This window comes from Nelusetta ayraudi, unplaced genomic scaffold (genome assembly GCF_046127955.1).
Source record: "Nelusetta ayraudi isolate G7.1 ecotype Tasmania unplaced genomic scaffold, CSIRO-AGI_Nayr_v1 ptg000033l, whole genome shotgun sequence".
Taxonomy (NCBI): Eukaryota; Metazoa; Chordata; class Actinopteri; order Tetraodontiformes; family Monacanthidae; genus Nelusetta; species Nelusetta ayraudi.
This window is the reverse complement of record NW_027466083.1, coordinates 2,942,493-3,014,581: the sequence shown is the minus strand read 5'-3', so window position 1 is coordinate 3,014,581 and position 72,089 is coordinate 2,942,493. Positions and strand designations below refer to the sequence as shown.

Sequence of the window (72,089 nt, the reverse complement as noted above, 5' to 3'; positions counted from 1 at the left end):
TGTTTAAATCACAGTTGAGGGCTTGCTTCCCTCCACTTTTCTCATGTTCCTTATAAAAAAAAAATAAATAACATCCAGTTGTGTGATTCCACATTGAGAACGATGACAGAAGAATAATCCTCATGGCCTCTATCATGATAACATAATCCCGTCATGGCCGCAGAGCCAGTCGCCATGGTGACTCAGCAGCAGTCTCTTTCTTGACGGACACACACTCTGACACACACACAGTGCGTCTCTGGTGAGCAGCAGTTTAGATTACTGCTGACAACACACTGCATTAACCTCTTCCCCCAAACACATAGCATCGGAGTGTGACAGAGAGGTGCAGACAGTCATCTTATTTGGCTGGTGCAACGACAGCACGTATGTCACAATATGTGGCACAGCGCTGGGTGTCTTGCTTCAAAGTGAGACATGATGAAGAAAATTACGACTGGAAAAGCTGTACAAAATCTCAGGGTCCAGTGAAATACAGCAAACAACTGCCACCTTGAAGGAGATCATTGAGGATAAAGCTACTTTTTCATTTCTCGGCTATGCACCAAAGCAAAGGTTCGGCAGTCAAATTGTACAAGAGTGGTAGACTAAATGTCAGAGGGGGTAGCCAAAATAAATTTGTGACACATGTCCTGTTGCACACAGTTTTCCATTTCAAAGCAGCATTATTTGAAATAATTTTACCATCTGACAATGGCAATTCAGACAAGCCAAATGTTAGCCATTGTTTGAGACCAAAAGATAATGAAGCCTCTTAAAGCCATTTCTGTAAAAGATTAAGGAATGTAACAAATACACAATAATAAGTCAAGTACACTTTAAAATGAACAAATATGTGACAATGTGAGTATGTCAAAGTACATCCCCACCCAGCAGCTGTATTTGTCCATTTATGCTCCAAGACAACCAGAGACCAACAAAAGAAAACAAGTAAACCATTTTTATTTTTATACAGAAATGAAAGGAAATCATGCAAATCATGCAATGGCTTTTAGGAGATGCCACGAACGGACCATCACAACTATTAATGCCATAAGCATCCTTTATTTGTGTAATGGTCTCAATTAGTAAAACAAAATTCTAGAAATCCAATTATTTTAAGCTGCCCAATGTAAGAGCAGATATGGTCCAAACCTATTTGAAATTCATTGTATCCGGTTTGCATGTCCACAACTGCCGACTTAATGCTGATCAGGTGGAAGGGCCTTGAGTGGGATGGCCTGAAAGGCTGCTTTGAGATCTCTCCCCAAATGTTTGAGCTCTATTTCACAAGTGGACCCAGGGGGGCCGAACAACTCAGATCATAGCAGGGTGGGGGAGCGGCCCACCAGTGGATTTCGCTCCATCAACATCACAAAACACCTTTTTGCAAACAGGACAGGACAACCATCAGGAGCACCTCCAGATGGTTCTACAGCATTGGCTAAATTTTACATTCTCAAAACCAATTTCAGGACTGAAGAAGCCTTTTAGATGAGAGGTGAAACAAACAAGAACCATGTCTAGTTGTCTACAACTTAACTCACTTAGCTCTCCCCCTTTCCCACTTCTAAGCTTCTAAGGGCAGTGGGTAAGGGAAACCCACACAGGTCAGATGACACAGCAATCGACACAGACTTCAATCAGCTTGGCTTTGTTCAGCTTGAAGTGGGGAAGCTAGAATGACCTGGACCGCTGAAAAGAGACAAAAATAGTACTGAATACTTTGCAGTCAACAATGGCACAGCCACCATGGCTTCTTGATATAGAAACCACTTATTTGCATGGCAAGAACGCAGTGTCTCCTCTATGTGACTAGGATTAAAACAAACAGATTTCGCAGAAGACGACGCACTTGGCAGGTTTTGGGAAGCCTTGAAAGTGCTGCAGGTACACTTTGATAAACTGAATTAATTTACTGCAAGGTGTAAATTGTAACTGAAAAGTGTGATCCATGAGTTAGAAGGCATCTTTGTCATTGGACTCACTGACCATTGCTGTTCTTTTTGAAAGTGTCCATTTTCTATTCTTCCTGCTTTTCCTTTCTCTTCCCTCGCCTGTTGCTCGATATTCAGGCTGATGGAGATGCTATAAAACTAGGCCTCTGATCTTTTTGTACATTTAGGGAATCTCTGTAAACAGGCATATATGATTTTCAGCTGTACTACTACAATGGGTTGAACTGTTGGAGCATTTGCTGGAATTCATGCCTTCTAGACAGGAACTTGATCGTATGAGATCATAAACTGACTAATTCAGTTTCCATGCCTCGTTTTGATTTGATTTTATTTTTTCATATTTTTCGTGCTTGTGAGTCACTGAAATACAAAGGAATCTTTTGTGCGTATTTATGCTTATTGTCCACTGCATCTGTTTTGATGCTATAATAATAATAATAATAATAATAATAATAATAATAATAATAATAATAATAATAATAGTAATAATAACAATAATAATAATAATCGATTCAGTTATTATGTAAACCAGTGACAGAAAGAGTACATTTTGTTGTCAAGACACAGATTGTATGGCAATGAAGGCCACCACGTGGTAGCTTAGAACGTTGTATTAACAAACGGCTAGCTGTTGTAAGGAGCATTTCATGGGCCATATTAATAACCAGAGTGTACTTAATATTAGCTAGTTGGGCATAACATTGGCTGGTTTCGCAAATGATGCCAGCTACATCAATCAAAATAGTAAGATATAGGGCCTGTTACAGGATAAGGATTAGAAGTTTATCAGTTTGTATGATATTTTGAATTAAAATCGCCTCAATCGCCTTTAATTCTGTGAAAAAAGTTGGGTTGTATGTCCAAGTTAGTCATGTGACAGCAACTCATAAATTCCAAAAATAAAATATATAGCTCTAATACATCATTGCAATGATATAAAAGTGAACCGATTTAAATGTCACTTCCTGCATTGACCTAATAAGTGTGCATTACATAATTACTCACCAAGTCATTGTCTTACGATGTAGACAAGATGAAAAAGCTGATTACAGTGTTGACACTGGTTATTGTTTGGTTTACAGCAAACAGATTTTTATTTTTGCTTAGCTCTGCTCCTTAAGCTGTATTGAGGCTGCTGCCAGGTTCTGAGACAGAGGGCAACTGCAGGCTCTTTAAAATGGATGCATTTCTTTCCACTTCATTCTTTTTCTAAAAATACATTCTGAAGCTAAACTTTGATCAAAATAAAAATCACATTCATAGTGAAGAGCAGTGCCTGTTACAGTGGTGGAATAAAATATTTATATGCCATTAAAGTACCGCACTATACCAAACATACACACGCTCTGCACGCATACACACACAGACACACAAAATTATGTTTTGTTTTTTGTTTTGTTTTTTTTACCAAATATTGTAATACAACAATATATCTGCGGTCAAGAAATTATGGACATTGCAAATTTGACTTCAGAAATTATAATACAGACATTGCATTTTATTGAATTTACTGTTGTTTCATTCACTTAAGTTCAGTGTCATGAGGGGACAGCACTGGCGAGGGGTTTTGCAAGTACTGTAGATTGCTTATAAAGTATAGATATATATAATCACTAATGCGATAAAACTTGTCAAATCTCAAATTTTATAGCCAAGAAATTTCTGAACAACTTCCGTGCATTAGATGATCTGCTGTTTTGCAAATTTACAACATGAATTGAAACACAATAGTATGTTAAATACAGTATATCATAAAACTGACAAGTGAATTCTTATTCTTTTTTTTCAGGAGGGCCATTACTTTGGAGAAAACATTCCTGAGGGGGTCCCCTGTTACAACAAACCCTCCCGCGCTCATCCTGAATAGTGCGAGCGTGCTGAAGTGACCGCATGCGAAGACGGAGAAGTCTTTTTATTGCATCTCTTGGCCAATGCTAACACAATTGACCACAGTCTGTCCAGTAGGCTGTGGACTTTTATGCATCAAGAGAGGAAATGCTTACATTCCTTCAGTGCGACCCACATATATTGTGGCATTATCTATGATTGACAATTTAATGAATGATGCGGAAAAAGTTCCACATGAAACGTCAGTTCAGAAAAGTGAGTCTCTGAACCTTGAGTTTGGAAAAATGAAATGACTGAGCACACGGACCGTCTTTTGAAGCCTGAGAGGCCACCAGTGGACAGAGGCATTTTGTGCATTTTGTATTTCACGCTGCTGGCACTGTGTGATGCCTGGTCTGATGTGAATGTCAGCCCCTGTGATCAGCAGGACAGAGAAGACCTTTGCTTGTTTGGAATCACAAATGCATAGTGATAGAAGCGGTTGATGGATATAGGAAAACTCCACGTCCGTGCGATCGTGCCTGGCTGTATGGCGCCGTGTGATGTCGGGTCTCATCTGGATCTCAAACTCTTCTCTCAGCAGGGGACGGCGGCCTTTGTTGTGTCCTGTGAACTCTTTTTGATCTGCTCCCTGTATCTTGAGCATCCACTCCAGTCACCTTTTAAGTTACAGTCCGCCGGTATGTTACTGGACAAACACTTGATGAGCCTTGATCACAAAAGGCAAGCTATTTTATTACTTGGTATTTCATCTTACAATCTTTAAGATTCAGTTTTAGAAGCCAAACTGAAACCAACTGGTTGTTTCATATGTAATACGCTGTGTATTATATACGTAAAAATCAGCCCTTTGCTAACTTTGTAGGTTGCATTACAATCTCATGTGTACTCCGTCAATAGCAAGCCAGTGAAATCTGCGAACTATCTATTCTTTTAAAAGTAAGCGCACGGCTCTATCCTTCAGGATTTACAAGATAGTACAACGTGGAGTCGAAACAACATTAAATGAGTTAGCTGAAGACAACGGTCATAACAGAAATGCTGACACAGCCTAAATACGTCATGGAATCATATTGTTGATTCAGCGCAGTAGGAGAAACCTGTGAACGCCAGACTGTGTCTTCCATTGTTATATAAATTTGAAGTTTGAGCTTAATGCAGCCATTTCATTGTTACACAGCCAGATGATAAGACTACCATGTTTCACCGAGAGAAACAGATTCAAGATCCAGCTGAATATGTGACCTTTTGCGACCACTTGAATGTGTGGATCAGAATTAAGGTAACATTACCAAGCCGGTTACGATACTGAAGCGTCCTCCATGCTACTGTTTCTAACGAATGTCTATGGGCATGGCACACAAATGTCAATTTAAAGGTTAAATACCTACAAGTAAAGATCAGATTGACCAAAAATATATCATCTTCTGGAAAGGACACAACAGACCTCCAAGTACCAACGCTGTATGTCTGTAAACTGTGGCACTTTGATTGCATAGATGTGCTGACAAAGTATTGTTTTCTTTTCTTTCTTTTTACTTTCAGTGGCAATTCATTCTATCAGTTATGTGAATGTGGGCAAGGAATTGATGCAATAGTATGCAGACAGCTCACAGCTTACGTTATTGCCTTGTGAAGAAAAACTCCCATAAATACAATTCTCACCAAGCATTTCATGCTGCTGCCAGACTAAAGGGAAGAGAAAATGTTTAGTGCATAAAGTTCTTTCCTAGTGGTAATAGAGAGGATCATCTGTTAAGCTGCCTTGTACACATTACTAAATATACGGTTTGTTGCTGGTGCCAAAGATGCACAAGCTTCACTATATTGTTTAATATATGTTGTGTCATGAAAAAGTCTTTCCCGCCAACATTGGAGGGTTTAATGCACCCGCACTGTGACAAAAAGGGAACGCTATGCAAAAGAACACCGTGACTGAAGTGAAGATTAAGCCCTGCTGGATATCTGAATTGCAGGATGAATTGCAATGTTGCGCAAATATCTGTATTCAAAACCTGAGTGCAGGTTGGTCACTGCTTGAAAACTGATTGCAAACGTAGATTTCACCTGGTGGGATGACCGCTTGCTGCCTGGTTTTTTGTTTGCTTGGCTGTTAATCTGGAAGGGATTGCAAGTAATCCCACCAATCCCTAAAGCAAAAATGAAAAAAAAAAAAAAAAAAACAGGGCATCGACGTCATCATTATTACAGCAGCCATGCATTAGAACATCTCTAATAATCCAACTGGCTTCCTGCCTGAAGCGTCCTGCAGGGGCCGAGCTGGGGCAGGGGAGTGGAGGCATCTACTTGTACTATGTTCCTCCTCATTGTTGTGCCCCAAACCCAAATTTCATTGTGCACACACAAACTGCTAACCCAATAATAAAAATGTTTTATATTTTTGCACTGTCTCCAAATCAAATCATACAACATAATACTGAGTTAACTAGGTATTGTTTGAGCACACTTAGAAAAGTGAAAGAGCAAATGTCGCTCAATAAGACTGCAATATAGAAATGTTGCTGAAAATATATACAAGGTAAAAAAAAAAAAAAACAGAGACAGAAATATTTCCTGTTAAGCGTGGTTACGATGTTACGATGCACGACTAGCCACAGGGTCATTTCGAGTAATTTTTTTTATTCTGTCATTTGGCAATTCAATAGATTTTCAAATTAATAATTTGAAGGGGTGTTTAGTAGGAAGAATGAAAATGGGATGTTCTTAGTTTTCTTATAGATAATATTTTAAATGGCATAGGCATAGTATTGTCCATTGATCTTGCCCAAAGTATGGGTCTTACGTCATGAAAAACAACCATAAAATAAAAATTAATGAATTCATTTTCTATGAGAATTGCAGAAATTGTATCCCATATCGGAAGTCCATTAGGATGGATCACAATTTTTGTTGTCCTCTTATTGTTAAGACAATCTTCTAGGCTGCTTTAGCTAACACAGAAAATACCCAGGAGAAACTGGGTGGCATTGTTTATCATTTAACAGAGCCAATTTGTATTTAGTTGCCATTAAAACATTACACTTGCTTTGCATCATGCAGCACCCTCATAACCACTTCTCACTGAATTCAAGTCAAGATTGGGTTTTACATCAATCAGTCCTAAATATCTGCATCTTAACATCTTCATATAACTTGAAAGATATTTTTCCAAAAGGTTACCTGACTGACTGGCTGCTGCTCAGTGTGAATCTTGTATTCATCATTTTCAATCGTTTTCCTCAAGTAAATTTAGCTATTCTTAAACAAATACGGATATAACTGCATACGTGTCAGTACTGAAATAACGTTAAATGTCTTCACAGAGGATTGGCTTCTCTTGAGTCCAGTCTCTTGCAGTGCACTTGAACACTGAATTAGGATTAGAACCTAATAGCATTTACCAGCTCCTACCTGTTATCACTATCCCAAAATTCAAAACAAATAGTTAATTGAGTGAATTTTAATGTAAGAGAAAGTGCAACAAGAGATGCACATTTATCTATCCAGCCATCCATCAAGAGATTAACTTTCTCCAAATTATATCATTGAGAAGCAGAAAAAATGCTAATGTTTTGATATAGCAACTTGAAACCAATCAACTTCTTTACCAAGGTTATTTGCTGAAGCATTATTTTAGCTAAAAAATAAGCCATGTGTTATGTGAAGTGTATGAACCAATTATTCATTTATGAATGATTGCAAGTAAAGGTTATATTGAGTGGCAACGAGACAAGGTGAAAATATGAACTCAACAGTGCAGGTGCACAGACAGGTCAGCCAAAACCAGACGTCCTCCACTGAGACATGCAGTGGCACTTTTTGTGTTTCCACAAACTCTGAAACCATTCCCAAGACACCTCGTGCCTGAATGACTGAATTATAATACACAACAAAACATTTCATGGTGCTAATTGATCGTCTTGAAATTGCAATCTCATTTGTAAATGATGCTGATTCTGCTGCCTTGTCATTCTGGATAGCAGCTGCCTGAAAACAAGCACTGCCGCTTTCTCCCTTAACAAATGGCAACACAACCACAATGCGCTGCACAACAGCGAAAGCCGGCAGGTGGGAAAAACCGTGACAGCACCAGAGCGAACCCCAACCCGTCCCCTAACCTTTAAAAAAAATGAAAATAAAGATCAGCGAGGTGGTCAAGTGGGTACACAGAAAAAACCACCTCAAACATCATCACAACGTGCAATATGATGATTGCTGTTGTGGTCTAGTCACGGTTAAATTTCATATCGTCATTAATATAGATTCAGTTTTAAGAAGCACACCTCCCTCTCTTATCACCTTACACATAAAATACCTGTTCAAAGTTTGCATAGATAAGAGAAGACGAGAGTGAAGATTATTATTTTCATGTTTAGTGTCAGGTGTTGCAGTTAGAATAAAAACAAGAGTGTTCCCTTTGTTATCCAAAGTTGATGTGCCAGTCTTGTACTAAGCACTGTTCATTTTTGTTACATTTCTTTTTTGTAATAAATAAGTGCAATAATTCAAATCGCATCAACTCAACCGTTGAATTGCCATGGTCACAAGATAACAGCGACCTTTCATTCAGAGAATTCACACACAAAATGCAGAAAGAACCATCAAGCCAGCGTGAGTGAGGAAGGTATTGCTCAGTAAAGACAAGCTTGGTCCCGACAGACTGAGACCGACTCTTCTCAAACCTAGGATGGGAGACAGGCCTTTATGTAAGCAGGCCTCGACCGATCTAAGATTCACCTGCCTGCCTGCCTCGGGGATGAAAAACCTTTAGTCAGTTTCACAGCCAACAGCAGGAGCACTAGAAATAAGCACGACTGCAAGTGCCACAGCAGAAATAGAGGTTAAAAGGCTCAATGACAGGCAAACTGTCCACATTGTGGCCTTACACTGACACTTCTGGGAAGAAGCTAAAAGACAACGGGGATATTTTCAGAGTGTGTGTGTGTGTGTGTGTGTGTGTGTGTGTGTGTGTGTGTGTGTGTGTGTGTGCGCGCTTGTGCGCGTGTGTCTTCCCGACTGCGGCACCACCACAACAAAGAAGAAGACGCGAATCCACGGCCCCCAATGTCGGCTACTTGAGAGACGTACAATCCCCCCACACGCCCACTCTCACTCTATCTCTCTCTATCTCTCTCTCCTGTTTCTCAGGCTGAGAAACGACGACCACAACAATGGCCTGTCCGCCATATATAGGCAATACATATATCAAGAGCCCACACATACATACATCCACAACACCGTGCGAGACCTAAATAACGCCATGAATATGGGCATAGATGTCAGCGCTCGCGATGCTGTGGCGCGAGACAACGTCGCAGCGCGAGCGCACAGTACACAACGCCAGACACGCCATGACACTCTGTAGCTCCAATGCAATTGGTGATAAAAAACAAAAAAAAACAAAAAACAAAACAAAAATAGAATAAAATAGATAGTATAGTGCCTACTACTCACCGTTTAGACGCGTCCCGTTTCTTTCGCCGAGAGTATGTGCGTGCGTGCGTGCGTGCGAGCGCGTGTGACAGTCGGGTTGAATGATGCTGAGAATCCCTCCGCCTCTCAGTGCGAGCAGCGCAGCAGACTGGTGCCAGGAGTCAGTAGCAAACCGCGCCCCCTTCTCCACCGAGGCAGCCAACCAGTGCCCGGAAACAAAAAAAATGAGCTTTTATCCCTGAATCTGCAGGCAGGCGGCACATCGGGCTGCTGCTGCTGCTGGTGGTGCTGGTGGTGCTGCCGCTAATGACGCCTTCATGGGCCAGAGTAAATAAAAAGGCTGTCACCGGGACGGCTCCTTGATTTGTTTTGCCGATCGTAAGAGAGCACCGTGTCATAAAGTAGTACCAAGAGTAAGACGGTGAAGAGACCACGATCTTTCTGGAAATTCAAGCGTCCGCCCGTCCATGTTGCATTTATTACCACCAAACCATCAGACGCTGCGTATGTCTGATTAAAGAAAAAAAAAAAAAAAAAATCTATACTGATGCCTGCGAACGTTTGATAAAAGGGCCTCGGACAACACTTTTGCCCCTCTTTAATCTGATTTGTCTAGTTGGGCAAGAATAATTTTCTTGCTTTATGTATCTTTGGTATTTTGTGGAAACTTTTTTGAAACTCCTCCTCAATTTTATGTTTTTTTCCTTTATGGGACTAAATAATAACAGTCTGAACATCATAACATGTGTGGTTGTTTGCTGCAGGCTGCTGAAGCTATAGCTAGCCAGATGACAGAGTGGCAGATGAGACCACTGTTTCTATAGGATTACCATGGATTATAGCCTCCATTTGATTCTGTGGGTTTTGTTCGAAATCTCCCAAATATCACAAACACAAGAACAGCAACAGTGTACACACACAGAGAACACATCACGTTAAATTTTCCTCATTTCATCATTGAAATCAGCTAGTAATAGAATAACTTTAGTCATGAAAACTGAAAGCTTTATCATTGGCAGATGATGACAAAAACACCAATTTATGCGTAGGGCCTTGGAAATCATAGCCAGACTCTTCACCGTTAGTCTTCAACTGCTGTTGGAAATCTCACAATTCAGAGAGGACTGGTGGGTTGGTAGGCAGGTTGAAAACAGATTTATGGCGTGCATAGGGTGGGCTGGCAGTGCAACAGGGAATGAAAAGGGGTTCAGTTGTGAAGGGCAGTGGATTGGTAAAGCAATGCAAGGGATTACTGTGTTACGAGACTATTCAGATTTTGGCATTAATTATCACACACACCTTTTTTGGGCCAGTGGGAGCCATTAGTCTGAGGGTTTGCCAGTTTGTGCAATTTGGGGCAGGTAGAAGGCAGAGTTGCCATGTATAAATATTAAAAGTGATTTATTGCCCCCTTTAGATCACCTCACCATCTTTCCATTTCCAAAGAGATATGCCACCATTAACCATCATGCGATTAAGAGCCCTGCATTATGTTGAATTCTGTTTATTGGTATAGGAGAGATAAATGTGATTTAAAAACAAACAAACAAAAAAAAAACAAGTTGGGATAATTTCTTTGTCTATTAGCCACTTTTCTGTAAAACTTTATGTACCAGTCCAAAGGATTGTAAAGTTCTTACTGCGCATTGCAGCCAGCAATGATTTTATCTGCCATGTAATGTATCCATAGAAAACTGTTGTGTTTTAATCCAAGTCTATAGTCAGCTTTAAAATGTTCCAACTCATTTGTAGGCACATTGTTATAGTCATTTGGGTTTCAAGGTTGTATATATCATCTGTAATACAAATGTAACCTGTCTATACTTCTCACATTACAGAATCATGCAGGCCTACGCCAATTACATTATTTTGATAATAAATATGAAGGTTGTGAGTCATGGCTCTTATTTATAATATAGAAAAACATCATTAAGCCTTCAGCTCATAACTCAGGTGAAATATAGTTTGTGTGGACTGATCAAATGAAAGAGCTTGTTAACTGATATGTTCCTGCAGCTCCTCCTGATGACTCATAGCAGAGGGCGTTGCTGCTCATTCATCCTCTTCATCAGGTTATAGCAAGGGAGGAGTCAGGGGGCGTTTTCTCTCCTCTCTCCTCCATTGCTCCTCTCTTCTCTCTGTCCATCCCTTACTCTTGTCCTTATGTAATATTCTGGCTGCCAATATAATCTCTCCCACTGTCTGCTTTTCTCCACTATCTTTGATATTGTCTTGGCTCAAGTCAGCCTGTTACATCACCCATCGGCTTTCCTCTTTCTTACTCCGGTTTGCTGTGGAATGCCTCCATCTAACTTTTTATCCTTTGCTTTGTTTATGGTAATATTCTTCAGCATGCATGATATATCATGTCTCAATGACGTCACTAAAAAGGGCACTTTTTAGAAAATAATACACCAGGTTAAGCAAATAAATCTGTAGGAATGTGTGTGCAAATAAATAAATAAATAAACACAATGAAAATATAATAAAGATATGCTATTCAGTCTTCGAAGCAATTTGAAAAAATGTGATGGAGCTATAAAAGAAAATGGAATTCATGTTACAGGGGAAAACAACCAAGAGAGTTGTGTGGCCCTTGAGCGGTCTATAGAACCAATATGTGATTCTCCATAATAGTTGTGCCTGTTCAACGGTGTGTATTTATTTATTTGTTTATTTACTGTAGTCTCCTGCTCTTATTGTGAGATTTAAACAGAATGTAGGCCATGGAGACCCATTGTTTAAAGGACGGGAGAAATCAATGCAGAGAAGTTTAACTCTTTGACCATCTGATGACCTAAATATGGAGGGGAAACCCCTGCAGAGCTGAGGATTAGTTGAGAGTCGCTGACACACTGATACATGGCGTTTTGTCACTGGAACTATGTACTTTTACACAGTAGGTGCAGGAGTACAAGTGCACTGCCATTTATCAGTGGCAGTGACTAACCACTTCACACATCATCCATGCAGTTTATGTCGAAGCAGGGATTTACTGATTTAGCACAGCGAGTAAAATGCAGTTGTTTTTGGAATGGGGGAAGATTTGGAGGAGAGATTTTTGAGGTTGTGGGGGGATTTAGAGAGAGACTGCATGGGGGGTGTCTGGGTTAAGAGGGGGTGAGGGAAAAGAGGGCAGCGTGGATGAATAAAGGATGAAACAGACATACTGACATACTCGACCCTCCACCCAAATCATCCATGCACTTAGACATCTCATGTTGTGGATAAAGCATTGAAAGAGTGCGTGGGGATGAAGATTAGAAAGAAAGAGACTGAATAAAACTGTCCTTGAGGTGTAGCAACCACAATTTGACAGCTAGCCAAACTCACAAAGACATGAGGGTCAGGTTAGAGCATTGAAGCTCCTTTAATGCAGGCTCTAGTTGCATGAGGATGTGAGCATGGAGTGAAACTGCAATGACAAAATGCAGTACAATCAGGACAATAAACCATATAAAGGGTAAGCACGGTAAGCATTCCAGTGCACAAACATTGTTAGTTATACATTTAACACACAGATTCTCATAATCAGAAAAATGATTAAACCATCAAATGCCAAGAAACAACACAACAAATCATTCCCCCTCTAAACGCATCTTAACAGTTCCAAAACACAGCATGAACACTAAATGCTAAACATCAAAGGAGTCAGCACGACCGAGCTCAACACTTGCTTCAAACAATAAATCTCAAAGTTACAATGTTGCCCAACATTTGCTTAATCTGGATAATTGAGTCCATCATGAACAGATGCAAACTTACAGGCAATGCTTTCCAAATCACAAACAGCAGAACTGTACCAGACAACTCTTCTGCAACCATGTGTGGCTGTAACAAACTGAGGCCTACAGGTGCTCTATACCCTCCTTCTCCCCCAACTTCCTGCTTCAGAAGGATGTGCAATACCCCCCAAAATACCAAGAGGGCGCCAGTCAGAAATCAAATGCCAGGAGAGCAGAACACTGAAAGTAAAATCATGTCAGTCAGCATATATTTGCAAAACATTAAATCACAACCAAAGGCGTCTGTCTCATAGTGCTTTTGGTTTATGGATGCTTGAAATCCTACATATTTTAATGTTTATGGCAAACTCTGTTTTATTGTATGACATTTTGGGATGTTTTTGTTACTTATCCCTTGATATATATACATATATACATTTTTAAATTTGACTACATTTAGTATTTCATCTAGGTGTCCACATTTCTGCTCTTGTAAAACTAAAGTCGTGTACAGAGGGCAGCAATTTCACATGAGCAAACATCTCCACCCAGTGGTCGTTTTTATCTCAGCATTTAAAAAGGTTGTGACCGGTAGACATTTTTTTTTTTGGGGGGGGGGGGGGGGGGGGGAATTGCATTTACTTTATTTTTATTTGAAGCTATAAATTTAGAAGAAACAAGAACGAACTATATTAAAATAGTAATAAATACAAGTAGAGTCAGAATGGACATTACATTTCACTGTTAATACAATTTAAAATCTTAGATTATCAATAAAATATTTGCTCAATAAAATAATATGAGCTCTGACGGAGCAAAGGTCTTCTAGTCAAATTTAAAATCAACCATATTAGGGACAATGGTATCCTTTTAAAGGATGGGAGGAACCATTTATCTTCCACTCTGGAACCAATGCAGAGAAATTTAACCACCAACCACTGTTTAACTCTTTCACCATCTGATGACCTAAATACAGATGAAACCCCTGCAGAGCTGAGGATTAGCTGAATGACTGACACACTGATACACAGTGATTTATTACAGACAGTTTGCACTTGATCACAGTAGGTGCAGGAGAGCTAAGCAGCAACAAAAACAAATGCGCACTCCCCCTTATCCATCGTGACCAACCGCGCAACACATCATTGATGAAGTTTCTGTTCAAATAGTGATTAAATAAATAAAATGTATTTATTTATTCTAAGTAATATGGATTAGTGTTGAAATGGGGAATAGAGGCATAGGGGGAAAAAAGGAGAGAGATTTAGAGGAGAGAGTTTTTGCGTTGTGGGGGATTTAGAGAGGCTGCATGGGGGGTGTCTGGGTTAAGAGGGGGGGGGGGAAGAGGGCAGTGTGGCATGGATGAATAAAGGATGAAACTGGCAGGAGGAAGGAAACTATAGCCAGGGATAGCGACATACTTAACCCTCCACGCACAACAATAAATGGCATGCCATATCATATTGCACACACCATCACTTTGTTTTACCAAGTAGTATAAAGATAATGCACGAGTCAAAGAGTATTGTATAATGTTTGAAAGCACAGTAACTCCCAACTTCTATTAAAATTAACCATTAACTTACAAAAGAATTGTTAGATTTAATATTAGAGGTGTCACAAGCTCCCAAGACACATCAGCATGCGTCTGTGCAAACCAAAACTGTTGTGTAGAACAGTATATCTGAACAGTTAACTGATGCTTGTTGCCCATTGCTTCGGTTTTGTAACACCTCCACCAGATGGCAGTCTCCCACTCCTCAAACACCCTGATCCCCGAAATACAGCTCTCAGTTTAGGGATATGAATGTCGCTTTTTTGATTAACTTTCACTTTTTTAAAAAAAAAAATAACGTTTCAGCCACTTGAGTCAGAAGTACTCAATAACATATTTTAAATGTAATATTTGTGGGGAAAACTATCCCTAACCCTTATTTGTTAATGATTGGAATGAACATTGGTTAACATACTAATATTTAACTTTTGTATGAAAATCCTTGTCTATTGACCGATCAGCGGTGGACCAGAGGCATATTTCACAAGCCAGCAAAATCAATCACAATTTGTTACATTTGTGTGCCTACAACTATTTCGCAGTTTTTTTTAAAGATGCTTTTCAGATGAACAGTTTAGTTTAAGTATCAAAATACATTTTTAAAAATCTCTTGAGGTCAGAACTACAGGAGGAATATATTTCCAAAAGAAATAAACAAAGCTTTGCAGTGCAGCCATTAACTTTAATTCCCAGCATGTCAAAAAATGTGATGTGAAAAGTCATCTACATCTAAAGGCCAGTTCAGACACAGCTTCGTCATCTAGCATTCACAATCTACAGAAATATTAACAAACTTTATATTTATAGGTTGAGGTTTGTAGACTGTTTCTCTTGAAAGGAAGCAGAGTGAGTGAGATGTATATACATGTTTCCTTAATAAAATAAATAACAATAGAACCTACGTGATCTCCACTTTTTTTTTTTTAAATCTTTATAAACAATGAGCTTTCACTTATAAATGCTAAGCTGTTGTTTCTATAACTGAAAAACAAATCTTAACTAAATTTTACATCTTTTGCAACAAAGTGCTTTGTCATATTTTCTTTAAATAAATTAAATACAAGAAAACTCATTCCACACATTAAGTTGACGTAGGTCTCACAAATATTTTACTCGACATGCTCACCCGTAAATCTGTGTGTGACTGAATTAAATAAATTCCTTAGCTTGACTGGACAGTGATCAGATGCGGCCATTTCAACAACTGCTATACCAATTACTTAAAGTTACTGTTTTTAAATCAAGACGTAGTGATTTGCTTTTTCTAGCCGCAGCAGCAAACTGTCTTCAGTTTATGAAGGTGGATTTAACTCAGGCATGGCTCATGGGCAGCTGTGTCAAAGGACAGGAAACAAGTGGCTGCAGCAGAAGAGGACTTGGATTCTGGACAGCTGAAATGAAATAAAATAAAAATAAAAAAAATATATATATATACACATATATTAAGACAATAAATACGAACAAAGTCACTTACAGGCATGTACATAAATGGATAAATCGACTCAAAAAAATAAGACTATACAGGCTAAGATGGACAAACTAAATATTGACGGAGTAACTACGAAATATAATTTTCACTGAAAGATACAAAAATTGGCTGTCATTTGGAAAAAGAGGTTCACTGCATTTTTGCATCGGGTGTGAAAAACATTGATGTGTTTTCACGTCTTTACCATCCATATAAGTAAATGTTGTGAGGAGCGGTGCATCGGGTGAAATATAGGTTGTGTATTGCAGATCATCCATCATGGGTGGCGTCAGTTGACCAGAAGGAAGTGAGGTCATCACAGTTGCAGCGGCAGGACTGGGGCTAATGTATTTCTTATGACGAGCTCGACAGTTCTGAAACCAGACCTGCAAAGAGGAAAGATGGTAATTGTTCACTTCGAGCCCCTGGATGTACAACACTTTCTTTTGAGAGGAATAACGGGTAACCGATGCGGAACCAGAGAATGTTTACATTTTCACTCACAGGTTGCTGAAACTGTACATCAAACTCATTTAGGTTTTCAATTGGTTTACCTGAATAACCCTGCGGCTGAGGCCAGTCCTCTCTGCCAGATCTTGAAGAGTCTGTGCATCTGGGTTGTTATCTTTAGCAAACTGAGTTTGCATCACCTTCACACGTTGGAATGACAGAGGAGACATATCTGTGTCGTTAATCAAATGGCTTCATATCTATTTTAAGATGTAGCAAAAGGAATAAAGGAAGTGTTAAGTTTGTATTCCATTGTGTTTAATACCTGCACCCAGTTACTTATATCGAGCAGTACCCTCCTAAGACATACATGCACACGCAGTTTGCAGTACCTGTAGCTGGTCTACAGTGAAGCTGGTCCTGGCCCTCTTGGCTGGTCTGGGTACAGAGCTGGAGTCGTCTTTGTCAGCCACTGCTTCTGCATCTTTTATTTCTTCTTTTTGGAGAGACAGCCATAGAACAAGGGTCATTTGGCATTTCTGACCCAATGACCTGACTTCAGTCAACACTTTCACTTTAACAATACAAAGTTGCAATGGACAAAACCTGATGTCACAGTTCTGCACCGTTGAACCAGCTTTGATTCAAAGCAAAAACATTTATTTTGTCTTTGCTCCTCATCAGTCTCAACTAACCACTGACAGACAAAAGATGAGATCGTCTTCTGTAGTCCAGACGTCTAATGTATTTATATACATCAAACTGATATTTCTTATACAAAGCAGAGACTAGAAGATGTTTTGTTACAATTTCATTTTCTGATCAAATCAGTGATTCCAATTATCCATTTTTCATTTCAAATCACAATGAATAACTTACCACTTTCCTTCGCACGTTTGAGGTTTTCCATCATCATGTCATAGTGAGGTCTGCAGAAGACCCTGTTCTCGAGCAGCCCGCATTCCTCTCCCGTCGACAGCTGACGTTTGCATGAAGAGCAGGCGAAACAAGCGAGATGAAAGGTGCCACCTTTGGCCCGACGTACCCAGTCACTAGATTGGATGTTGCGACCGCAGCGAGCACATCGAGTCCCGTATTGCCTGCAAAAATAAAAGGAGCAAAAGTTGACAATACTGACAAGTGATTACTCCCTTAAAGTTGATGGAATAAGCCAAATGAAGTGGATAACAATGACAAATTCATGGATTAAGTCCAAATGAGGAGCTGTCGTGGTCACTGTATGATCTTTTTTGCCCTCTTAAATGCGACTTCCAGCTAAATTGAAGCTGTCAAGCGGTCTTAAAGCTCACTACTGAGTAGGTCATAGTTGAGCAGGTAAGTAGTGAATTCAGGGCTCTCTGTTGAGGGGCAGCAGCCCTGACAGGGGAACTGCTGGTGGTATCTGGGGACGTGACAGCAGGAATCCGCCCTGGATGACTCAGTTCTCCCTTTGCCTGTAATTGACTGGAGAGGGGGGAGTTGCCAGAAATTGGCCCTTAAGTAGTGGTGTCTGCAGTCTGGGACCTGGAAACCCCTGGAGCTGCCGTATTGATGCCACTTGGTGGGACTGTGTTGACAGACGAGTGGACGCTGTGAGACACACAAGCAGTGCCAGGGTTGCGTCAGTTGAGTTCAATCGAACAGACGACAGTGAGAGTGGACTGGAGCGGGCACTTGTCATCCATCAGCTAGCTCACACCGTTTATGATTATTGCAGGAATATATGGTTTGTTTTCTTTTGCACTTCATTTCCACTCTCTACCCATGACTCTGAAATACTTCTGACTTCTCCATAGCTTCCCTGGGGTCTCCGGTCTCTGTCGCAGTAAGACACCTGGCTGAAGGTAATCAGCTAAACCAGAAACTTTGCAATGCCATCAACTGTCACAGAGTTACTGTGACGACTGACAGCCAACTCTAAAAACCTGTACGTTACGTAAATGGGCAAAATCTTACCTTTACTTGAATTTCATTCAATAAAACGTGCACCGTAATATGCACCGTGAATCGATTTTACAACTTAAAATAGTATTATATGGAGTAGGCATACTCTAAGATCTTTTTTGTATCCTTAATCAGTCATTGCAACCCTGCTAGCCCATCAATGAACCAGTTATGATTTACCTGAAATAGTCAAGTTTGCAGTACACTTGCTTATCTTTGATGTAGCAGCTCACATGTCGCCCCAATGACGTCTTACAAATACTACAAAAGAGACAGCGCACATGCCAACACAAGTTGTTGACCTGGAAGACAGAAAGTTTGAACAAGTCGGTTACGTTTCTTCTATCGGGGAAAGTGATGGAATTTAAAACGACAAAGTAACACCGCGCAGTGCTGGTTATTCATCGCGGTTCTAACCTTGAGCAAGTATCGGTCCACGATGTCCAGGCCGCAGAAGGTGCACACACACTTGCCCGCCGGCAGCGCGGCCACGGCGGCAGCCGAGGACAAGGACGAGGAGGGCGACGACGGAGAGTAGCAGTCCTCTTCGAAGATGTCGTCAGAGCCGGAGGAGCCCTGTCACAAACACCAAACTGACGAAGCATTTCACAAAGCAATACAACTTGACCAGTTTTTGGGCAACCAGCGAACACGAATTGTCGGGATTTTTAAACAAAAAAAAAAAAATAAAAATAAAATTGTGTTATTGGGTATTAATTAATAGAATTTTAAAAATACTTTCAACAATAAAAAAAAAAAAAAAAAAAAAAAACAACCCAAAAAACATTTTTGTCACGTGAGCGGACAGGACCGCCAAGCTGTGGTACGTCCTAACGTATGGACTCCTGCCTATAGGCAATTCACCCACCTACCGCCGTTGGTTATGTTGAAAAGGCTGATAATTTGAAATTGATAACACCTACTGAGTCGACAAAGTCACTTCCTTGTTGCAGCTGAGTGAAAACAGCCTCAGTCGGCTGCTTCCCTGCTTCCGACATGGTGTCAGCGGCGGGTCCAGGGTGATGGACGAGACACAGTGACTGCCCCCCACCCCACCTCCTCGTATGACAGCTCCAGTTATTGCGCCCCCCTCACAAGCAAAACTTTATAAACGGTGGCTACAAAGTCGTAGTTTGCCGCCACCTCCATTCTTTGTAAATAGGAGTACGCGCAAAATATATATATGTTGCTCTAAACTGTCATTTCCTGACGTAAGCTAATGTGTTTGGTTTGTTTTTGTTTTGTTTTTTAAGTATTTTTTATTTTTTAATTTATATCATAAATAATGCTTCCAAATTGTACAATAACCAAACAGCTTCGCTCGAGCGCCAGCGTCTCACGCAGGTGATATTGGTAATGGGTAATTTTCTCAGCACGTGGGTGACCCGAGCAATCACCACGCGCAGCACCGCGTGTTGCTCACAGGCCTGTTTTGATCAACATTGGCCGACGAGCGGCCACAGCCAGAACACCCTTCAATAGATCAACACTTCTTTGTAAAAAAGCAAAGTAAACACCACAAACGAAACTTTATTCAGGTTAAAAAATTGTTATCATTAGCAACTGTACTTACATTTTATTTCTGAGTTGTTGTTGTTATTTTTTGTACTTTTCTCAACCTGCTGAATTACACTAAACCTATAACTGAAACCACTTCACTTGAAAAAAATGCACTCCACTTCAAAAAAAAAATATATATATACTAGTTTTATGGTTTACATGGAATGGATAAAATATATAAAGCCTACAGGTAGACAAAAGTTTTTAAATACCACAAATTATATTAACTTGCAATGTTATGAGCCTTGCACTCATCTGCACAAAAATAGAGGCATTTCAGGCATCATTGAATGCTAAATAGAATGTAAACATAAATATTGTATCTACAACACCCTTTATCTCCGTTTTAAATATATACCTTACTCTACTCACCGTGCTATTGGAGGCAGAGTTAAACATTTTCAGTGGAACATCTGTTGCCGCGTCACGTTCATCCCGTTAAGACAGATGTTTGTCGTTGATACTCCACAGCAGTAGCACACAGGGAGCCTATGGTTGAGCAGCCAGCAGAAACCCAACCGTCTCCCCTCCTAATCCAGTCGACTCTCGTCGCTCCCCCAAACTACTCCAGTGTTTGACAATGAGTATTTCTGTCAATTTATGGGGTTCCCTGACCGGACCGTTGGGACCGCCCCCAACGCCACTGACCACTTTCTTTCTTGTTTTCCTACAACTCTCATGGTCAGTCAAATGGGTTTTGAATGATAGAGCATCTAATATTGCAATGTGTTTGGTAGGCTATATAGTCACCATACTAATGTAATGCACACTTGTTTATAGCAAGTAAATATATCTACATTTATTTTTTCTAATTCTTCACTGCCTTACAAGGGTAGTGTGAATATGCTGCAGTACTGCAAATACAACAATTACAAAGACAGTCATATAAAATTGCATGAATGTACAAGTTGAAATTTGGTTTATCAGTTTGACAAATCCTTTGTAGTAAGTCATCAGGGAAAAATATTATGAAATGCAAACTCTTTCTACCCAAAATGACCATGATAGAAAAAGTTTCTGTGCATTTTTCACAATTTTCTCACTGCTTTTTTTTTTTTAAGTTTGTGATTCACAACAGCAAGTACATAAATACATTAAAAAAAAGAAGTCGTGCCCTTCTTGATTTTGAATACAGCAACTTTTCGAAGCAGAAAACATGCTTGCCATTGTTCTACAGACATCAAAAGTGAAGGCAAAGAAGAAGAAACATTTTTTAGACAATCAAAAAAAAGGTGAGTGGTAAGTTTTCTGATCATAATGATGCATGATGAGGTCTTGACCAACAGCTTTCCACATGAGGATAACAACCCACTAAATGTGATCATAAGATCAGTCAGATCATTTATTAGATGCTTAAAGCTAAACAGTCAGCCACTGCAACAATAGTCCACCAAAGCAATCTCAAATGTAGCATTCACTTATTCACAATAGTAATAGTAGAAATGGTCAGGATAAATTATGGGACTCAAAATGAGCAGCCATTTGATTTTACTTCCAATCTGCATTTCAGCGGCACTGGATGTAAATAGTTTGAATAGGATGAGATCAATAACCAAGAAAGACATCGTTACGATGGCAGATTTCGCTAACATCTTTCTTCTTCTTGTGCACATAAGATGCAGTAAGCATAACATACAGCAGAAATGGGCCTTAGAGCTGTCAATGTAGCTCATATGCCAACCGTATTTTTCACTCACTAGTTTCTTGCACATCTTGGAACAGATATACATGAAACATGCAATTTTAGAGTGGGCATGAGAAGCTCCCTTTCCAATCACACTATTGTCAGGTTATTTGTCCTGTCTCTCTCTTTCCAATGTTCATTTGTGTTGAGCTTGGCTTTTTATCGACAGCATTCCTGATTCTCCAGAGTCTACGAGAGAAGCCAACAGGAGACATGTTCCTTCCTGTTCAGCCTCTTGTTCTCTCATTCTGTCATCATTCCATTCATTTTGGTTTCCTCTTTCTGCACCATGTTTGGCCGATTGAATGTCCTGTGATGCCTGCATCATTGTTAAATACGTTGTTGGCCTCTGCTTTTCAGCACCTTTCCACCACTTATGTGGCTTTATCCAAGCAGAAAGCCAAACGGTTGGACAAGTGCACATACACACACACATAGATGACAAATGTAAAATTTCCTCCTGAATAGGTAGAGGATGTATGTGTGTGGCGTTCATTGTCTGAGCAACAATAACAGTGAAGTGAAAGACAGAGCCCATTAACACAAGGCCCAAAGTATCAAAAGCTGAAAGACACACACACACACACACACACACCAGAATAAAGGGAAGTAGTGTTATTTCATCATTATACTAGTGTATCAAACAGAACCTTCTGTTACACATTATATTAGGTGTGTGTGTGTGGTGGCTCTGTGGTGAACTGGCGACTCGTCCGTGTTGTACCCTACCTTCACCCTATTGTAGGTGATATAGCTCCAACAAACATTAAAGATGCATTAATGATGTAGTCAACCTTAACTGAGACCAAGACACTACCAAGACCAGTGGAATTAAGACAAATACAAGACCAAGACAGATCAAGTTAAGACTGAGACCAAGCCAAGACCAAGGCTGATGTGACACTAACAAGTGTTAGAAAAGATACGTCACAAACAAATGTTATAAAACGATGATACCAATGGGGAATGTTCCGACTGTTTTAATCTTATTTGTTGCATTTGTAGAAGCCTTCATGACAATATGATGCTTGCACCAGCACCAGCTTACCTGGTTTCTGAACGAGGCGAGACCAGACATCATATAAAATGTGGTAATACTTGGTCCCGAGAAGTTTAAGCTATATTCACCCTTATATTATGTGCAAGACTATGACCATGTAAGGACAAATCTTAGTAATATGGTATCTAGACTCAGTAACCCATTGCGCTATGAATGGTAAAGTGATATTTGTCTTGTTGTGTTGTCATGAATTACTCTAGAGATCATTTTAAGATACATGCATCGCAGAAACCACTGGAATGAAGAGTTGTCACCAGATGATGGGCCTAACTCGACTCAGTTTTGCCACTCTTCTCTTTCTCAGCCAACTTTGCCACTCCTTCATCAGCTCCGTCAAATGCTGGGTGCTTCTACTGAACATTTGGTAATTCTGTTACTTCCCTAGAGGTAAACAGTGTAGAGAGTAAGACAAGACCACCAGGATGGGTCCACACACACACACACACACACACACACACACACACACACACACACACACACACACACAAAAGCTCTTTCATCATAAACCACATATAGTCCAGCTCACATAAGGCTACTTACATAATTAAATAAAGATGAAGCGCGTGCACACACACACACACACACACACACACACACACACACACACACACACACACACGCACACTCACTTAAATGTAACGCTGTTGACATGTGATCTTTGCTTAGTGTGCTCATGTGTAAAACCCACAGGATCGCCACAGGAATTTTTCAGACTATTTCCGGTCTCAGTGCATGACTGTGTTGCAGTGGGAATGGTTTAACAATGAAGATTAAAAGAACACACCAAGGATTTGGAGATTTTCCTGCTGGTCAGTTTTGCAATGCGCAGACACATGTTAACTTCCTCTGTTCCTCTGTCAGCAGAGGATGATGGATGATTTTAATACAGTGCAAGCTAGAGCTTCAGTTCCAGCTCTAACTGCAGAGGAATTTAGTATATAACTGTTAAAAAATATAGATACATGTGACATGTTCAATTTAATTAATAGAAAATGTATAATTGAGTCACTAAAATATATAATCATTGTTTTTTCAAATTTAAGAATTGGAATTTATTAACATTAATTTTAGATTTTTCAATTTTAATAATTTCAATTTAATCATATTCTGAAGATAACAAAATGTATTTGTATCTTTGTATCTTCTTTGTTAAAAGTAACAAAAACAAATAACCATTACTTTGTCAGATTCAGTCCACTTGCCGTATTTACAGGACTGCATTTCTACAGTTGGCCTCGAACCTGAAGCTTTTATTATTTTTTTCTTTCCAAACATCGCCTGAGGCGCAAAGTGTGACAAAGTGGAGCATCGGAAAACAGGTAATAGCATTAACATTATGTGCAATGTGCTCTCATACAACGAGATACTACAAAATGTTGAAGCAAATGCAGAAGTGAGTTTGTTAGTTTATTGCTACATGAGTAATTATCTATCTCCTAAACTCAAAATCACCAACCATACAAAGCCAATGGCAATATAGCAAAATAAGGTCAAGATTATGACGACGACAGCGGCATGATGCTGCGTGGCTTCATCCCACAGTCTGAAGACATGCACGACGTGCCGCGAATTGGGTTGGAAACTCTAAATTGGCTGTTGGTGTGCTTGCGAGTGCAAATGGTTGTTTGTGCTTCTATGTAGCCCTGTAATGGCTGAAGACAATTGGTAGAGAAAATAGATCAAATAAAATAGATGTTAACACCTTTGCCAACAAAATGTCACAGCACAGACTGCAGCAAATTAATCTTACAAAGGGTTTTGACCCTTGGCTTGATCTTTCAGCACACAGGCCCTCGTATTCTCCACCTCTCTCTCTCTTTCTCTCTCTCTCTTGCATGCGCATGCACATGCACACAAACACAAAGCAAGACTACATGGCTCTGTAATGATTTCATCATGTAACAGGATATCCTAGCACCACAGTATAAACATTCAAAGAGGGTCCAGCGGTCTCTTTACTTCCTCCCCTATGTGTTCCTTTCTCCTCCACTTAATATCACCTTTTCTCTTTTATCCCCTGAAATCAGGAAGTACTTGATCTCTAAAAACATGACAACAGTTATAGTCACAATCACGGTAAACACACTTACATTTCATGTGGTATCAGTCGTCCAGGTCATGGTAGTCTTGGGGGTTAAATTGCGGCAATTGGACTGGTTTTTGGACTCTCGAAGACTTTTCTCCTCTCATCTGAAAAGATCTGAAGAACTGAATCAGAATCAAACTGATCAGAACTGAAGGAGCTTTACGGCTGAGAGCCAAAACATCTTTCAAGATTCCAAAAACCAGTGGAGCTGACTCAACTCTTAAATTTTCATATAGTGATTGTTTGATTCTAGAAAGGGGCTTGGTTATTTCATTTGGTGAGTATTTTTCAGCACTGGACTGACCCCGCCACCTTTTTGAGTGAACCACAGTCAGCATGTAAAGTGCACTGAAGTAACTCTGATGACAGGTGAGCTGGGAGGGATGCTCCCACTAGAACCCACTGGAACAGAGGTAGGCTGTTCAGGAGACCTTCAGGAGGACAGGAACTAGGACAGGGCTGCCAGCTTCTCCGTCCTCCCAATCTCCTCAAGGGATCCGGGTTTCCCTAACTTTTCCAGGTTATGACCCCCAAACAGAGCTTCTGGACAGGGACCTCCTTCACAATGTGTCTTTAAAGCTGGGCTGGTTGTCTGTCCCTTTGGTCTCTTTCTAACAAACCTGTCCATTTTGCACTAGTTAGATCTGCTTGAGGAGCAAATCACCTTCATAAATTGTGCAAACTGGCACGTCACACACACAAACACCATGAGCCAAGTGTTTGACTGGCAGGGACGATCCACCAAAACCATCATTAAGGTGACAAATGCAAATTATTGGAAAAGGGTACATGAACCTGGTGATGAATGAAATGTTTGTGAACACACTTAATTGTAATCTTAAGGTGGTTATCTGAAGCCAGCAGCAGTGATGTTGTGTTTCTGACCGTGGAGACAAAACCCACCGGCCTTTTGTTTGTGTGCAACTCAGCCATCCACCGGACATTTATCTCCATTACCTCGCTGTGTTTACCTCCACAGTTTGCCCAGAATAACCTGTCACTCAGCAACCACTGTTCACTCATTTCCTCCAATAGCGTGACCCCGCTGCACGGGTGGGGGCGGGAGCTGCATTAAACAGGATAGAATGTGGAAAACAAGATGTGACAGACAGAAGGGATTTTCAAAGGACAGGAAACGGAGAGACATGTTAGAAGGGGAAGATGGAGGGAGAGCTAAGAGTAGAGAGTGGCTGATAGAATGATGTGAATGAAACAGACAGGGAAGTAAAGGAAGGAATGATGAAAAGACGGAACAGAGGAAGAAAGCACACGTCACGTCACGTCACTCCCATAGTCCGTAGACCGTTGGGGGCACTTTGATGATTCAACTGCTATTCGTCATGTCTTTCACAACAACGTAAAAAAAAAACAGTAATGGAAAGAATACAGTAACGGAAAAAATAAAGATAAAAATACTTTTAGTTTGGCTTTGAAGGCTACTTTTGGATACAGGATGGGCTGCTGGGATTAGAATATGATTTGATAAACAGTGGTGACGTGCCCAGAACAATCTGATGAATGAAGTGATGAAAGTTTTCTTGCAACAGAAGTGAGTCAAAGCAACAGGCTTTTAGCGATGTGACTCAGCTGAGTGAAAGCTCGAGCTTTGATCCCCAACTTTCAAAGAGACTAGAAAAATATTTCAGAATTTATTATTATTATTATTATTATTATTATTATTATTATTATTATTATTATTATTATTATTATATTCACATTTAGAGGTTCTTGTAGCTTTACATCTATTATTGACATGTGCAACTCCAGTTGTTCTCATGGAGCATTGTGTTGGAAATTTGGAAAATTCATAAAAAAAAAATTGTAGGAGAAACTATCCTAATCACCCTGTGTGGCTATATGAACACTTCTTCTTCTTCTTCTTCTTCTTCTTCTTCTTCTTCTTCTTCTACCGCTTATCCGGGGTCGGGTCGCGGGGGCAGCAGCCTCAGCAGAGATGCCCAGACCTCCCTGGCCCCAGTCACCTCCTCCAGCTCATCCGGCGGGACCCCAAGGCGTTCCCAAGCCAGCCGGGAGACATGGTCCCTCCAGCGTGTCCTGGGTCTTCCCCAAGGCCTCCTTACGGTGGGACATGCCCGGAACACCTGCCCAGGGAGGCGTCCAGGAAGCATCAGAAACAGATGCCCGAGCCACCTCAGCTGGCCCCTCTCGATGCGGAGGAGCAGTGGCTCTACTCCGAGCTCCTCCCGGGTGGCCGAGCTTTATGAAGACAAAAAAAACAAACATTTTTTCCACATATTTTCCTTAATATAGGGAAACAAATATAAATGTTAAAGTTTCAGAGGAACCTAAATTGAGCAGTTGAAAGTGACAAATGTTTAAAGCCATTTTGTCATGAAGTCAACAGGTTGTACTCACATTAAGGTGGTGCTCGGACACAAAGAGAGAGCCTTAAATGACTTAAAGATCACATGCTGCAAGCTAACCTTGGTAGAAATGTTTGCTGGATGTAAAACAAACAAGTAAATGCATGGAAAAAATTAGAAATACTTTGGAACTAACTGACTGTGAACCCAGGTCATTGTGTAATTAACAAATTTAAACCTTGGATAATCTGTGCTGATGACACATGGTGACATATGTCAAAGATCAGCTGCTTGGCAGGTCATTCAAGACAATCTGGAGAAAGCTAATGGCTAGTAACACACACACACACACACACACACACACACACACACACACACACACACACACACACAGCACAAAAGCTCTTTAACCTCAGTGAACCTTTCATAGGCTGCTCTCTGTCAAATCAGGCACAAAAGTTTCAGATGCACTTACGCACAGACAAAGTACACAAAGCTTCACGCGGAGTCGACACACCCTGGCGTGACACATCCAAGCCAGTGAGATAAGCACGTTGTTAAATGACCAACCCAAATACAGCCCTAAAACAAAAACAACTGTATGTTTTTGGGATGCAGGGATGTTTTTGGCCAAAGAGGGAAACCAAGCCCCCTGAAAAACACTTGCACCACTCACGAACACTCACGTCATAATAATGAACTAACTGATATGAAGTTCAGGAGGTGGAAAAGGGCACTGGCCTTTTCTCACTATGATCATTTCTGTTTCCATTTATGTAAAAAGATACAAATAAATATCTTGCAATATGAAAGTATACTACTATCCTCTTTACATTTAACAGTAGATTTAATGTTTGTATTCAAAGCATTTTCACATGAACTCACCTGGCATGAAGATGTTTTTTTTGTTATTTTATTTTGTTTTTGTGTTTATTCTATTTTTGCCAAAAACTGACACAAAATTGTGAGTAAGATTGCCAAATATTCAAGATCCATAGATTAGATTAAAACATTAGATTAAAAAACTTGCTTCTCTTCCGTGTTTCCTAATGTTTCACTACATTCATATATGTACACACATATATGAATGTAGTGAAACATATGTATATATATATATGTATATATATATATATATATATATATATATATATATATATATATATATGAATGTAGTGAAACATTAGGAAACACGGAAGAGAAGCAAGTTTTTAATCTAATCTATGGATCTTGAAGTTTAAACTCAATTCTGTGTATATATATATATATATATATATATATATATATATATATATATATATATATATATATATATATATATATATATGTATAATATCAATTTTAAACACGCGCTGTCAAGTTGAGAGTCTCAGTTTCCATTATAATATGAAGTACAATAAACTGTTCTACCCATGGGCCATTTACAAATGCTCTTCAGCCCAAGTCACAGAAATAAATTGTGGTTTTAATTTCTAATTTAGCATAAATATGACATTTTGGGGTGTTGAGGTTAAACTAAGTCTGCCCCACACATCTATACTTTTAAATTATATTCTAAAAGCCCTGTTTTTTTCAGGCCTGCTTCATTATGTTGCATATATACAGAGGTATTGTTGCTTTGTCCCTGGTGAATATTTTCATTCTTGCCTTATTGACCTCAATCTCTTGTTGGCTGTCAGCTTCATTTACTAACTAACCTTCACACATTTTCACCATAAAAAGTTTATTATGAAAAGGTTATTGTGAAAAAGGGGAACCATGTAGAATTTTTCACCAGCTGCCTGACTCTCTCTGCCTGATACTGATAAATCTCCCTAAGGCACAGAAAGTTCTAAAAGAATACAGCTTAAGTTTCAGAGTGTTGCAACTGCTGTTCAGATACTCAAGCAGATGTTATGGCTGCATGAATATGTTAGTCCCTCCTTGCGAGCTGGATTTGGATTGTCCCCAGTGGAAATAAAGGAAAAGAAGGGGGATATTGATAGTGTCAGACTGAGTGAAAACAACTTCAGTGTCTCTCAGGGGAAAAACCTTGAAAAAAAATATTATACATATATAGATATGAAGAAAAACTAGAGGCAGAAAAACTACAAGAAAAACTACGGAACAACAAAAAAACACATTTTGTCACTTTTTGTGCAAAGTATAAAAACAACATTCCACACCAAAGACAAGTCATTTAAGGTAGTCTGCAATACAAAGTCTAATCAGTCCTGTTAACCTGAACTATGACTCACATAATCAGTCAGCTGTTGATTAGTCTTCACTCAGCTGCACATCTGTCCATTCATTAGAATGATCTTCAATGTACTTATGCGGTGGTAGACTCCCACCTGGTGGAGATTAGTAATATTAACAAGTACCTCAGCATAGGGACACTATTTTACCTAACTACAGTGGCAGTGCTTGGAGAAACGTAAAGGCACTCTGTGCTCTGTGCAGCAACGAGAGACTTAGGCAGATGGACGAGTGGTGGGACTCTCTGTATATCCGTGTTTTGCAATGAAATATAAAACCAGTGCTCTCTCTTGCTTTCTCTGAGAGATTGCAAACATCTAAATTGGAAAAGCACAAACAGCAAGAAACAACTGTTTCTTCTCCTGCTTCTGTTTTCTATCTCTTCCGGACTCAGCAGCATTAGCACCTCCACCAACACGCAGAAAGCAGAAAATAATCAACATTGATCACTGATTCTGCTGAATAGAAATCTCTGTGCTTAATTTAACAATAGTTGGAGTTGAAATGAGCAAATGATGCCATATTTTGCACTTTTTATTAAACTTAATTTGTGAATAATTTACATATTATGTGAAATTACAACAAAAGCAACACATGAAAAACATGTGTTGCTAGAAAAAGGGTACACGAAGTTTTTCAAAGCGTAATGTAATGACGTAATCTCTTTTATACTGAAACGTCCCTATCCGGAAGTTGCGTGTCGTAGCTGGCATGCGCATAATACGCAGGAAGGGAAGAAACTGTGTCTCAACGAGTTAAAATTTGTAAACATTAGCAAGCCGTGCGCGACTCGTTCGTGCCACTGGGATGGAAATATAAGGTAATATCCGACTTAAACTTGTAACGGCGCAGGAACTAAGCGGCCATCGTCACCAACAATGCCTTTGCATGTCGTTTCAGAGGCGTTCGAGGGTTCCCCAAACTGACCTTAACTTATTAATAATCTGCTTACCAATGCGACTACAGATCTTATAATGCACTTAACTAACAACTCGCCATTCATTTGGTTTTCTCTTCAGCCTATGTTACTCAAATGCTCGATATTTGCTTTCTGCTGGGATCGCCTGTGGATTGTTTCCCTACAGTTTCCCCGAGAGCCCCGAGCAGTCCTCGGGAAATCCAGTTGCTAGTCTGTTAGTTAGCTTCTGTGGTTTATTAGCGCAGTATAAATACTCGCAAAGGTACACGTCCACTCGATGTAGGTGATTTATCTCTCCCAAAACCCTTGACAAACATTTTCCTCTCCCTAGCTGTTTTCATTCTCGAAGAAATTGCGACTAGGACCTGACTTCGCATCCGGGTCGGTCTATCTGCTGAAAACTGCTAACAGCACGATGACCAAAAGTCGAGTGAGAAAAGCCTCGCCATAAGCTAAGCAATATTATACGAAATAAAGGGAATTTCTAAAGGGTCATTCTACGCAGGCACCTCATTCTTTGTGTCCGTATTTCTTCACGAGCTGTATTTTAAATATCTGTTCTCTACACACATTGCAGCAACTCTACAGGCGTTTTCTTAATAAGCTCTCATGCTGCAGGTTGATGTGTTTCTTCCCCCTGTTCGTTGCATTGGTTTAGTCAACAGAGTCGAATTTGGCACCAGTTGTGCGAGTCATAGCAGTCACAGAGCAAAATCAGTCGAGGAAGTACCTCATCTGCAGTCAAGTCCTAGTTAACCATACGGAAACAGTCACACTGATGGGATCTTGTCGGGAGAACAGGAAGTGTTTTGGAACTCTGATAATCTGAAGCTTCTGCTATCGTGTTGGATGACACTCGGTGGCTTCAGAGCCATATTTGTCAAAACCTCCCCTTTTCATTGTTTGGGCAGTGCCACGTGATAATGGTGCCCACGTGACCATTGGTTTAATCAGTTGCCTGGTGTGAGACTAAACCTGTTCAGTTACAATAAGAAGATTCCAACAAAACTATAAACTGCAGACAGAGGGAGTGTCGGCAATGCAACAGGTGCATGGACTGGAATGCCTCCCAACCAAATGTGAAATATGGCTTTGACAGGTGTGAAGCAACATTGGTAACTGAAGAGCAGTTGGTGTGCTGTGATCTCTGCTTTGCAACAGAAGCACTGATTTCAAAAGTAAATATGAAACTTGTGTAGATGAACTGTGTGCTATCAGAATACCAGGAATCAACTTCATCTCTAGCTGCATTCCAATGCTGTTCATTAATGGCAGTGTTGTGACACACTGAGTCCTCCATGTGAACGTGTTCTCTTGTATTTGCAGTTTAACCTGACGTTGTGGGTCCCAACATTGCTCTTCAGTGCATGGACGCAAGGCCAGTGCGCAGGTGGGTGTGAGACAATGAGACTGTGGTTCCCCTGCCAAAAAATGTTTACATGTTTATTTGCTAGACCGTTTGTTGGAATTGTAAATGATCTGTCATTTGAGAGATTTAAAAATGTATGTACATATATATACACATGTCAATTATGGTAAAGTTTTATAATGAGTAGAACCCAGTCACAGTTTGCTCTTGCAGGGCTTGCAAAATGTTAAAAATACCCGATGACCCTTCGGCTGCCACTTTGCCCATTTTGGTAGCCATAGAATCGTAAAAAGTAGACCTGCTTATCCAATATATTGACAGAGCTGAAAATGTGATAGAAAGACTGAGATAATACTTTTTTACATCTATTTCTTGGTTTATATTGACAACAACATGGCCATGCTAAAAGAGAGATGAATCTATCATTACCCATTTGGTTGGTCTCTAGGGCCACCAGCGCACGTCAAGACACCACAGGAATGGACATCACCAGCCGCTGCACACTGGGGGACCCCAACAAGCTCCCTGAAGGGGTCCCCCAGCCGGCACGCATGCCGTACGTCTCGGACAAACATCCGCGGCAAACACTGGAGGTGATCAACCTGCTGAGGAAACACCGTGAACTCTGTGATGTGGTGCTGGTGGTCGGTGCCAAGAAGATTTACGCCCATCGAGTCATTCTGTCTGCCTGCAGCCCCTATTTCAGGTACCAACACACAAATTGTTGATTAAAATTATGCTGAATATTCCCTTAAATACACAGAGGCCTTTTACCAGAACACTGTTATAACTCTGATAAAATATTAATGTTAATGTTCAAGCATGATGTACTCGTATCATCATTCAATATTGCCCTCGCTCGCTCACTGGGTGTTTGCTGCTATGCACCAAGGGGCGCAGTGATGGAGACGAGAGGAGTGTCAATGCGAAGCCTCTTTTTTTTTTTTTTTTTTTCGTTTACATGCTGTGCCCGCCTGAGCTCCTGAAAAATCACTTATTGGCCTTTTGACGTCTTGGGATATATATATATATATTTTTTTTTAAAATTAAAAGCATACATCTGTACTGTTCCAGGAATTCCTCTTGACTTCCATGTTTTCTGCAGGGCAATGTTTACTGGAGAGCTGGCAGAGAGCAGACAGACTGAAGTGGTCATCCGTGACATCGACGAGAGAGCCATGGAGCTGCTCATTGACTTTGCTTACACATCGCAGGTAACAGCAGCAACAGCAGCAGCAGTAGTGTTTCTCATGAGGGGGTGGAAGCTGATCATTTTTTCCTCCTTCTCACTCCTTTTTGAATGCTCACTTTTATTTATCAATGGCTTTGCATTTCGAAAGTTTTGTTTATCTACATATTTGAAATAAAGATCCAATCAATACTAGATTGAAAAAGTATGCTTCATACCTGTTTGGATGTCCTAGAGCAGTATTTTTCAACCTTTTTTGAGTCCTGGCACCTTTTTTCACTTTGAAGAAAATCCACCACCAACCAAAAATATTCCAAAATGGCACTTTTTAGCCTAATAATGACAATATAGTTTCTTTATTTCTTTATACTCACTCGGTGTGAAACCTGGGCCTGTTTAGATGCACACAAAGCTGATATCCTGGGAGGAAAATAGGCTCACATTCCTTTTACATTCCACTGTCAATGGAATGTTTTTTTTTTTTTGTTGTTTTTTTTCACGGGACACTAGTGTGCTGCAGCATGGTGATGTAGTTATCTGCTTCTAATGTCCTGCCCTCTGGTTCCCAGGTGACTGTGGAGGAGGGAAATGTGCAGACTCTCCTCCCTGCTGCCTGCCTGCTCCAGCTGGCTGAGATCCAGGAGGCCTGCTGCGAGTTCCTCAAGAGGCAGCTGGACCCCTCCAACTGTCTGGGCATCAGGGCCTTCGCAGACACACACTCCTGCCGCGAGCTGCTCCGCATCGCAGACAAGTTTACCCAACATAACTTCCAGGAGGTAAACTGCACTCACTGTTCCAGGCTGGTTCGCATGTCTTTCCGTATTGAAGGCTCGTCCAGCAAACCTTTTAAAGACCAAGACGTTTTGCACAACACAAGAACACTTGAGTAACCATTTAGTTTTATTTCTTGAGAAACGCCTGCAAAACAAGGGAAAGGCAAAGCCCCATTGCTACTCACAGTTTAGCTGCAAATTGTAATTGTTATCATGCAGAGAGTCAAATCAAATCTTCAAAATTGCAAAACTGTCAGTAATTTATGATTTGTTCTTTAGAAATGCGAAACTTCTGATGTTCACACAAATATCTACGAAAACAGTTTTGCAAAAGCTGTACTAAGTTAAGATGATGTGATGGGAATATTTTATTATTGGATGAAAATAATGCAATGAACCACAGATTCCCCGCAACACATAAACTCCTTTCAACAACATGCCCCAGAACGAGCACATTGAGTCAGGAGTCTGGCCTGGAATAAATGCAATAGGTTCAACATATAGCAGTTCAATTCTGTTATTTCTTTTCTTTATAGTTATTTTCTTGTGAGCTGTGCTTGAAACTGACAGTTGTCTGCAGGTGACAGGTTAAATGTTACTAAGTGTTATTCCTTTGAAGTGAAAAAACAAACAAAAACTCAAAAGACAATGTTGCTGAAGTGTTGCGGTGACTGATTGTGTTTGCTGCCGTCTTTTTGTGACTGCCCTGCTGACAGACTGTTCTGCTGCGTTGCGCAGGTAATGGAGAGCGAGGAGTTCATGCTGCTGCCTGCCAACCAGTTGATTGACATCATTTCGAGCGACGAGCTCAACGTGCGAAGTGAGGAGCAGGTGTTCAATGCCGTGATGGCCTGGGTGAAGTACAGCATCCAGGAACGCAGACCCCAGCTACCCCAGGTAGTCATTCACTCAGTAACCAATCTATTATTATTGTTATTATGAAATCATGTTTGGTAAACAGTGATGTTGCTCTTGTTGATTGATTTTGTTTTAATTATTTCACTCCTCAAGGCAATGAAAAAAATCAGTCGGTGATCTTTCAGAGAGCACAACCTAATTGTAGGCCACAATCTTCTTTATAAGGAAAACTATTATTTTATAGCTTAAAAATATTTTGTTATCAAGTGCGAGGTTCAAGGTTAATTGATCTGTTTTTTCGCAAGGTACATCTGATTGTTCCCCTCCTCCTTTAGCAGGAAGTGCTAAAGCGATGAAGTGATGAACAGTGACAGGTGGTTTCTGGGTTCAGTGTTCATGAAGCGACTTTAATGGTTCCAGTGCGCATGAAGAAAAAGTGACAGCGGTTCGACGTGTGTTCAGTGGGTTCAGTGCGCAACTTTTCTGTTTTGGCTCTCGTCTGTATGTTCTCTTGTCTTTGTGAGCTCCGGTGAGTCGCTGCTTCGAGTTCTGGTCCGACTCATACCAATTAACCGAGGTGACCAGCGGGACCCCGCAAACAGGATCCGCGGTGCGAGTCCAGAGTCGCAGCCGCCGAACCGATCCGCTCCGCGGACCCGTTTCCTGACGAAACACCTGCGGCTTATAGTCCAGTGCGGCTTGTATATGAACACATTTGTTTTTTCCCCCTAAATTTAGCTGGTGCGGCTTATATTCAGGTGCGCTTTATAGTCCGGAAATTACGGTACAACAGAAGCACATTATGTTTATTCTCGTCCAACCTCTTTGGTTGGATAGCCCGAGTGATAATTCATTCGTCAGATTAGACAATTTAGTCTTAATTTTGTTACCAAATGAGCTTTCATTCAAACTACTCACTGTGTCTTTATTGCCTCTTTTCACTCGTGTTACTCCCTGTCAGAGTGTTTGTGCCTGCTTTACTAAAGGTTTGCTCATGTGAAAATGTGTGCAAACGACATAGCACTCAAATACAATTTCAGGTGAAAACTGATCTACTGAGCGGTTGCACTGAGAATTGCGTCTGTTAAATTGGTCACTCAATGAATACACAGATACCATTTACCAGACCTGAAAGCGTTTGCGGTGGCTCTCTCTGCATCTTCATTGACCAGGTTTGAAAAGGAGGTGCAAACTGGCACAGCTTTGTGCAAAGCACGCAGGACCTGATGCTGAGGGACTGAGCATGTGCACCACAGGAGACGGCTCCCACCTCCTGCGACACTGTTCAGTCCTGGGTTTTTTACTCGCCATCACTCCAGTGCTGTCTGCGGTGAAAACTGGTTACACACACAAAAAAAAGAATCTTCTTTGAAACACAGCAGCCTCCTCAATTTTGTGCCCGTTTACCTGATTGCATGCAATTCTAGTAGATGACCCACAACACACCCACCACACGGTCAGTGTGATTGTCTGTGCAGGCAATTTTTCGCTCCCTTTTTTTTTTTTTTAGGATTTTGTTAAATCGGCCCCACGTTGTTTTAGATTTGTTCTTGATGGTTGGGCATCAACCAGTATACCGGTACTCTGAATATCTTTTTGTTTTGTGATAACTGACACCATTGCCATTCCGGTGGTTACTGCAGAATAAATACCTTCAAAAAAATGGCAGGAATGTTTGGGTGAGAGCTTCCTGTATGTGTCCAGTTATTTTTGGCGCATACACGTTGCATGAAAACAAAACGGATGCAGAAAATGGCTCTTCAAACAGCAGTCTTTCCATGCACCTTCTACCTCATTTCCAAACATAAACATTGCTGTTGCTCATGGACTTTTAACTCCCTGCTTATGACTGCAAGGCATCATGGAACATGAAGCTCTTTCTTTAGTTTTTGGTTTTTATTTATTGATTTTCTTTAACCACTAAAACGTATGAACTCAGTGCACATCAAGTGTTAACTTTTACTAAAGCAAATCAATCACATTAATAACTCAAATAGTCAATTTTAGGGTAACTGATGAAGTTATAGTGGCTTCTTTTGATCGCTGTGTTGCAGTTATCAGCATAACTTATTGTAGCCACGTCTGCCCGTCGTCTTCTTGGCCAGAGACTCATTTTTTCAACCGATATCGATGTTGCACTAACAATTCCCTGCCATTGTTTGTGAAGCATCTGTTTTAGCAGAAGACTTGAAGACTGACTGGGGCTTCTGTATGTTTTGCAGGTACTGCAGCATGTTCGCTTGCCTCTGCTCAGCCCTAAGTTCCTGGTGGGAACTGTTGGCTCAGACCCTCTTATCAAGTCTGATGAGGAGTGCAGGTTTGTTGTTTGTTTGTTGTTTAGTGCAACCTTTTTTGTTCATATGATGGAAATGCACACTTTGTTTTATTTGTATTTGTGGTTGAACAAAGTCAAGCACTGTGTCTTATATATTGCAAACATGTTTCCACCATTTCAGAGATTTGGTGGATGAAGCAAAGAATTACCTGCTGCTGCCTCAGGAGAGGCCACTGATGCAGGGCCCCCGGACGCGGCCCAGGAAACCCATTCGTTGTGGAGAAGTCCTCTTTGCAGGCGAGTTTAGAGCCTTTTCCTGCATCAAACAGCCACATTACATCTCCAAATATGACACACTTAACCTTTAATCTCCATGACCTCTGCCTCGCAGTCGGTGGCTGGTGCAGCGGCGACGCCATTTCCAGTGTTGAACGCTACGACCCCCAGACCAACGAGTGGCGGATGGTGGCGTCAATGAGCAAACGTCGGTGTGGGGTTGGCGTCAGTGTTTTGGATGACCTACTGTACGCGGTGGGAGGTCACGACGGCTCGTCTTACCTGAACTCCGTCGAGAGGTGAATCACTTCAGCTCTGTTTTTCCCCCCTGCGTTCGCCTTCCCTTGCAGGCTTCCATTTGGGGATATCAACACGATCTGGAATTGAAAGAGCTCTCTCTCGGTTTTTGTTTCAGATATGATCCTAAGACCAATCAGTGGAGCAGTGACGTCGCCCCGACGAGTACCTGCCGCACCAGTGTGGGAGTGGCTGTCCTGGGTGGCTATCTTTATGCCGTAGGTGGTCAGGATGGGGTCTCCTGTCTCAACATTGTGGAAAGGTATCTCTTACACCTCTTCAGTCCATCATGTGCCCCTAAATCAGTGTTAATAGTTTCTATTTTCCTTTCCACTATCGCAAATAGCTTCTTTATCTAATACTCTTTAAAAAAAAAAGTCAATATATATTGGCTTCTTAACGGGTCTGTAGTGAATTCCAATCAAAACTTCATTCAACCCCATTCATCATTCTGGAGATGAATGATGGCTTGGCAGACCATCAAGGGATTCATTAAAAACTTTTGCACCTCATTTTCTTCTCACCTCAGTAAATCAAAACTGGCAAAGATGAAAGGATGATTAGACCATAAAATCCCTACGTTCTGATTCACCCTCATCTTTTTATTTTATTTTGCCTGGGCGTACGGACGAGTTGTTCATAGAATTGCAAAAGATATTTATGGAGATCCCTGACTTGGAAAAGCAATGTGATCTCATCTGTGTGACACGTTTTTGCTTCTCCTTTTTTTTTTTTTTGAATATTATTGAGCTCTTCAATAAAACATTGAATATCCGGTGATAGAAAAAAAATAGCAAATTTTCTTTTTTATTTGATCCTTGTGAAGACTGCCTTATCTGCTAAACCCAAGATTGAAATTTGTTGTGTTTTACAGGTACGATCCAAAGGAGAACAAATGGACGCGGGTGGCCTCAATGAGTACCAGGAGACTGGGAGTGGCTGTGGCTGTTCTGGGAGGCTTCCTGTACGCTGTGGGAGGCTCTGATGGGACGTCACCGTTAAATACAGGTGTGCTGCAGTGTTTCCTTCATCAGAACGCAGAAGAATTTGAGTGGGTTTATTATGTGATGTTTGAGAGAAACGGGCCTTGGATCGTTTATGCGAAACGCAGGTAAAGTGAGGTCAGGAAGTATGCAGTATTTTTTTTTTTTACTGTAACTATACAATATTAATATTGTATATTAATATTTCTACACATCCCTAGATGTATTTTTTTTCTCCTATGAGGTGGGTCATCACAACACTCCATCCATCTGCTCCTGCTCCGGCCCCTTTGTCAAGTTTTAGAACCCATTATGGCCCCACGAGTCAAAAAGTTTGCCCACCCCTTGTTTAGAATGACGAGAAAGAGAGGTGGCCGTCGTCTGAGGAGGCCAAGAAGACCTTCTACCTACTTTACCTACTACATAATCACCGAGTTCTGTTTTCTGTTGGATCCTCTGTCATATCTGCCCCGCACCCACCCACCCACCCACCTACCCCCACGTATTTGGTCTTTCTTGCCTCAGTGGAACGCTACAATCCCCAAGAGAACCGCTGGCACACGGTGTCTCCCATGGGAACCCGGAGGAAGCACCTCGGCTGCGCCGTTTACCAGGACATGATCTACTCCGTCGGAGGCAGAGACGACACCACAGAGCTGAGCAGCGCCGAGCGCTACAACCCCCGGACCAACCAGTGGTCTCCTGTTGTGGCCATGACGTCGAGACGGAGTGGGGTGAGGACGCGCTTGTTGCGCAGCGCGTGCGCTGCGTTTCATTGGCAGACGGTGGTAATGTGAGCGGTGCCCAGGGTGAAAGCTGTGTGCCTGTGTTTGTAGGTGGGCTTGGCTGTGGTAAACGGTCAGCTGATGGCAGTCGGAGGTTTTGATGGGACGACGTATCTCAAAACAATTGAGGTTTATGACCCCGATGCCAACACGTGGAGGTGAGTGAGCTCCGTCATCTGGGGACTTGACCTCAGTCGTTTGAGCAACTGGAGAAACCTTTGCTTGAGTTTTTCATATTGGCAAGGTTAAGTGTGGAGTATTGGAGACTTTGAAGAAGAAACAGCGACATCAATTGGTGACAGTTTAGATTGCGGCATCTTTCACTCGCCCTCCCCCTACTGAGCTTGCCAGTGAGCTACGGTGGCCTGCGCACCCAAACCGGAATACATCGTCCACCTGCTTCTTCGTTGGTTTATTTCAAGACGCGAGCAGTCACACTAATTACGAAACTCATCGTCAGGCAGCTGGATTGTCCATATCGGGCTTCCTTAGATGGCACCAAACTAAGAGTAGGACCCTTGATCTATGTGTATTCTGAAATATATATGGGAATTTTACTTTTACTGTTCTGCAATATACACTTTTATTAATCTATTTATGGGCAGTATGTTAATACAACAATCATAAATCAAGCCAAATATTACACTATGTACAGTGTTTGTTTTTTTGTTACCGCCCTTTTGATCTTTATATATATATATATATATATATATATATATATATATATATATCGTCTGTTTAAGATTTGGCTTTAAGAGTGCTATCACAATAAAGTGTCTTAGAGGAAGAACAAGGAGATTTATGGCTGTAGATAAAGAGGACATGAAGTTAGTTGGTGAGAGGAGAGGATGCAGTGGGCGGGGTTAGATGGAGGCAGAGGATGTGCTGTGACCAGCACCTCAGGGGAACAGAAGATGAAGATTTTAAGTTCAATCCATCAGTCAGTCGATCAATAAAGGCATCTCGAAGCGCTTTGCACAATCAGGAGGGAACTAACTGAGCCCCCCCCAGATCAAGCAAGTTCCTACAGCAGCCAGGAAAGAAACGGAGGAGTAGGAAATCAAGAAAAAGAAGGAAAAGAGCGCACACAGGGCCTCATTTACGAGAGGTTTGCACGCTGAAATGACCAAAAACGTCATTACACGCGCGTCCATTTAGTGCTATTGGCAAAATGTAGACATTGGCGTTTCTGACAAAAGCCGCCAAATGTTGGCCGGAGAGGATGTGAATAAATTATTCAACAGTCGCACCAAAATTGTAGCTCACTGCTGACGTGGCTTTCTTCCTTTTATTTAGCACCTTTGAAAGGCAGGCGCAGCACACTGGTCACACGTGAAACAGGGCCATGAAACCCTTTAACAGGCGGATGGAGCACATGTCATAGAGCACATGAAAAAAAACAAGAAAACAAGTTCACCTGTTGTCTTCTGCACACGTTGCATCTCTTAGCTTTTTTTCTCATTAACGCTCACTTGCTTTTCCCAGGTTATACGGAGGAATGAACTACCGCCGTCTCGGAGGAGGAGTAGGCGTCATTAAAATGACTCACTGTGAATCCCACATATGGTAACGTCGATGCCACCGCAACCTCCCCGCCCCTCCTCCTCGCCCCATACATACACATTTTCACACGAGCCTCCCATCAAGCTGCGACCGTCGGCTCGCTTCACTGACTCTCGTGCCTCCAGAAGAGACGACGTGATGATGCTAGGACGAAGGAAAGGACAAAAACATTGAACTGAAGTTGGCTGTCCGCCCCGCTTGAAGCAAAACACCAGCAGCGAATGACTGCTGTCGCCATGAAGTGCACTCACTCGGAACAGAGGATGGGACTTCCTGCCACCAACTGTGTTTATTTCTTTTTATTTTCAACCATCTCTGCTGGGCTTTTAGATTTGGCGCCACGTGATGGCTGGAAAGCTGAGACGTGACGATATTCAAGAATTTGTCAGGTTTGAAGTGTTTAAAGTTTTTTTTTTTTTTCCCTCACTCAAACATCAGAACTTCTATAGTAGTAGATGGCCAGGTCCTGAAAAGATGATTATTTCCCCCAGATATGACGAAACACTGACTGCCGGCAGTTAAACCCTTCTTATTTTTCTACTTTCCTTTTTGGCATCAAGGGCATCGGATACTTTGAAGCCACGGCTGTTCTGTGTCTGGGCCTCGTGTGTAGCAACAGAGGTAGGAAGGTTTCCCTCTAATGGCAAGCATAATTTATTTTATTAGACGAGAGCATGAACAAGGACGTCACTTTTTGTTGAACGAGGCTCTGCTGCTCCACTTTAACTGTGGCCGTTTGTTACATTGCAGATTTCCATTTATGGAAAGAAAAATGAAAGGACGAAGCTGCGCAGGCTTTTTGTCAATTCAAAGCAAAGTTCTGGTGCTTTTTAAAACATGCAATTGTGAAGCTACACTGTTTGGTGTAACGTTCTGTTCAAAGTCCATCTTTAAGATTCTTCCTGAAACACTCTTTGAAATAAAAACACCAATAAACTCACACTGCAAGAGGGAGAATTGGCTTATAGGGGTTTGTTGAGGCTGTTTGGAACAAACAACAAAAGCGTTGCTCTTTCATTTACTACGCACCACCTTTTGGTTGAGGGTTTCAGGGAATGTTTCCAATGTTCACAGCCAAGGGTTTCTTAGGTGGAAAAATCCCACCCACTGGATACATACACTAGCCTAATCTCAACAACAGGTGAAGCATGTTGCAGTGCGTCGCGTGTATTTTGGCTGAAGCACAGTGTTAACGTCCACCTTTCAGATACATGGATGTTTTTATCTCTTCTTTCATTGTCTGTGGCTGTCATTTCATGGAAGCGTTTGTTGTATTTCAGAGGTAAATGTGGCCAGAGCCTACATTCATTCACTGACAGGTGGTGAATGTTGCAGTGTCAGTCTTGGCTAACCTGTCTGTTCCTTTATGCAGGAATCTGACGGTCAATATGAGCCTTAGGTTTAGGAAAGCCCCTCAGAAAACGATCAACCTCATCCAGTAGCGTTGCTGGCTTCCACAATGTAGCCTATTGGCTCCCAGTTGGAAGTTCCGGCCATGGTTTAACAAGTACAGTGGCTGATGCATAGACCTTTGCATGTTTTGGATGAACTCTTGCCCAGGTGAACTGCGTCAGCTGACCTCCCTCACCAAAGTCCCTCCAGAGCAGAATTGAAAAGGAACCAAGCCTTGACTTTGATCCGGGCATTGAAAGATGTTGACTGGTAACATTCCAGCAAAAAAAGTTGTATTTTCAGAATCTTTTGTTTTTTAGTTGCATCATTTTATTTAAGAAATGAAAAACAAAGTCTTTCTGCCTTGACTCTGAAGTCTGGTTCACATCTGATGTGGTCGACGAACAGTTCACTTGTGGATATGCATTAATGGTGTCACTGCCCTCCTGTCTTTACGGTCCAATATATTTTAGTCCACACAATTGTCGGCTTCACAAACGCACGTCCCCCCCCCCCCCCCCCCCCCATGTAATATTTTTGTTTCTGTGTAATGGCACCGCCTGCTGGCGGATAGCCGTAATGCAGCACTGACTTGGACATGACCGACCCTCTGTGCCATTTATAAAGTGACAGCAGCGGTTTAACTCTGTGGATTCCAAATCTGGTTCTGAAGAACAGTTTCACAGGCGGCAAACACAAATGAAAATAAAATATTCCAAATCCACGGGCTAAACTTGTCCGAGCTGTATTTCAGACAGAAGTGGAGATAGTTTTGCCAGAAGGTAAATCGGTGTGGTTGTAACTCTTCGAATGTATTGAACTGTGATCATATTTTCTGTCTGCAAGTAATTTCTAAGTGGTGTTTGTCTCCTCATCTGGGGGAAGATATGTCCGTTAGTCATTGTTTCAGATGTCACATTTATGAATGCCTGATCCAAAATGCAACACACTATGACCACATGGACCATTACAGTTCTGCACTTCAACATGCATTGCTTTAATGACAGGGGCAACCGTGTTATGCATTATTTGAACAGGTTTTTAATCAACTAGCAGGTTGTCACCTGGATATTAGGAAAGCTCTTGGCTCAATAATCAGGCAAAGTTTGCTTAAATGGTTCCCTAGCTGTAATAAGGTTTCACAGAGTGCAGTCACTCTTTGATGCTGCAGATTATGATAAACACTATTCTTAAAAAAAAAAAATATATATATATATATATAGAAATCTCTGCTTGCCCAGTCGCAGGCAACGCGTTACTGCCACTTACTCATGTCTCATCGTGATAGTTGCAAGGCAACACTTGACTTTTACGTTGGAGCGTTGCAAACACAATCTTGAGTGTAGTTTAGTTTATTCTTCTCTTCTTTAAATTGAAATTGTACCAGCATGGTTGAAAACGGCTTTTGAACTGTCACTGCCATACAACCCACAGGGAAAACCAATTCATTTTAAAAGTCCACTCCGCTCACTGTTAAAAGGTACACTTCACTCAAAAAAATACTACATCACACTACAAGATCTTTTAGAGCTTCACAGTGCTCAACTATACACAGACTAGATATGGCTTCAGTTTGTCCTTACGGTCTCCTATTGCCTAGGAAATGTATTTCAACTAATTCTCTATTGTAATGTTTCTTGAAAACCGGGTCGACGTGTGTAGTTGTGTGTAAGGTTGATGCTTTCTGCAATGGACTTGCTCAACATCTTGAACCCTTGGCCAGTTGGCAAAAGTAGACTGATGTACTGCAGTGAAGCTGCTTTGGTTGGTTACATTCATCACAGTCCAGTGAGACAAGCAGCAGCCACAGTAAAGATCACATTTTCAAATCAATTTTGCGTCTGTGGGCTTTGTATTTTATTTATTTTTTCAGTTCCTTTGATATATTGTCAAAGTATATTTTTTTTCTTCTTTTTTTTTAAACATTTGCATTTTGTTCATCGTGCAAATGATGGTTTACAGACTTTACGGAGCAGAGCACCTAACAGATTAAACAACTGTTCTGTCCGTTACAAAACACAGAACAGAATTTTCCATGAATCCATGTAAGACATTGTGATCATAATGATCCGAAGTTCAGCTTGTAGCCTGTATGGGCATTGCACCTTTGCAGTGGCCACTGTGTAAAATGTCAGACCTGTGATATTGGATGTGACCTCTGTTGTTACTGCTGTCAAACAAAACAGCCATCTCTGACCACGTAGACACGACAGCAGCACCATGTTCACCACAACATCGACGACAATTCAACTTTCTTCCTGGAACAACTTTTTGTGTGTGAATAGGAACGATTTAGAACACATTTAGTCTGTAGTTGTCAAAAAAGAGGATGCGTGTAGGAAGTGGAATTATGATGATGGGGTTGTGACATATATTTAAAGGTCAATAGAACACAAGTAGATTGATGGGGAGGGGGAGTGAAAAAGTCGGAGCAATTTATATTATAGCAATATATCAATATGCACCAATGAAGTCCTGGCTAAAGGCTACGATGACGTAGCAGGCGCTGATCCGTTCGTGATTGTGCTGAATGTTTTCCTGCATGTTCAGAAAGGGACTGCTGGGATTTGAACTCAGGATCTCCTGTTTACTGGAAAGGCACTTTGAGCACAGCCGCAGCATCTTGCTTTGAAGCAGCTTCAAAAGACACGCAATCAATCTTTTGCAAAAATCAAATAATTCAGTGGTGATGAAGCAAACAGAGACACTTGTTCCCAACAGAACCTTTAAAGGCCTTCCTTCATGACTGCTGCTTTTGTCTCCAGATCCAGATCACATTTCATTTGTGTAAGGAAGCAGTTGAGATAAGCAAGCATTCTGCTTATAATATACCTGAATTTAGTGAGGACTAGAAGGTGCTGCTGGGAGTTGAACCCAGGATCTCCTGTTTACTAGACAGGCGCTTTGACCACTAAGCCACAGCACCTATTGTTCATTCACTCTCAAATGCTTCTCAACCAATCTTGCAAAAATCAGAGACTTTACCTGGTGATGAAACAAGGGTTCAAATTAAGTGTGTTTTACTTGCTAGGCACATGTTTACATCAGCACCTTGTCTGACCTTCCTTTGACTGATGCTTTGGATTAGGTTAAGCTAAAGAGAAGTGAAAGTGCTGAAGTGTTTTCTTAAACTGTCACTGCTATGATTTAATCAATCTAAATTTAACATGAATTGTGGACGGCGTTTATTTTCCCCCCACAAACCTTTATTCCACCTAAGACACAATTTGGTCAAGAGGTTTAGTTTAAGCTAAACAGTGATTGTGCTGAAAGTTTTCCGACATGTTCCGAAAGGTACTGCTGAGATATGAACCCAGGACCTCCTGTTCACCAGACAGGCACTTCAACCAACTAAGCCACAGCACCTTGCTTAAGAACACCTAAGCACCTAAGAACACCTTTGCGCAAATCAAATAATTTGAGGGTGGTGAAGCAAAAGCTTCTTCTGAGATTTGAACCCAGGGTGGTAGACAGGTGCTTTGACCAGCTAAGATATAGCTCTCCAGATTTCTCAAATAATCATCGGGAAAGAGCACATTTAATTTTATTGGTGTAAAGAAGCAAACAGTCAAGCATTCTGTTTACAATATTCCCAAATTCAGTGAGGACAGATCACCTCAGACAAGGTAAACAGTTGTGTACAAGCTTGAGAAGGTGCTGCTGGGAGTCGAACCCAGGATCTCCTGTTTACAAGACAGGCGCTTTGACCACTAAGCCACAGCACCTGTCGTTTATGTGTGTTCAAATGATCTTCAACCAGTCTCTCAAAGATCAAAGACTTCTTGGTGATGAAGCAAATGCAGGGATAGAGTCCTCAAAGTTTCAAACTAAGGGTGTTTTGCTTCCTGGGCACTTGTTACCAACATCACTTTCAAAGAACTTCCCTTGACTGCTTTGGATTAGATTAACCTAAAGAGATATGAATGCACTGGAGTTTTTTCTAGCAATTTAAGATGGCATTGCTATGATTTAATATATCTAATCTAAATTTAACATGAATTGTAGAGGGTATTTATTTTTCCACAACAAAGCTTGAATTTGCCCAAGCCACATAAAAAAAATCTTAAATGGGCGAGGAACTCTATATGGAAACATGTGAAGGGTTAGCATCAGAGGATGGGGGTTATTTTGGTTTTGCAGCTCGTCGGTAGAGGCTGTGGTGATCAGAAATTACACGTGGTATTTCATTTTGTAAATAATTAAAATGTCGTTTAAACCACTCAATTGAATGCTATTCCTAGTGTAAGAAACTAACAGGCTATGAGTCCAAACAGAGGAATAGCAGGGTTGATTGACAGGTCATCTAAAAAAAACCAACAACTGTTAATTGGACCTTAAATAATACCCCTTCATGATTGTATCTTATGAAACAAATACTGAGGCTTGCTCAAACAGTAGGAAACACCTTGGCAAGTGTGACACCTCTCTGACCTCTCAGGTGTTTTGGGAGAGTCAGAAGACCCAGAATCTCCCTGTGAGTTACTATGACACAATGACATGACAAATCAACTCTGGTTCAAAGGGGCCCTATTATGAAAAAGTGACTTTCAACTCTTTAATATGTCTTTTTGCTGTACGGAAAATGACAGCGTGCCCCTTTTCATGTGACTGCGCTGAAACAAGACGTTGGGATTTTGCTCAACTTTCTATGTCACACGTTGAGCTTATTATCTTAGTCACGCCTCTTTTGACTTTTCTTTTTTTTTTTTTTAAATGTGGGCAAGGTGCCACTTGTGTGAACTGCAGTTTCACAAGAAAGTGGGTTGTCCCAAGGTGGTGCAGGTTGGGGAGAGTGAAAAGAGACAGGTTTTGTAAGGCCTGTTCAGCACCAACTAGGATTTTTTTAATTTATTTTTTATTTTGTCTTGTTTATTGTTGAAAGCGGACCAACAAAATTCATTCATTAAATCTGGAAATGGCTAAAATGGGGGAAACTTCCGAAAGACGATGGAGATGAAAGCATAAAAAATGGATTGAAGCTTGAGATGGGGTGAAATTGATGTGGGCTTTTGGGAGAGGAGAAATGTTTTCAGTCTTTATATTCCTCTTGAATAAAGTCGTTTAAAAGGGAATGGGCAGATATTAAATTTTGTCTTCCACATCCGCCCACACCAATCATCACAGCGAAAGAAAAGAAAAGAAAAAAAAATGTCTGCGCAGTTTCGAAGGAAAGTAACTTTTAGAAGGACAAGACAGATTGATAAAGGAAGGAAATCAAAGCTCGGTACAGCTTTCGGGACCTCGGGTATTTTTAGCCCGGTGACTTAAACAGAAGTGAACCGTTGGGCCAAGATCTCTGGCAGATTTTGTTGTGGGTGTCACGTTGATGTGCCTCTTGTGGCGCCACGCCTGGCATTCTGAACATCATTCTTGCATCCAGGCTACGATCCCTCAGTCGCTTCTGCTGAACACAGCTGTGACACTAATGGGGCTGCCATTGAAGGCTGCGGCCTGCCTTTTGTTGGAGGCACGAACGGCTGCAGGCCCCTGCCACAGTGAATCATATCTGCTCTGTGGCAGCGTTTCCGTACAGGGACTGTTAACCTTGGTGTGAAACAAGCTGCAGAATGTGAGATATGTCGTCACGTGCAATGGGGCTGATGTGAGAAATGCTGCGCTCTCCCCAGTGTCACGGCTGGAGTTTGGCAAGCAGATTAATCCAGAGGTGCGTTCAAAGACGGATGGGTGCGAGCCATGTAAAAAGAAAGCACCGCTCATGTGAACATGACAGATGGACATTAGGTCCATCGAAAGGGGGCCATGGAAGTGATATACACTCTGCTTCTACTTCTACCATAGGGGACATGGACAAGTGAGATAAAACCCTGAAAGTCCATCAAGAACTTCTGGTGCACTTTTCTCATTTAATACGTTAAAACTTGTCGTCTTTTAAAGTGGTAACCTCTGGCATTTTAAACTTATTTCAAGTTTGCTTTAAAAACTTAACAGCCGTGAAATAAATTCAAGTCTTAGCCAGAACATTTTTGATAATCCAGTTACTTGGAAAAAAGGGATTAAGTTTCTGTTTTGGTTTTGGTAGCTAGACTGGCTGTCCACATACTCTGTGCTACAGCCTAGCGTACCCATTGTAGAGGGAAGCATTGTTACGACCCCATGAAACAGCTCACACCCAATGAGATCAAACACAATCAAATCAGTCAAGAGTTGCAAATAAAATACCTTTTTGTTGTGAGGCAAGATAAGGAATGTGACCAACTCAAAGAAAACAAAACCTACCCCAAAACCATAATTGAATAAATACAGGTGGGCCAGCCAAAAGTAGCAAAGGTGAAGAGAGCCACTCCTGCCCTTCCACATGAGCCGTCGGAGCAGAGTTCCCCCCTCTACAATAACCCAACCAACTAGACCCGAGCCTACACAAATGAGAAATTAAGCCATGGAAACTGAACTACCGAACCCACCAGAAAGAAGAGGTAAAAATGATACAAACACAACTTAATAAGGCCACATCGAGTTGACTGCTGCCACTGCTGCCAGCCAGACAGTGAGCCAGGAAGAGAGAGACCTGAGCTGCACTCCCCTCCCCCTCTTTATAGGTCCTGATTACTGAGGAGCTACACCTGTTGGAAAGGGAACAGACAGCGTGAGCACAGGATCAGACTGATCAGCAGGAGGGAGGGGGAGCATGTAGCACCCCCACCCTCAGTTACTGAACAATGCACCTTAGAAAAAACAGGTAAACGAGAAAATAAAAGCGACTTCCAGTCTTCACAGGATTCATTGTTGAGGAACAACTGTTTACAGGCGTGGCAATGCGTCAGCCAGAACGTTATCCCTGCCACGAATATGTCTGACTTCCACATTGAAGGCCTGTAATCGCAAACTCCAATTCATTAAATGTTGGTTTTTGTTTCGCATTCTATGTAGAAAAACGAGCAGAGTGCCTCTGGCACGACGAGCGCTGGGTCTCAACTGAGCAAGTCCAAGAAGCAGTCTGGTTCACATTTTTATTCAGATTTTTTGAATGACATGATTGACAACTTCTAGACCAACAATAGTTTATAGCAATGAACATCATGCATGAGCTCCACAAGTAAAAATAAATAAATTAGGGGTGGGTGGAATTAAAAATGTAATTCCACATATTTATTGATCGTGAATTCAGACACATGTAAAGGTCTTTGTGTGTGTGTGTTAAATGATCTGATGGTTGATAACTACAGATTTCCCTGCGTGCATCATGTCACATTAGACCTGTTAGAAAATTTTGACTTTGTTCACTCCAATATTTTTTTCATTTCAGCGACTGGGTCCTAGATATTAACTGAAAAAAGACATCAGTGGAAAAATGGGCATTTCTATAGGATTTTGGTCCTCTTCTTCTAACAATAAACTAACAATAAACAGGTTTGTTTGTCGCCGAACTGTACAGACCTTAAAAAACATGCACTTCTCCTCCCCAACCTGAAGAGGCTCCCTAACCTGCTCCATCCGTAGCTCCGCCTTGGAGCAGCCCACTCCCCTGTGGTTGGCCATCTGCTAATGGTGCTATTGAGCAACAACGGCCGCCACTACTTCTATTACAACAACTACCACTACTACTACTACTATTACTACTCTCATGCAGTGACACCTTGCCCGCAGACTAACGTCTGTTGTTGCAGAGGTGTTACTATGATCATTTGTTTGACATATGAGGCTTGATTCATCTGGAAATGTGCAAGTTATCATTTTCCAGACTTGGTGAGTTAGATGCCATGGCAGTAACGCAAAAAGACATCTGAAAGAGCTGACGAGTCATAAAAGGGCCCTTTAAGGCTTCCAAACAGGCACATTGTTTATTATCCATCCTAGTGAAACAAGCTGATTACATTTTTGTCAGATTTGTTTTAATTGTGCTGCTGAAGATATTTTTCACCAAGCCAAGCGTCAGGGCACGTCCACCTCTGAAGTGCTGATCTCCGTATCACCAGTTGGAGGCAGACTAGCTCCACACCACTGCCCTCCTCCCTGTATTCCGATTCCCGGCCCCTCTTTTGGGCGGAATGACATTAAGGGAAGCAGTTAAAGGTTAAATGCGTTTCTCAAGGGTGCCCCACCAAACAGTAAAATCCTCACATGCGCAGCCTCAAACTGCGCTGCGCACATAACCATTTTACAATGCCATAACGGCTGGACTGCTGCAGTTCGGCTTTAGGGCTGTCTGCTAATCACCCAGCTTCCACTCGTCCATAATTATTTTGCCAGTGATGCTGAATGAATGATTGATGAATGGATTTTTTTTTTTTTTTTGTATAACAGAGGACAGATTAAGGAATTTAAAGGCTTAGAGCCCCGGCTTCACTCTCATGAGGCACGAGCGCGACTGCTTTGACGCGACCTCCTGTGTAATCGTAACCCTACTAACTGAACACGACATATTACATTTATGTTTTGTCCCTCTGTCAAGGCATGAAGGCCACGTGAATGAGTTTGAGTGTTCGTTTTGAGGCAGACCAGGAGCGGCTAGTGATCAATGAAACACACAAAAACACACACACGGACACACGCAGGTGCTGGAAACCAACGCGTTTAAGCTCAGTCTAGGAATGCTGAACTGCAGCATTAGGTTTTACGAACCACAGGCAGAATAAATCATCCCACAACCTATTCATGCTGCCTGATGGACAGCACTGCAATTATATCCCGGAAATGTGTTCAATGTGGCAGTAAGTAATTTGCTTCATCAGTCCTACAACAGCAGTGCAGCAGATTCACTTTGTAATGCAGGCCCTTATTAAATTCGTTTATTTTTGATATTTTTACTGATTAATTTGTGCAATGACACAGACCATTGGCACAAGCCCTGCCGTGTTTTTGAGTGACTTTACACAATAATGAATTTTGCTGGCCTGAATGGATGAACTGAAGACACTGTTGCTTGGACTGCAGCTGTGTGTTGTGATGCCCATGAATTGAGACGTTAGCCCTCTCTGTAGCCTCGTCCCCTTCACATACTGATTTGATCTTTGCAGAGGTAAATGTGTTTCCCTTAAAAAGGCACTAACTTGGAGCTGCTTACATTAAACTGAGCACACTGGCAGTGGCACAGACCTCATCTGATGTAAAATGACATTTTTAACGTTTGCATTTATTTGGAGCATGTTTCATGTCTTTGCATTCTCATCGTATGTTTCACAGTTGCGGGGCAGAGTGGGGAGGCAGAGATTCACATGCACGAAACATCCACACACGGCTGGTGGTGTGGAAGAAAGAGCTTAAAATCACACAGACAGACAGACAGACAGACAGACAGACAGGACGAGCGATGTGACACTCGAACCCAGAAGAAGTAACAGCACCTCTGCTTCACAAACCAATTTTTATTACCTTGAATCTGACAATGATTGTATCATTCTGTAATATCCCTTTAATAATACATCCCATTCGGCTTTACAAACTGGACAATACAACCCAAAAAATAATCACTGTAATTTCACCAAATTGGCACCATAAACAAAGTCTTTTGCTGCTGTCTGTGGAACTAGTTGCTCTGCAGGGTTATGAGACCCAAGAATCATTTGTTCCAGTGGGACAAAAAATTCAACCAGCCGAACTTGCTTTGTCTGCTAAATTAGATAACTTTACCAAACAGACACCAGCATATCAACTGTAAAGTACATACATTTGCACTGCAACTAATGGCCTAATGTTAAACACAAATAACTGTTGATGAGGCAGCCAGTCAGTAGGCCGACATCAGTGGCTTCTCTTTCTAATTGACTCCTCCTTTTTCTTCCTAATAGTTCATTCATTCATTCATTCATTCATTCATCTTCTATACCCGCTTATTCCTATTCAGGGTCACAGGGGTCTGCTGGAGCCTCTCCCAGCTGTCTTAGGGTGAAGGCAGGGTGACACCCTGGACAAGTCGCCAGTTCATCGCAGGGCCACATAGAGACAAACAACCATTCACACTCACATGCACACCTACGGACAATTTAGAGTGTTCAATTGACCTCACATGCATGTTTTTGGAGTGTGGGAGGAAGCCGGAGAACCCGGAGAGAACCCACGCAGACACAGGGAGAGCATGCAAACTCCACACAGAAAGGTCCCCAGCCCGGGCCCCGGAATCAAACCCACAACCTTCTTGCTGTGAGGCGGCAGCGCTAACCACTGCGCCACCGTGTCGCCCCTTCCTAATAGTCTGGAGGCAAATTACAATGAATGTAGCTTTCTCGTGCATATTGCAGACCTTTGTGTTAATTTCTCTACAACGTTGTCATCGTGTGCTTTTCTCCTATTTTCATATACTATTTGATCTCTTTGATTTCCCTATAACCGTGGATTTTGGAACGAGCGTCCAGTTAGTCAAGTCAAGTCAGATTTGAATTCATGAGCATTCTTGCAGAAATGTCACTCTAAACCAAAACATGCGATTGTGTTAGTTTGATGATGACAAATCTGATCGGTCGGACAAACAAATCCAGCCTAAGTCAGACCAGCCAATAAAATGGACTCATTACACTTAATTGACAGTGAACCTGAAATCCAAACAGCAGAAAGTTCCCCTGAGTTCACTGCAGTGATCTTTCTCACACCTTGAAGTTTCATGTTGGAGCACGTAAATTGCCTGCTGTGCAGCCGCTTCTTTCACCACCGCTGTGGGACTTTGAAATTGTTTCCCTTTTTTGCTGGGATCTAACTTTCACACTTTGAGAGAATTGGGTGCTAGGGTGGCGGCTGGTGGAGCACCTCGTTATCTTCGCCTTGTTACTGAAGCAGCATCAAGGCCTGCCAGGCTAACTGCCGCCGCACTTAGCGGTGGCAGCTGTTGATCCTACAAGCAACGATGCTCCGTCTTTCTCTCTGCCTCAGATGTTCTTATTAAGGCAGAAAGGAAAAAAAAAATCTCCTTGTCAGCAGAAGCAGCGGAAATTTCCTGCTGTTTTAAAGCCCAAATGTCAACCAAGGAAAGAAGTATAAATGTACTTGATATATATTAAATAAGTGTAAATTTGAACCTCCACTTTGATTGGTGTTATAAGTAAGTCCTGACAGGCCTTTGAAACCACAATTAGCAGAGTAGTCGAATCATATGACCATAAAAGTTTTTGAAAAACAATAATAATAATAATAATAATAATGATAATAATAATCAATAGTTAACCACTCAAAAACCTTAACCTTTACTCTTGTGCTCCTTTAACCTTTTCTCAAATAATATGTGTGTTTGTTGCAGAGACGACTTGAAAGAGTCTTCATACAGAATAATTATCACTGCATTCAAACGCTGTGCTCTGCCTGCGCGGCCCTCAACAATCGTCACTGCAGCAGGCACTGAACCTCGACTGGGCAAATGAGGAAGGACAATCCCGTTACTGTTGGACAAGGTCATGTTGGGAAAAATAAGCATGCTGAATATCAAATTAAAAGAAACAAACACAAAAAGCAGCAGCCAGTCAATAGTGTTGTTAATGCTCAAATGTTGAATTGTGATCACGTACTGCCAGCTCATATGATGGCTGTGCTATTATAACATGGCCACAATGTACATCAGACAAACCAATTCTAGGCTTTGTTTTGGGTCAGTCCCGATAATGTGTCCTCCTCTACCTCACACGGGGCAGAATATTACACAAATAGCTCCGCATATGGTTCCACTGACATCTCGCATATGGTTCCACTGACATCTCGCATATGGTTCCACTGACATAACATGGCTAACAAGCTTGCTTGTAGCGACTCAAAGTGTCATGTTTTTTCTTTTAAAGTTTCACCTGTGGATTCAAGGTAAATCAAGGAATATTCCACGTGGGGTGTCACAATAATGTAGATAATGTGGCAATCCCATATATTATAATCAATCATTAAGGTCGTCAAGTCTTAATCAATAATTGACAATTCTAATTTCTATGAAAGTTGTCATTGGAATTTTTGTGATTTGCTCCAAGCACTGAACAAAAGACCAACAAAAAAATAAACAACTCTAGAAATACTGATAAAAAGCATTTTCGTTTTGTGGGTGGTGAATAAGACTTCATCATGGCTAAAGGTAAATGCAGAAATAGCAGAACAAATTGACACAACATATCTTCAGAAGAACAGAGCATCAATGTAAAGAAAACACGAGGGACTGTGATGAGGGAAAAATGAATAAAACCTAATCGCACTTCTACCTTCTTCCCTTTTTCATCTGCGCTGTGGTTATGAAGCACGTCTAAGAAGATACACCACCAGCTACTGTACATTTGAGGCTGAAACTCATTCATGCGATGCATTGCGCACTCTTCATATATGCATCTACATTGTGACCTGGCTAAAATAAATAAATAAATAATACAATAATAACATATCTTTTTTTGCCCGTGCAATGAAATGAATCGAACAGCACTCGCTTTAACAACTCCCAATAATCTTAATAAGTCAGATTTTAATTATCAGACTCCCTTTTTTTTTGCTGAAATTTAATGACACTTATGTGAAGTCATTAATGTTCAGTGCAAAGACTGAACTGCTACAAAGAGTGTCATAAATTCACAAGCCAGGCAGACACTTTTCAGCATCTTTATTTATTTATTTATTTATTTTTTAACAAATGGTGACAGTGTGACAGCTTTGTGTCTCCGTTTCTGGGCCGACATGATTTGTTCTTTCTGTCCAGTGCATTAGTATTCTGTTAACGTGTACAAAAACACACAGCACAACTACGCATGGGCGTGTGGAGAAGCATCAAAAGTGATATTTTGTCACTGTAGCGATGATATCAGCAAAGAAAAAAAACAACAAAAAAACAGCAAGAAAAAAACTGTAATCTGGTCTGACAGGAAAAGCCTTCCTTTCTTCTCGTTTAAATCTAGGTCGTATCAGAATAGACGCTTGTGACCAAAAAGGTTACAGGAAATGTGTTTTTTTCAAAATTATTTTTCATAGTTATAAATGCAATAGGATTGGGTAGTAATGTCGAGGGACAGCTGCAACACCAGTCGGATCAACAGTGAGGGAGTTTGATCATTTTTGGTTTCCCCCACTTCCTTCCACCAGCCTGCTGTCAAGGATGGAAACAGGTACACAATCAGAAATTAACAAAATGAAAAAGAATATAGAAAAAAATAACAGACCACCAAATTACACCAATACGAAACACATAGTACTTGATTTTAATAATCTTTACAGCACCTCCAACGCAGTTGAAAACAGGGACGGAGAGAATTCAGATTTTTCCTTTTTTTTAAAAAAACATTTCATAAAGTCACAAAGAGCGGCGAGTCAGACAGATCAGTGGTGAAGGAACACAGGGCCTGCCGTGTAACACCGGATACACACTACACATCACTGTAGCAGCTGAGTGGCCGCGAATCTCAACACAAGTCACTAGAGCAGCAACAATGTTTGCAAGAGAAAGTGTTGGCTGACTATGTGACTCAGGCAGCAGACTTGTCACCATGCCCAGCACTCCAGATGAGCACTGGTGGAAGAAGAACAGAGAAAAGGTCCTCAGAAATGCTTGCTTGCTTGCTTCTTCTGCCGCTTATCCGGGGTCGGGTTGCGGGGGCAGCAGCCTCAGCAGAGATGCCCAGACCTCCCTGGCCCCAGTCACCTCCTCCAGCTCATCTGGCGGGACCCCAAGGCGTTCCCAGGCCAGCCGGGAGACATAGTCCCTCCAGCGTGTCCTGGGTCTTCCCCAAGGCCTCCTCACGGTGGGACATGCCCAGAACACCTGCCCAGGGAGGCGTCCAGGAAGCATCCGGAACAGATGCCCGAGCCACCTCAGCTGGCCCCTCTCGATGCGGAGGAGCAGCGGCTCTACTCCGAGCTCCTCCCGGGTGGCTGAGCTTCTCACCCTGTCCCTCAGGGTACGCCCAGCCACCCTGCGGAGGAAACTCATTTTGGCCGCTTGTATTCGCGATCTTGTTCTTTCGGTCACTACCCAAAGCTCGTGACCATAGGTGAGGGTGGGAACGTAGATCGACCGGTAAATCGAGAGCTTCGCCTTTTGGCTTAGCTCCTTCTTCACCACGACGGACCGGTACAGCGACCGCATCACTGCAGACGCCGCACTGATCCACCTGTCGATCTCACGCTCCATCCTCCCCTCACTCGTGAACAAGACCCTGAGATACTTGAACTCCTCCACCTGAGGCAGGATCTCTCCACCGACCCGGAGAGGGCAAACCACCTTTTTCTTCAGAAATGCAGGAAATTATATTTTAGGGAAGAGATCAGAAGAAAAAGAGGAACAAAACCAGCCAAAAAGAGTATTCTGTAGTAGAGAAAACAGAAAATAGAAAATAGAAGATAGTGGAGATTCTGCAGATAATAAACATTAGTCTGTATGGAGCCATTTGGCAACTGAAAAGAGGAGTTGGATGAGAGGAGGATGTTGGCTGGGATGATGAACCCTTCTCCTCCACTGCATGACACTGTGGGCTCGTTCAGCTGCAGACTGAGACACCCACTGTGTAAGAAGGGCTGCCACCGCCGATCATTCACTCCAACTGCTGTCAGAATGTGCAACTGTATGTTGTCCTCCCCACATTATCACCTACCATCACTCCCCCACCATGTGAAATATACATATCATATAACTTTGGTATCAGGAGCAACTATTTTTTGTAATATATATTTCAGTGCAAGATACTGTTTATCTCATTTCATCCCATGTGCAACATCTCTGTTCTGTTTTTTATATTCTTAGTACTTTTTTTCTGATTAATTTCTGTATGTAAAGGATGTATTGGTTGTTATGTCGTTTGTTTTTGTTCCTTGTACTGCTGTAACAAAGCAATTTCCTCGTTAGTGGGATCAATAAAGTCTGTCTAATCTAATGCAGTCTTTGGTCCCAGCAAGTCTGCCAACATCCTTTGTCCCCAATTTCATTAAATTTATGAAAAAAAACAAACACACAGAGCATGTAATAATCACATTGACAAAGTCAAACTGGCTTTCCTTATATATGTTATTCTGGAGGTTTGCAATTACGGAGACGAGCAGTTGCGAGTGGGAGACATACTGCTTTATTGCCACCACACACACAGCCTTTTAAATCTCCCGCCTCCCTGTGTACACACCCCCATCCCTTGACGTCACTTCCCCTGGGCTGGTGTGAGACCATGCCACCTAGTGTTCACCACACAGCTCCCCCCCGAACACTCAGAACAGGACCCCACCCCCTACAAGCATGTCAACAATGAAGAAAAAAAAAAACCACACACTACGCCCTACAACAAAACAATTTCAGTCCCTTGCAGGAGGTCTAATGACCCGGCCCCAACGACTACGCTTCACGGTCCCTGGAGCTGGATGGGGGTCCAAGATTGAGGGCCTTCTTGGTGCAGACCCCTTCCTTGAGACAGGGTCAGCTGCAAGGCCTGAAACAGGGACAGGAGAGAGAGGTGAAACTGTGGCAGAGTTGGGGGGCCGACAACTTAGATATGTCAAAGTCATACAGTATACATCCACCAGTCAGCATAGCACTGCAACGTCACTTCACTACGACCTCCTGACCAATAACGGCCCCGTGGTCTGACCACTTGGAGGAATTATTTTTAAAGATGTTAATATTGGAGATGTTAAGAATTGTAGCAAATTCAAACAGTTTGGAACATCTTACCACACACACTTTGAGCAGATGTCATAATGCAAAAAGAAAACCATTACCTTTTATGTGAATGTTTTTGAAAGACCAATTTTTGTTTGTAACAGCGATCAAACCACTGAAGTTGATACCAAATCCAAGAGTTACATTCGCTCAGCCCTCAGCTACCCTGTTGCATGCCAGTATTTATGGGACCTCTGCCTGTTCGAGGTGTTCGCTACAGGCAATATTTCGTGTTACTTGTTTCAAGCGGGGGTTGAATTGATTTTTGATGAAAAAGCAGCTGGAGTCGGCAGGAACCCACGAGGAAGGGCACCTGTGCTCAATTAACAACTCCCTTTGTTATCAGTTGTTCAGCTGTTGGAGAACTGGCTGAACTCAACTCACAATTAGATGCACTGCCTTTAACCGCTGTCAAGGGTTTATGTATTGCACTTACTTACTGTTTTATGTGCTTTAAACCTTCTTTGTGATTTAATTGTTTTGCTATTGCGGTTTGGTGAATTGCAAGCTATTAGAAGATTTCACTGCTTCTCTTCATTATTGATTTCCACATACAACACCTACAGAAGCTGATTAAATCCCTGCCTTTGCTTGGTGAGTGGTGAGAGCTGGGCAAGCCATAGTGGAAGTGCAGACTGTCTCGAAGACAGTCCTGACAGTTCTGACCTCTGTTTATCACAGACTGTAATAAAGCCATCAGACTACCGGCTACGTACACAGCAGTATTGCTGAGGAAAGTGAGAGCTGCTGCTTTAATTCCTGAAACACAGGCAACACAAAGGGAAGATCAACACATTACTTACAAACTCCTACTAGTGTTGGAACTAGGTACTGACTGACTAGGGTTCATTCAATCACGGGATGTTTTCTCTTTTCCGGCCCATTCTCAGTAGACCCTAGAGATGGTTGTGCGTGAAAATCGCAGTAGATCAGCAGCTTCTGAAATTCAGACCAGCCTGTCTGGCACCAACAACCAAACCAAGGGTCAAAGTCGCTAAAATCCCCTTTTCTCCCCAGTACATTATGCTCAGTACATCATCAAGTTGTCTTCCCTGCATCTACATGCCTAGATGCATTCAGTTGCAGCCGCGTAATTGGCTGATTAGCTATTTGTGTTAAGCAATTGAAGAGATGTACCTACTAATAAAGTGGCCAGTGAGTGTATAATCACATGAAAGCTACGCTGCATATTTGTATGTAGATGTAGAGTAAATATCATTTGACATATTTTATGCTCTGTATTTTTTTTGCAGATGTTCGACTAACTAACTAACTAACTAACTAGCATGTTAGCTAATGTTAACTCCAGATTAGTTAATGGCATTTGAAAAAACAAAACAAAAACAAAACAATTTTTTTTTCTTTTGACTGAAAAACATACTCGTCTGCATTTTCTGCCGAAAAAAGATGCCTAGACCTGAACACAACAACTTTTTATTTTTTCATATTGTAGTGACGCTCATGCTCCTGTATCGCTACAAGTCACTTTGGCCAGAATGGGTTCTAAAATTTGACCGAGGGGCCGGAGCAGCAGCAGATGGATGGAGTGTTTTCGTGACCAACGTCATAGGAGAGAAACAAATCTATCATGGGATGTGTAGAAAACACAGGTTTTATTATCTATTGAAAATCAACATACACGTGGCAACATGATCATTGTATTTGAAACCACACTGTATTTAGCACTTTATTGAAATGACTGTAAAAACATTTTTTTAAAAATGGATGAAATACAGCTTTTTTATGACATATTTACTATTAATATCATTTCTTCAAGTTCGACGGGCCGGATTAAAAACCTTAACGGGCCTCATAGGGCCCTTGGGCCGTAGTTTGCCCACCCCTGGTTTTCTAAAGGCTTCTCGTAAGAAGACCAAGAGCCAATGTCACAGAGGCAGTAAGGAAGATGGTGACTGTACTTAGTACACACAGACACTATCTGGCTCTGGCCTTGCAGTGATGGCTCCAGCTGCACAACCGATGAAGTGTGAGAGGGCCAACAGGTGACAACTTTGAAAATTGAAGGAATAATTAAAAAAACAAAAAAGATAATTAAAATAAATCAGTATAATTTTTTTGTCCACAACTTTTCAAAGAAAAGGAACAAAAGTTTTCATCACATTTTGTAAGTTAGTACACAACACCATATCAACTCCAGGAAATAGTCCTATTTTGCACTTATGGGCGCAACTTTTCCATTTTTCTATCTTCGCTGAATGAAAATGTTTTGAAGTCAAGGTTCATCTCAGAGACTGTTTGAATCTATTTGCTCACAGATCGGTATGGAGCGAATAAATTAATAAATAAATAAAAATGCTTTTTCACAATTATCATTTTGGCATTGGACATCAGAGATACATTTGACTAATGCTTTGTGAAACAAAGTATGCTTGAGAAAGGGGATTTTATTCACAGGCAAGTGCACTTAAAAGTTTAGTTGAGCCAAATAAAGGCCACAGAGACATTGGGTCGTACTGAAGGAGGCACAGAAGCTGTTCGTTTCAGCCTCCACTACATGAAGCAGCTAATTTAAATTCTACATTTATTTTGATAAACATGGAACAACTCCAATTAGCTTCAAAAAGTTGGAACAAAATAATATATATTTATTTTTTGTATGCATAAAACTGCCCTCCGTAAAAATGCAAGATTTTCAATGGTCAACCTGCTAAACTACGGAATTTTGATACCCTCAACAGTTTTCTCAAGTCACTGTGAATTTCAATCAAACATTGTTTGTGGAAGAAATTGAAAGTTGATAAATATTTAATTAATTCCTGTATATTACTTACTCAAAATTAAAGCGGATAAAATTTTTAAAAATGAACGTTCGTTCTAAACAAAATGTCATTTTTGAACTTCGTCTTTTGAGATTGTTCAGGATCAATTCCATTCATCTTTCCTTTAAACATTGTTTATATTTCTGTTCTTTGTTGACTCTAAAAATGGACAGTCTCTCAGTGACTCAATCAGATTATGGTAAAAATATATTAAATGTTGTATCAGAGGACAAACAATTGTTGCTTTGGCCATTGATCCTTAATGCATAGGCACACGGCTGAATGTGTTTACATTTTTGGGGTGAGTTATGCCAAGAAATCGTTTTGGCTTTTGTGCATTCTTTATTGAGATCTGTCCTTGAAATTCAAATGAATTTGGTAGAAATATTGTGGCAGTTCTTTCTGAGGAGCTTCACTTGGAGCTCACTGTCCGTCAGGTGACCAACTACTGAACTACTTTTTGACCAGTGACTGATATGTTGCCACAAATTACAATATTTAATAAAAATGTCAACACAAATGTCCATTAGCATTTTGGTACAAAGACAATGGGCTTTCATTACTTTTATAGATTGGAAAGCCATGTCTATTTATATTTGAAATTCACTTAAACTTCTGTGACGGTGGCTTCCCTATTGGAAATATCTGCTCACTGGGATAATGGCTCTCGCCTTCCTCACACCTCAATTAACAAGCTTCTGCGCACCACGAGTAATTGGCTCCAGTATAAAGTTCAATTACTTCCTCAAATTACTGCTTTAATTACTTACTTGAAATCTAATCTCCTTTTCGATTAAACTCCTTCTGAAGACCAGTATCAACTCCATTAATATTGTTAAGCAATACTGGAGACTTGGCAGACTGCATTAACTTCACATTAGCAGCAGGTAATGTGTGTGTGTGTCCAATATTGTTTTATTGTCCAGATGGCTTGGAGCATCATTTTGTTAACCAACAAGAAATATGAATGAACTGGCTGATAAACATGTCGGGATGTTGTGAATGGTGAATTGTAAATGTAGGTTATATTTTTCAGTCAGTAAAGCATTTATGAGCAGTACGCAAACACCATTTCAAATAAAACAGGTGAACACACGTTTACAATTACGTCAACAAATTATCTCTCAACCCAACGAGATGCATTTGCTGTTATTTTGCCAATTGGCCAGGAGTTTTAATGTTAGTGTTGCTACTGCAATATAGGTTTATTGATAAGGTGTGGGGACAAAACTTTTATCAATTGCTTTGATATGTTAACGGCTAAATCAGGAATGTGTCATAATCAGAAATAGACCGTCAGTAAAGTTCTTTTACTCCGGGGATCATGAGGACATATTGTACACGGAATATAAATTGCACTCGCTGCAAGACAATGATTAAGACCTGCCCCTTCGTGCCACAGACTGCTGCTGTATGCAGGAGGCTCATCCAACCCCGCAACCTGCACCCCACCAATCCCAAGTGTCTGTGACCAATTTTCATTTTACATCCTGCTGTGACTCAAACGGGAATTACTGTGACCTCCAGCGCTGATTGGGTGGGACTTCATTTCCAAGCATCCCATAATTAGAACTGGAGTTAATCCCCTCCCATCTTGTCCCCTCTGAAAATTTTCCTCGCAGAGTTGACCTCCGTCACAGATAAGAAGCACACCTTCCCGGTCTCCTTCCCCGTCCATACCTTCACTCCAACACTCCTGAGCTGAGCTGATAAATCTGGCTTTGTTCGAACACTCCCTCCTTTTATCACTGCTTATCCCTCAGTCGATTGGCAGCTAATTAAGAACACTCCTTCCTCGTTCTGTCTGCACCTCTACTATTCTTATCTCCCTGTGAGAGTATCCGAGCACTCGTTGGGTTGTTGACATCACAAGAGATGGTATACCGGACTGTTGAGATTCGTAAATGGTGCAGCAAGAGATTTTTAAGTGTGTGCATGCATGCGGGTGTGTGTGAGTGTGTGTGTGTGTGTTTATTTGGAAACAGTGAAAATATCAAACTACAAGATATTTTATACCATTTAAAATCAGTTAATCAGTTTTCTATACGTTCTCAATCAGTTCAAATAAGTTAGCGCAACACTTGTGCATCATCCAGTCTTCAGTATAATCAATGACATTTCTTTTGCTTTGTTATGCTGGAACATTTCTGGTCAGTTAATTTTGACGTGAACTAGGTTTATGTGAAATTTGGGCCTCACCCATTTTATTTTGCTGGTGGACCTTCGTGAAAATAACTGAGTAGCGATGCTTTTCCCTGACACCCATTTTATGAGATTCATTATGTTATAAGTACATGAATGTGTAAAACACTCTCGTAAGTGAAGACTTCAGTGTTGTTGTTTTTTTTTTTAAAAAAAACAAAAAACAATGAATAGAAAACAATGAAATTGTTTGATCAGAATTTGTACATATTCTGCCACTGACAGATTAAGAGGATAACATAACAAAATTTGTATTAAAAAAAAAAAAAAAAAAAAAATACTACAAAGTTTAAGTCTCCTTAACCTTGATCTGTAGGATTATGTTTTGAATCCTGCAGTGTTTCTATACATTTTTGAACACTTTTTCTTTTCTCACAACAATCCATATACTGTATACCTATAAGTCTCCATGAAGTGACTGTGTTTATTGTGTCTGTGCAACATGCACAAAAGCAGATTGAATTTTGGCAGACAACTTGCACCACCATTTGCAGCGATCATTTAATAGGTGATCTGGCAGTGTCTCCATTGACAACTGTGTGCATACAGTTTATTCAGTTAGAGAACGTGGAGCAGGTGGGTTGATGGGGTGGGGGGTTGAGGGGTGGGGTATCACAACAGAGGAAGTGGTCAGGATAACAGAGAATAGCAGCTCATTCAGTGGCTGACAGGTTGACTGGGCAGGAAACGATTGTGGTAAATTGAGAGCAGCTGTCCTTAAATTCTTTTTATTGGAGCAGCGCAAACATAGAAGTGTTTTCGCAGAGCACAGGTGAGGTTATTATAATCATACAAATGAAGGTAATGAGGACATCTAAAACCTTAAGTGGACCCAACAATCGTCGACCACAGTCCGTAACACTCAATGCCTGGAGCTGCGCTCTGAAGTGTTGGCTGCTGCGGCTGCTGCGGCTGCTGATGATGAGTGCAGTTGTCGTTGTTTACATGAAGACGTTCAACTGCCAGAGCTGTTACACATTAATGTTCCTCTTAATCGCCTTGAAACTGCATCTGTACTGCAGTCAGTCTTTACTTTGAAAGTATTACAATCAATAACATTTAAACCGTTCCCGTATCCCACGACTTGCATGAGAACAACAAAGGAGAACAATGCCCATCTCTGCATTGACCTCAGTACAATTCTGAGCATCTGTGATTACTTGAGGGAATTAGTATAAACCTCAAAAAAGATTGTTTTAATGACCTAATTATATTATTATCTTCTTCTTCTTCTTCTTCTTCTTCTTCTTCTTCTTCTACCGCTTCATCCGGGGTCGGGTTGCGGGGGCAGCAGCCTCAGCAGAGATGCCCAGACCTCCCTGGCCCCAGTCACCTCCTCCAGCTCATCCGGCGGGACCCCAAGGCGTTCCCAAGCCAGCCGGGAGACATAGTCCCTCCAGCGTGTCCTGGGTCTTCCCCGAGGCCTCCTCCCAGTCGGACCTGCCCGGATCACCTGCCCAGGGAGGCGTCCAGGAAGCATCCGGAACAGATGCCCGAGCCACCTCAGCTGGCCCCTCTCGATGCGGAGGAGCAGCGGCTCTACTCCGAGCTCCTCCCGGGTGACTGAGCTTCTCACCCTGTCCCTCAGGGTACGCCCAGCCACCCTGCGGAGGAAACTCATTTCGGCCGCTTGTATTCGCGATCTTGTTCTTTCGGTCACTACCCAAAGCTCGTGACCATAGGTGAGGGTGGGAACGTAGATCGACCGGTAAATCGAGAGCCTCGCCTTTTGTCTTAGCTCCTTCTTCACCACGACGGACCGGTACAGCGACCGCATCACTGCAGCCGCCGCACTGATCCACCTGTCGATCTCACGCTCCATCCTCCCCTCACTCGTGAACAAGACCCTGAGATACTTGAACACCTCCACCTGAGGCAGGATCCCCCCAATGACCCGGAGAGTATATTATTATTATTATTATTATTATTATTATCATCATCATCATCATCATCATCATCATCATCATCATCACTATTGTATGATGGGAAGTTAAGCCAAGATCATAGATTCACAAATTAATATTTTTGTTTGTTTAAGTGAATGAAGCCCCTGAAATGATATTTTGTAAAAAGAGAAAAAAATGTGGAAATGCAAATTCAAATTCAAACACCTGACCTCCAAAAGTTTAACATTTTGAAACATTTCTGGCTTTCATGGACAGACAATTTTATTAAAGTTAATAGTTTGAATTGATGCGTTAATAAAGGCTGAAATTAGACTATGTACATATTTACTCAGATGACGTTCTTGTAATACATTAATGCTGAGCTGTTATCTTTCGAGGAAAGGGATTTTCAACATAAACGTGATATAAAACAGTTGAAAGAATTGGGAACTGCCCATTAGTCCGACAAATTGCACATTGGCCCAACCTCCCATTAGAGTTAGGGTTAGGGTTGGGGTTGGGGTTAGGGTTAGGGGAGGTCGGACCACTGCGCAATTTGTCGGACTGATGCGAGGTTGGACGAATGCAATGCTCCCGAAAGGATTTCCATTTCAAGAGGGTCTGCAGAGAAATGCATATTTTTAAACTGCACATCTGTGCAGAGTCACTACTACTTGTATATATTCAAACTCAATGACAAACTGACAGATGATTGTTATGCAGTCAGTGATGTATGTATATATCTATTTATTCATTTCAAGAGACTTGAAATTCAAAAAGGCAGGACTTTGGAAAGTTCAACGCAGTGTAATGATGTTTGCTTGGAACAAAACACCTGCTAAAGTCTGTCATAATACTAAAGTTCCCCAGTCAGAAGTTGATCTTAAACAACCTAGCAATCCATTGTTTAGATTAATAAAAAAATTGTAAAACAAACTTAACTTAACTCTGTGTGTGTGTTTGTGTGTGTGTGTGTGTGCGCGCGCGAGGGTGAGATTAAGTAGGAAACAAATTTATTAGATAAAAGAAAGTGTGATTATAGAGTTGTACAAAAGCGTATAAAAGTCCACACTTTGATGAGTCGACATGGTTCAAGGTGTGAGTCTCCATGGTGTGTTTAGAGGTTCACACACTATGTATAGGAAGATGTGGCTCAAGTCCCGTCTTGGCAAATAGTTTGTAAAAAAAAAAGGACAAAGGCCTCCAAATGGATGTTCATATTTTTTTCTTTTGTATTTCCTAAATGACCACATCTTTAAGTCCACGATTGGCTAGTGAAGGATGATAGTCCCCGGTTGGGAACAAAAACGTGTGTGTGTGGGTGGGCCTGCCAGCTCAGCCTGCCAGATGTTGCTCCCAGCTGAGTGAGGCTTTAGAGACAGCGCAATGAACACTGTAATTTCTCTCCCATGTCCTGCCAGCAGTGCACTTTGTTTCATTGTACTTTCACAGAGACGATGCAGCTCCACAGTTGTCCATAGTGCTTCAATCCTGCAATTCTAGATTTTATGTTCAAGCTTAGTTTTTTCTTCTCTCTCTGATTCTGGGCCTTGTATGCTAACGCACTGTGTTCTTGTATTAGTTTCCTAAATAACCAATTCATAGCCTTATGAAGAGACCCTGTCACATACAGAACTGGACTTCAAACATTTACATTGTTACATAAGATAATGTCAGATATGGGCGGGTGAAATGCTGCCGATGCAATAAATATATTCATTTCATTTTTTATTTATAAAAGACCCCTGGATGCTTCTGCGCCTTCCAAAGATGATCACTCTCTGTTAAAATGCTTTGATTTACCTCTCACCACTAGATATTATTTGATCTCCTGCGTAACAGGAAGGAAGCTGTAGAAGAACCAATTAGGGCAATTGATATGATGGGGATTTTTGTCAAAGTAAATGTGTGCTAAGAAAGAGAGAGCCTAATATAATTTGATGGCAGTATGGAAGAAGACGTGAAGGATAATGACTCATCCAACTATTATCCCACCTCAGCCTTACAAGTGCACGCTGCCCAATTAAAATGCAGGTGTCTGCCGTATACGGGATGAATGTTGTAAAAGATGACTTTCCTTCTATTTCGGCTGTACTACAAAAAACAGAAATGCTTTTCAGCACTTTGAAATCCCATCAAAGAATTACTGATATTTCTTATATTAGGATGGTCAATGCAGAAAGTGTCAAGTTTAATGCCCACTCCGGTCGGTTATTCTCTAAGAGCGACAGAACCAACAGATGATTCTTCATCTAATTACAAACTCTTTTCTTACAACTTTGAGATTTTCGAGGTTTTTATTTTCCTAAATGTGTATTTTTCAGTAAATGCAATTGAATTTCTTACCTGTAATTCACTGTGCTTAAGTTTTGAGGTTGAATGCTTGTATGTCAATGCATGACACTCTTATTTATACATAATAAATTGCATGTTGTGTTGAAATGAATCGATGCAAGGAATGGCAACAAACACACACACACACACACACACATATATATATATATATATATATGTATATATATATATATATATATATATATATATATATATATATATATATATATATATATATATATATGTATACATATATATATGCCTTCTTCATATGCTGATTTTGTTTTAGTAATTCACGTACTTTAAATTAGTCATCTAACTCAATAAAAGAAATAGAATGTCATAACTGACAGGTACAATCTGCTGTGCAGCTTGGTAACCTGATTACTGCACTGGCTCACACTGACATTTCTTGTGCATTATGTACTCGTTCTGAGGAAATTTGTGTCTCATAATTACACCATCGAAGACGAGCGTGAAGCATCTCCCATATGAGAGTCAAGTCAAACCACCAACTTAGGAGTCATTACAACCTAATGTTTATGTCGAAAGCCATAAATATCCCATGCATTTTGTTGTGTTCTTCTCTGATCTGTTTACTGTGGCCTCTTCCATCTTCCACTCAGTCACTTAATAAAACAGTGGTTGTTTTCTCTGAGCCACTGGGTGTGCAGATGGGTGCACATTGTGACCCTCTCCTTTTATTATGGGTGGCAGAAGTACTGTCACTGTGCTGTATCTTAAGGCAGATTTTTTTTTTAAATGAGGGAAAATAAGACGACAAAGATTGTGTTACGTTTTGTCCACTTAAGCGATGTACAATGGGATGTATGTCCCTATATCCTGTTCTTAACGTAATCACAATTATTCTCTCTACCCACTTCCACTGCACTCTGGGTCACATGGTGTGCTGGAGCCAATCCCAGCCGTCTTTTCCCAGCTGCCAATTTGGAGTTTCCAATTCTCCTCACTTGCATGTTTTTGGACAGTGGGATGAAGCTGGCTGGGGCACCCAGTGTTCTGCCAGAACAGCGACAGCATTCAAACTTCTCGCGAGTCCCCTGGCCGGGGATTGAACCCACAACCTTCTTGCTGTTAGGCGACAGTTTACAGCTGTCTTTCACACCTCCACTTACGACAAATAATGTTTATTTGAAAGAGCTTCATGAAAGTTGAATGTTCAATATGTAATGAACATTTTGAACGATAGGACACTGCACTGAATCGTTGCCAAAAGAGAGAGAGAAATAAATCAGACGCCCGTCTTTGAGCCCAACACCTGGCTCTGGTGACTCCAGTCTGGACAACTTGCATCCATTGGTTTTGCTCACCAGCACTTCTGAGCTGTTCTTTGCCCTTCACCAAGGACCTGTTAGACTCGGCTGTAAGGTCCCGAGCACACTGAGGTCAGTCCTCGTGCGGTTTGTTCAGTTTTGTTCTGTGGCGCTTGGTCTTCATCACTGGCAGTAAGTCAGGCGCTTTCCCAATAAAAGTCAGTTTCTAACTTTAATTGGGGCAGTTGGCAGCCAGGTGGGAAGTGGTTGGTGTGAGGCTGAGCAGCAACATCCAATCTGAGTCCCTGTTTCACAGCTGGAAAAGGGTGGAGTACTCTCTCCAGTTAGGGGATGAGATGCTGCCCCAAGTGGTGAAGTTCAAGTGCCTCAGGGTCTTCATGTGTGAGGGAAGGACGGAGCGAGAAGCTGACAGGGGGATCGGTGTGGCATCTTCTATAACACAGACTCCTTTGGTCACACACTCTGAGTAGCACCCATCAATGCAACCAGTGCAACCAAAAAAAGACATGGTAATGGTGACTGTCTTTGGTGACCCGGCGTAAAAGTTTGTTAACTTAGCAAACGTGCTTGAAATAGGTATAAATATATAAATTATATATAAATATATAAAATAAAACCACTGGATGTCACTGTCTTTTTCTCAATTTTTTCCAAATTTTGCAATGTACCTTTAATAAAATGACCACATTTGCCTTTAGGTTCTGATTTGTCACGAATGTGGCCCTGTCAGACGTTTTGTTGTGAACGGGAATCCAAGATTTTGAAGAATTTGTGCCGTCATTTTCTCACAGGGACCCCCAGGGTTAGTCAACAGAACTGCTCATGTGCTCCGACAGAAACTAAAATAAAAGTTCAACTGCTTCAATATCATGCTGACATCAGGCTGTGACAATGGAATTTCATGGTGTTACTCAGAAAACTAACTTATTTTTATTATGAACTAACTACAATCACAAAAACAGAACTGGTATTAAACTACAAGTCACGCTATTATAGGGAAGGTAGTAATACATAGATGGTTATCATAATCATGATTCTGGGAGTCACTACAAATGAGAGGGATGGCAGTCAATTTATAGACTTTTAACACAAGATGGCAGCACTTGTTTTGACAAGCCTTTGAGTTAGTGACGAGCTGGAAGAAAGACAATAGCCATCATCTGTAAACATGATTACTCTCATCCTCCTGGTATATGAGAACGTAAACTGCAACTTTTTTTAATTTTTTTTTTTAGAATCCCAGTAATGCCCAGTAATACATTTAATATTAACAACAAGCACAGCCAAAATGTTTAATTTAAAAATGAAATAAAAAGGACATGGCTGGATGAACAGATGTATCGCTGTTACATATTCTCATATGACAGAATCATGACCGCTACAATAATAATCAGCAGCAGTAATCATTGGACAGCAGCAGATGAAGATGCATCTGTGGAAAAACAAAAGTAGGACTGTGTCAGATTAAGCAAAGCACTCAACACTGTACAAAAACGTACAGATGTTATCGTTAAATAGAACAAAAATATAGATTTTGCTTTTGTGATTCAGGGCTTTTATTGCCACATTATTATTCAGAAAGCAGGAACCAGGGAGGGGAAGTATTTGTTAGATGGTCAGAGTCGCATTCATACATGCATGACATTCATTTGACCAAATTATGAATTGCCAGTCAACAGTTCATTTGATATGATAGATCTATCTTTGTAGAGTTCCACACTGTAAGATTACAAAAATTTCAATCTCAATTTTTAGCCCTAAAAATCTATCAGGATCTATCAGAAAACAAGATGCTTGAGCCCTGGCCTCAAATTCCTTCGGCGCTGAACTAATGTGTCATATTTTGAATTTGTACCTCAAGAGTCATTAGCAATAGTGCCAGAGTACGCACCTGAATGTCATTTGGTCATCGTTATCCCCAACAGCCCTAATTGACATAACAACATAATAGGGAGTAATTACAAGGAGGAATTTTCTTTTTAATGCTATTATTTAAAGAAAAAAAAACCCTCTGTAAACATAATTTCCATGAATAAAGACAAAAAAAAGACCACACACGCAAACACACCAATATCAACAACACATTAGGGAATTCATCTTTTTCATCGTATTGAAACTTTTTGATTTTAGAGATACATGTTACATTGCATTATGTATTCTACTCATATATTTTGTTTACCTGTTTACATGAAGGCTATGATTCAGTTGTGAGTTGTGTCTGTCATGGTGCCCATTTTCCTGTCTGATGTTTTCTACTGAAACAGAAATTTGTGCAACTGCCTCATTAATCAAAATTATGTCACACTTCTTAAAGATGCTGTCAAATGGTCCTCGTACCTGAAAGAGACTGCGGCCAAATTGTGTCTTGAGCACCAGGAGAGTTGGCGATTGTAGTCTGCGGGGTAAGACCAAATAAACATTAGACATGAGAACACATTACACATTACAAACACCAATAAAAACAGAGTTACCAAATATATTTACAAATGGTTATTGCTTTTTTCAACGTACCTCAAAACGAATGGGATAAGTGGAATCACCATAAATCCAAACCCCATTATGACCATCAGGATCAGTCTCGCATTGAACCTATTTGAAATTGACCCAGTCATTTATTTAAAACTGTATAGTCCTCTCAACATATCAATGGTAGAAATGTTGATACTCACTGGAACGGAAAGTTGTGCTCTCGAGAATACTTGCCCCTTGAAACATCAAGACATTGTCAATTATATAATCAATAATACGTTTCTTTTCTATATCGTCACCCTATTAAAATAAAGGCCTAAGTCATTTATTTCAAGTTTTTGGGAAAACACTAAAAGAGATGGCAAACATTATCAAGAGGTGATTTAAGCCAAAAACTGATTTTCGTCCAAAAAATGACTTGGCCATTATTTTAAAAGAGTGACAAGATACAACTTAGGCTTTAGAGTAACTGAAAAGAACCAACTCCATCCCTTAAGTTCACATTTGTTCTTTAAGTATTGTTGTAAATGTGTTTTACTGATTGGATTTTAAGGATCTTTTTTGTGCAGATTTATGTGGGATTCCCCTAAAGTTGTTCCACAGGCCCTTTCGATGGCCTAACTTGCAAAATGCTACATTGGACATGCTGCATCCATTGCGCCAGCCAAAAGCATTTAACCTGCGCTTAAAGTGGTTAAGTAAGTGAGCCAGTTATTTAGTTCAACGGTTGACGTCCAATAAATTAACAAAGTATTGCAAATACTGAATTGAAAATTTAACCATGATCGGTAAATGATAGCTATAGCATTAGCATTAGATGACCAGGCTAACTGTTTTGGAGACAGAGAAACTATAATATAAAAAAAAACCCTGTAAACAAAATAGCTGTTTCAAATTTAAGCTTTCTCAGTCATTTTACAGCAGCAATACCTTACCATGTCTGCAAATAAGAGTGGATGATGTCCTAAAATTTCTACACGCTCGAGCGATATGCGTTGCGTCGACGTCAATGGAAGTGGTTGATCTCGCGATACAATGTGACACGTACGTTGTGCATGTACGTTACGTAGCATCTTTTTTTTAAGTTTTCAATATTCCTCAAGTTAAATTTATTATTATTATTATTATTATTATTATTATTATTATTATTATTAATAATAATAATAATAATGATAACTTGTATTTATATAGCGCTTTTCAATTTTGGCCGTCTATGGTGCTGTTGCGTGTTAATTAATTAATTAATTGTGGGTTTGAGGATTTTATCTGCCTTCTTCCCACAGCGCAAAGTTGACACATTACGATGAGCAACTCTAAATTGTCCATAGGCGTGAATGTAAATTGTATGGTTAATTTCTCTGTGTTGACAACTGTTCACTTGTCCATAGTGGACCCTGCCTTCTGGACTTGATCAGTTTTGTACCATGCCAAGAGACATGAAAAATAGGCTGACAGCACACCACATTTATTAACACATCTTATTGTTTCTTTAAAACCACGAAGGCATAAGAGAACTCACCAGAAACTTTTGGTTGTGAAAAAATGTTCCATTGTGTGTAATCTTCCTCTGGGTTATTTCCAAAAATACATT

General features: G+C 41.0%; 3 protein-coding genes and 3 non-coding genes across 18 annotated transcripts in view; 1 reads left to right on the top strand and 5 right to left on the bottom strand.

Moving 5' to 3' along the window:
• The window catches only part of LOC142891767 (uncharacterized), a 74,702-nt gene extending 65,166 nt beyond the window's left edge, over positions 1 to 9,536 (bottom strand). For 5 of the 9 annotated variants that reach the window (XM_076031568.1, XM_076031573.1, XM_076031571.1 and 2 more), the window contains exon 1: positions 9,240 to 9,535. The gene's annotated coding sequence lies outside the window, so the exon portion shown is untranslated. Of the gene's footprint in view, positions 1 to 9,239 lie in introns of all 9 variants that reach the window. The other 4 variants (XM_076031567.1, XM_076031574.1, XM_076031572.1 and 1 more) reach the window with 2 other exon arrangements.
• Positions 9,537 to 15,159: 5,623 nt separating this feature from the next.
• On the bottom strand, positions 15,160 to 20,605 carry LOC142891760 (LIM/homeobox protein Lhx8-like). 5 transcript variants are annotated; one of them, XM_076031550.1, is made up of 8 exons: positions 20,293 to 20,582; positions 18,778 to 18,936; positions 18,541 to 18,662; positions 17,296 to 17,516; positions 16,809 to 16,912; positions 16,521 to 16,616; positions 16,172 to 16,352; positions 15,160 to 15,889 (listed from the first exon to the last, which is right to left on the bottom strand). In XM_076031550.1, the coding sequence occupies exons 1-8, from the start codon at positions 20,317 to 20,319 to the stop codon at positions 15,810 to 15,812; spliced, it is 990 nt and encodes a 329-aa protein (XP_075887665.1). In that variant the 5' UTR covers positions 20,320 to 20,582; the 3' UTR covers positions 15,160 to 15,809. The 5 variants fall into 5 exon arrangements, with proteins under 5 accessions (XP_075887665.1, XP_075887664.1, XP_075887662.1 ...); XM_076031549.1 differs by lacking the exon at positions 20,293 to 20,582 and adding an exon at positions 19,284 to 19,545; XM_076031547.1 differs by lacking the exons at positions 15,160 to 15,889; positions 20,293 to 20,582 and adding an exon at positions 19,284 to 19,553 and having other exon boundaries at positions 15,925 to 16,352; positions 16,809 to 16,909.
• A 9,389-nt stretch (positions 20,606 to 29,994) lies between these two features.
• On the top strand, positions 29,995 to 43,821 carry klhl20 (kelch-like family member 20). The gene is made up of 14 exons (XM_076031545.1): positions 29,995 to 30,129; positions 31,555 to 31,618; positions 32,046 to 32,303; positions 32,703 to 32,811; positions 33,356 to 33,562; positions 34,298 to 34,456; positions 36,640 to 36,734; positions 36,874 to 36,989; positions 37,084 to 37,267; positions 37,384 to 37,527; positions 38,140 to 38,273; positions 38,774 to 38,982; positions 39,085 to 39,191; positions 40,519 to 43,821. Exons 2-14 carry the CDS (start codon positions 31,596 to 31,598, stop codon positions 40,601 to 40,603), a joined length of 1,830 nt encoding a protein of 609 aa, XP_075887660.1. The 5' UTR covers positions 29,995 to 30,129; positions 31,555 to 31,595; the 3' UTR covers positions 40,604 to 43,821.
• A 1,020-nt stretch (positions 43,822 to 44,841) lies between these two features.
• On the bottom strand, positions 44,842 to 44,914 carry trnat-agu (transfer RNA threonine (anticodon AGU)). The gene has a single exon. It is a non-coding gene; the product is annotated as a tRNA-Thr (tRNA).
• Positions 44,915 to 45,280: 366 nt separating this feature from the next.
• On the bottom strand, positions 45,281 to 45,354 carry trnat-ggu (transfer RNA threonine (anticodon GGU)). The gene has a single exon. It is a non-coding gene; the product is annotated as a tRNA-Thr (tRNA).
• Positions 45,355 to 45,640: 286 nt separating this feature from the next.
• Positions 45,641 to 45,713, bottom strand: trnat-ugu (transfer RNA threonine (anticodon UGU)). The gene has a single exon. It is a non-coding gene; the product is annotated as a tRNA-Thr (tRNA).
• Positions 45,714 to 72,089: the final 26,376 nt, after the last annotated feature.

Excerpts from the sequence above, each read along its gene's own strand:
- klhl20 (XM_076031545.1), top strand. The coding sequence starts at position 31,596 with ATGGACGCAAGGCCAGTGCGCAG. Across the intron at positions 36,990-37,083 it reads TGGAGAAGTCCTCTTTGCAG|TCGGTGGCTGGTGCAGCGGC; the intron begins GCGAGTTTAGAG and ends TCTGCCTCGCAG. Across the intron at positions 37,528-38,139 it reads TGTCTCAACATTGTGGAAAG|GTACGATCCAAAGGAGAACA; the intron begins GTATCTCTTACA and ends TGTGTTTTACAG.
- LOC142891760 (XM_076031546.1), bottom strand. The coding sequence starts at position 19,358 with ATGTCGGAAGCAGGGAAGCAGCCGACTGAGGCTGTTTTCACTCAGCTG. Across the intron at positions 17,517-18,540 it reads TGCAAACTTGACTATTTCAG|GCAATACGGGACTCGATGTG; the intron begins GTAAATCATAAC and ends TTATTTTTGCAG. Across the intron at positions 16,353-16,520 it reads TCAGCCGCAGGGTTATTCAG|GTCTGGTTTCAGAACTGTCG; the intron begins GTAAACCAATTG and ends TCCTCTTTGCAG.